General features: G+C 45.9%; 1 protein-coding gene across 2 annotated transcripts; it reads left to right on the top strand.

Moving 5' to 3' along the window:
* The first annotated feature begins 10,977 nt into the window (after positions 1-10,977).
* Positions 10,978-68,171, top strand: SMYD2 (SET and MYND domain containing 2). Of its 2 annotated transcripts, XM_030302401.1 has the most exons (12): positions 10,982-11,278; positions 30,413-30,476; positions 39,617-39,727; positions 42,174-42,234; positions 42,942-43,066; positions 48,955-49,022; positions 51,602-51,704; positions 54,786-54,896; positions 55,764-55,884; positions 56,976-57,150; positions 59,417-59,525; positions 67,722-68,171. In XM_030302401.1, the coding sequence occupies exons 1-12, from the start codon at positions 11,106-11,108 to the stop codon at positions 67,800-67,802; spliced, it is 1,302 nt and encodes a 433-aa protein (XP_030158261.1). In that variant the 5' UTR covers positions 10,982-11,105; the 3' UTR covers positions 67,803-68,171. The 2 variants fall into 2 exon arrangements, with proteins under 2 accessions (XP_030158263.1, XP_030158261.1); XM_030302403.1 differs by lacking the exon at positions 59,417-59,525 and having other exon boundaries at positions 10,978-11,278.
* The last annotated feature ends 3,088 nt before the right edge of the window (positions 68,172-71,259 follow it).

Raw genomic sequence — 71,259 nt, 5'->3', positions numbered from 1 at the left:
TGACATGATACTCTATATAGAAAACCCAAAAGATTCCACCAAACAAACTGCTAGAATTGATTCATGAATTCAGCAAAGTTTCAGGATATAAAATCAATGCACAGAAATCGGTTGCATTCCTATCACCAACAATGAAGTGACAGAAAGAAAAATCAAGGAATCAATCCCATTTACAGTTGCACAAAAAACCATGAAATACCTAGGAATAAATCTAACCAAAGAGGTGAAAAATCTATACACTGAAAACTATAGAAAGCTTATGAAAGAAATCGAATAAGACACCGAAAAATGGAAAAAGATTCCATGCTCCTGGATAGGAAGAACAAATATTGTTAAAATGTCAATACTACCCAAAGCAATCTACATATTCAAAGCAATCCCTATCAAAGTAACACCAGCATTCTTCACAGAGCTAGAACAAATAATCCTAAAACTTGTATGGAACCAGAAAAGACCCCGAATAGCCAAAGCAATCTTGAAAAAGAAAACCAAAGCAGGAGGCATCACAATCCCAGACTTCAAGTTATACTACAAACCTGTAATCATCAAGACAGTATGGTACTGGCACAAGAACAGACACTCAGATCAATGGAACAGAATACAGTACCCAGAAATGGACTCACAAACGTATGGCCAACTAATCTTTGACAAAGCAGGAAAGAATATCCAATGGAATAAAGACAGTCTCTTCAGCAAGTGGTGCTGGGAAAACTGGACAGCAACATGCAGAAGAATGTACCTGGACCATTTTCTTACACCATACACAGAAATAAACTCAAAATGGATGAAAGACCTAAATGTAAGACAGGAAGCCATCAAAATCCTCAAGGAGAAAGCAGGCAAAAACCTCTTTGATCTTGGCCACAGCAACTGCTTACTCAACACATCTCCGGAGGCAAGGGAAACAAAAGCAAAAATGAATTACTGGGACCTCATCAAAATAAAAAGCTTCTGTGAAGGAAACAGTGAAGGAAACAATAAGCAAAACTAAAAAGCATCTGACGGAATGGGAGAAGATATTTGCAAATGACATATCAGATAAAGGGTTAGTATCCAAAATCCATAAAGAACTTATCAAACTCAATACCCAAAAAACAAATAATCCAGTGAAGAAATGGGCAAAAGACATGAATAGACACTTCTCCAAAGAAGGCATCCAGATGGCCAACTGACACATGAAAAAATGCTCATCACTCATCATCAGGGAAATACAAATCAAAATCATAATGAGATACCAGCTTACACCTGTCAGAATGGCAAACATGAACAACTCAGGCAACTACAGCTGTTGGCGAGGATCCGGAGAAAGAGGATCTCTTTTGCATTGTTGGTGGGAATGCAAGCTGGTGCGGCCACTCTGGAAAACAGTACGGAGGTTCCTCAAAAAATTGAAAACAGAACTACCCTACGACCCAGCAATTGCACTACTAGGCATTTATCCACGGGATACAGGTGTGCTGTTTCGAAGGGACACATGCACCTCCATGTTTAGAGCAGCACTATCAACAATAGCCAAAGTATGGAAAGAGCCCAAATGTCCATCGATGGATGAATGGATGGACACACACACACACACACACACACACACACACACACACACACACACACAATGGAGTATTACTCGGCAATCAAAAAGAATGAAATCTTGCCATTTGCAACTACATGGATGGAACTGGAGGGTATTATGTTAAGCAAAATTAGTCAGAGAAAGACAAAAATCATATGACTTCACTCATATGAGGACTTTTAGAGACAAAACAGATGAACATTAGGGAAGGGAAACAAAAATAATATAAAAACAGGGAGGGGGACAAAACATAAGAGACTCATAAAAATGGAGAACAAACAGAGGGTTACTGGAGGGGTTGTGGGAGGGGGGATGGGCTAAATGGGTAAGGGGCACTAAGGCATCTACTCCTGAAATCATTGTTGCACTGTATGCTAACAAATTTGGATGTAAATTTTAAAAAATAAAAAAATAAAATTAAAAAAAAGACAAAGCTATAGCTTGTGATGAAGGAAACCCAGCAAGCAACACATGCAAAAAATGAAAATTTCATCAGCCACTGTCAAAAATATGTCAGTGAAATAAATGGCAGAATGTTTAAAATTTCTTGAAAAGTAGCCATTATAGTGTATTCAGATAAAATATGTTTGTCCTGTGTGTAGTTTCTGAAATAGTTCAATATATTATTTGTCTCTTTAAAGTCTCTGTCTTTAATGATACTGTTGTGTAAATTCGTTTGGTATCAAGCAATTTGTTTTCCAGCTAAAGAAAATAGATTGTATTTACCTTAAATTTTCAAGACCTCCCAAATAATAACGGTTAATGTCACTAGTAATCCTTATTAGGAAAGAAAACCAAACCAAAGATTTTTTTTAAGTGTTGGGATAACTCAAAGTTAAGATGATAACAGTTGACAATTTTCAGCTTTTGCATGGATTGTTCTTCAGTTCATACTACGGACTTTTTTTCCCCTTGTATTTTTCTTCCGCCTTAAAAAAGAAATAAGCTATACTGATATATTCAAATTCTTTGTAAAAATTAAAGCTATAAAAGAGGTAGACTAAAGCTTTAAGGCTTTAAATATCACACCTTATCTCTTCTTTTTGTGAAACTCCTCTGCCCTCACATAAAATCAGTGGGTGCGTTGCTAAAGGTCACCAGCCAATTGGTAACAACGGTCAAATTCTATACCCACCCCGCCTCGTTCCGTCAACTAGATGACACTGCCTCCCCCAAAACAAGAAAGTTAACAGTTCTCAACAAAAATAGAAATATACAAGCTAAACTTTTTTACATTTAGTCCTGTTTTTTTTTTTTTTTTTAATGGGGGAAAAATGTGGTGTTCCAGAGGTAAAGAACAGAGCTTACAAGTCTAGATGAGAACCAAATCCGTCAGTAAGGGGGCCTTTCCCCTTACTGGACCTTTGTTGTCTCTTTATTCAATTTTTAGTATCTAGTTAGAACTATTATGTTTCTGAATCATGAGGACAAAGCCAGCTTAAGCTCTTCCTCCCTTCCTTCCTTCCTTCCTTCCTTCCTTCCTTCCTTCCTTCCTTCCTTCCTTCCTCTCCCCCCAAATACAAGAAAATACGGCTGGTAGTTTCAGAATTGATCAATCTCACCCTGAAATATTTATGTACTTTTCTCTGACTTGGTTACTCCTCCCACTGATATTAATGGTTTCTTCTTCTGGAATAACTCTGCCTCTAGCAGAAATGCTGCAGTGTAGCTGAGATGCTGCTGTTGGGACTGTAAACGATGCGTTAGGAATGGTCTTGCTGCACTTCAGCCTGGAAGCAGAGGTTTATTTCTGGGTCTACACCTTTGCCTGCCAGCGAGATAACACAGCACTGTCACTTGCGAGCATTGTTGCAACATGGGTGCTTTTGAATGTCTGGATTCTTTATTTATGTAATTTTGTTTAATGTTTTTATTTTATTTTTGAGAGACAGAATGCGAGCAGGGGAGTGGCGGAGAGAGAGAGGGAGACACAGAACCTGAAGCAGGCTCCAGGCTGTCAGCACAGAGCCCCACGTGGGGCTTGAACTCATGGACTGTGAGATCATGATCTGAGCTGAAGTGGGAGGCCGAACCACTGAGCCACCCAGGTGTGCCAGAGGTTGGTTTTTTTAAAGCCAGAAAGAAGAGCTTGACTTTGTTGAGATGTACAATAAAGAGCAGCTGGGAGTTCTTCGACAGAAAGTCTCATTATGAAAGCAATTATTTTAAGACAAGACATTTGACAACAGTAAGTCAGGCACACAGAAGAGGGGGAGACCCTACTCTGTATCCTGGGGTTGCCTTGTTTGGGTGGCACCATGGTGCTAATGCATGGAGTGTTTGGCCAGGGGTGGAACATCTGATCCGCACAGGTCTCTGCTGGGTAGTCCCTTGGTCTCATCCACAGTGGTTCCCTTGGATGGCTCACTTGCCTACGTGAGGTCCCCTCTTAGGGATATGGGAACCCACTCTCCAGCTTCCCATTGGGAGACCTCGGAGAGTCTTTCTCCCATACACCCATTTCTGGTACACAGGGCAATCTTGGGTCTACGTGAGACTAGCACATGGGTTATCTCTGTGCTGAGTCCCCTGAATGCTAAGGGGTTTTTTGTTATGTTACCCTACTCCCCCAGCATTTAGCCTGGAAGGAAACTAAGGTGCATGTTCTTTTCTCAGAAGAGCTCCCCAACTTTCCTCTTGCTTTCCTTCCAGTTTTCCTCCCTACCCTTGTCCGGGAGAATCTTCTCTGGGCAGAGTGACTCCTTGCTCTATATTGTCATGAATCTGTGAACCGCTACGATTGGAGCTTGAGTCTCCTGAGACCCTCAGCTCCTGAATCCCAAGAGCCCTCTCCCTTGTATTCTGCAATATCATCTCTTCTCTGAGTCAGGACTATTGGCCGAATGGGAGGAACAGTGAGGGTATGGAAGCAAATATCTCACAGCTGGCTGGCTGATCTCTGGCTATCTCAAAATATTACTGTCATTGCAGCAATCCAGGCATGAAGCCATATGAACTGAGTGGCATAAAAATAAAAATGATGGGAGGCACCTGAGTGGCTCAGTTGGTTGAGCATCAGACTCTTGGTTTCAGCTCAGGTCACGATCTCGCGGTTTGTGAGTTTGAGCCCCACATCATGCTCTGCACTGGCAGCATGGAGCCTGCTTGGGATTCTCTCTCCCCCTCTCTCTGTCCCTCTCCGTCCCTCAAAATAAATAAATAAACTTAAGAGAAAAATAGAAATGAAGGGACACTGAACAAGAAACACAGTGAAGGAAGAAGTAACAAAATCTGGTTTGTGGAACACACGCAAGACAGAAGAGGGGAGGAAAGGCACTTGACGGCCTGGATTGAGGTGATGTTGGCCATCATGGGACCTATTTTTCCATGGCTTATACTCCCTCTTCTCCGTTGCCTTTACACCCTAATCATGAAGTCCTGGTAACTAAATTAAAAGTTCTTCAAATCCATATCCCTCTTCTTCATCACCACAGTCACTGTCCTTGTTCATGCCAGCAACATCTCTCCTCTGGACTATCTACTGCATCAGACTCCTTACTTCTCTCTCTCTCTGCCCTCAGCCCCCTAGAACTCATCCTACATTCAGTCATGAAGATGACCTTTCTAAAGCAACAATCAGATCGTGCCAGCCATGTTTCTCTCTGGCTTTCTAGTACCCATATAATGCATCGAATTCCTATGCTCACGGCCTTAGGGAACCCTACATCATGGGGCTTACCTTGCTGGCCCAGCTTCACTCGATACCTCCTACCTGGGGCCGTAAGTTGGGCCAAAAGGGTAGCATACCGGACTGGTCCACGCCATGGACTCATCACAACATAGCCTGGCTTTGAGTCCTAACCCCACTGTTCACTTGGACAAGTTATTTAACTATAGTGATTCAGTATTCTCCTCTGTAAAATGTCATTAGGAGGATTAAATGGGAATAGATTTTAAAAGTGCACCTGGCAGGGGAGGGGGCGGGGGCTTGGGTGGCTCCGTCAGTTAAGTGTGACTCTTGATTTCAGCTCAGGTCATGATCTCATGTTAAATAAAAGGAAAATACTTGGGGCACTTTGGCTGGCTCAGTCGGTAGAGCCTGTGACTCTTGGTCTCAGGGTTGGGAGTTTGAGCCTGACATTGGGTGTAGAGATTACTTAAAAAAATAAAAGTTTTAGGAAAGAAAAGAAAAATATTTGCCCAGATGGTCAAGTCTCTCTCATCCCAGTGAATTTACACCTTCCGGTTCTTGAACCTATTTTGGGGGCCTTCTTTCGGTCAATCTTTAGTCTTCCTTCTAGAAGGAACTACAATGTCAGGTGTTTTGTAAAGCCTTTCTACTGTACTTTGTTCCTCACTCTATTAAAACTTTTATTGAGGGGGGCCCAGCTGACTCACTTGGGAGAACAGGCAACTCTTGATCTTGGGGTCATGAGTTTAAGCCCCATGTGGGGTACAGACATTACTTAAATAAAACCCCCCTTTTATTGTATTATAACTTGCATGAATTTTCTATGGCAGCTGCACCAAATTACCATGACTAGATGGCTTAAAACCACAGAAATGTATTGGGTCATGGTTCCGGAGGCTAGAGTCCTGAAAACCAGCATCACTGGTCTGAAAGCCGGGTGTGAGCAGGACCACACTCCTTCTGGAGGCTCAGAGGGAAAAAGCCGTTCTTTGCATCTTCTAGCTTCTGGTGGCTGTCTGCATTCCTGAGACCGTGGCCAAATCACTGCCGTCCCTGCCTGCCCGCTAACATTGCTGCTTCCTCCCGTCTGTGTCAAATCTCCTCTGCCTCTCTCTTGGAAGGACACTTATGATGGCATGGAGGGCTCACCTAGATAATCCAGCCTAATCTTGTCATCTCAAGATCCTCCATTTAACAATTTAGTATATTCCACGAGATGCTTTTATCCTATATAAGTTAACACAGGCTCTAGGGATCAGGATAGAATTATCTTTGGATGCCATGACTTGGCTCTTACAATAATTATGCAGATGTCAGTGTTGTTGCCTTTGTATGACAAGGCTCTATCACAGTGCAAGCACATGGCGTGTAATCAGTAAGTGAAATACACGTATAGGTACGGCGGCACAGGGTGAAGGCCCACTGTCCATGTTCCTTGGTATTCCTTCTTTGCGAACGCTTTATTTCCCTAGGCCAGAGCTATTTCTTTCATGTGCTAATCTGTGGTTGGAAAGATATTTTACTCACGAATTGGATCAGCTTCTAGGTTAGGGAAATTAAGCAAACGGGGCCTTTGTCCTTGGATCATCTCCTCTGAGCTACAGTGAGGCTAAGGAACCAAAAACTCCATTCAAACCCTGTTCCTTCTGAGCTAAGGGGCGGAGGGGAGGGTAAAAGGTGAAGGGGCCCTGGCAGCTGGAAGGCGACTTTCACGGAATCTGAGCACGCAGAGTGCCAGACTGACAGGTATGAGCTGCACTAAGAGTGCGGTCATCAGGCTGCCCCCCTGGTTTGTTGCCATTGCCTGGCCGTTTATTTAAACACAGTTTTCCTCGTAATTTAAGCTCCTAAATTCATGACCATTGCTTCACTGACCATTTCCCCATCTTGAGTCACTTGAGTTCAGCACAAGCATTTTTCTGAAGTGAGGCGGTTTCTTTTCCAGTGTTCCTAAATCACAGTCACCTTCACCCACAAGAATAAGTCTGTTCCAGCCACTGCTCACCTGGAAAGACAGCTCAGCAGCCAGGCTATTGTTTTTCTCAGTCATTGGAAATCTTTCCGCATGAAAGAAAAAAAAAGTCACTTGCAATAAAAGAAGCAAAAAGTAGGTTACTTCGTACAATTAATCCTTAAAACAATAAATTGTTTACTGTATTGTCATTGTTTATTTACTTTTATGCCAGCCTTTTTCATCTTTGTGTTGGCAGGAGCCCCACAGGATCAGAATGTTAAAAAAAACTGGAGGGACCAAAAACTTATCCAAGATTTGCCTAAGAAGGCATGTAATCAGAACTCCTAAGGTTTGGAAAAAATTCTTTCATGTACATGTAACACCCATCTGTAATAAAACATAATTGTCAGAATTGATTTAAGTGCTGTGACTGGCATAAAGCTCCTTTAACAGAGTGGTCTGGAAACCGTCAGAGCTTTTACTGGTCAGAGTAGACTCCTGTAGCCTGGCCAACGAGACCAATTTGCCTCCTAAAATCATCTCCAACAACACTCTCCTTCTAGCTCTGTTCCACTCTGTCTTTCCTATGGATCATACTTCCTCCTACCAATTGGAACTTTGCACACGCTGTTCCCTCTGCTTAGAATGCGTGTCCTTCTTCCTCCTCTTAAGTTCTATTCATCCTTTGGATTGTAGCTCAAGCATTACTCTCTCTGAAAAGCTTTACCAGATTGGGTCAAATCCCCCAAGCGCTGGTGTAGCACTTAAGACCACCGACTGTATTTGTTTGTGTGATTATCTGATTGCTGTCTTCTCCTTCCACCAGATGGTACAAAGCTCTGTGAGGGCAGAGAACAAGTCAGTTTCTGTTATCATTACGTCACCAGCCCTTCTCGCTATTGCTGGAACCCAGTGAGCATCATAATGTTAAAAAACCTGGAGAGCCCAAAAACTTATCCATAAGTACTCCATACTTATAGAGTAAGCATGTAATAAATATTTAACTGCCGAGTGATTATGTTGTGAAATCTCATGCCCACTCTGCCACTGGGTTATTAGGCAGACTATTTGTCTTCACAGGGCCTCATCTTCATCATTTGTAAGAAAATGCCTCTTCCAGGCCCCAAATTCTAGGATATTTATGGTTCCTGCTTTGAGCCTGTAAGACTGATCAGGCTAGAGACAGAAAGCCAACACACTGTTATCTGCCTGCCAAAATGCCACATACTAAGCAAGAAACTAGAATTACCCTCTGCACCTTTGCCCCTCTCCTTAATACTATGTCTTGATTCTGGCTTTCATTGCCTTTCATTTAAAATACTGTAGGGGCGCCTGGGTGGCGCAGTCGGTTAAGCGTCCGACTTCAGCCAGGTCACGATCTCGCGGTCCGTGAGTTCGAGCCCCGCGTCAGGCTCTGGGCTGACTGCTCAGAGCCTGGAGCCTGTTTCCGATTCTGTGTCTCCCTCTCTCTCTGCCCCTCCCCCGTTCATGCTCTGTCTCTCTCTGTCCCAAAAATAAATAAACGTTGAAAAAAAAAAATTTAAAATACTGTAAATGCCGGGTGCCTGGGGGCTCATTTGGTTAAGTGTCTGACTCTTGGTTTCCACTTGGATATGATCTCATGGTTTGTGAGTTCGAGCCCCTCGTCCGGCTCTGTGCTGACAGTGCACAGCTTGCCTGGGATTCTCCCTCTCCCTCTCTCTCTGCCCCTGCTGCACATGTTCTCTCCTTCAGAATAAATAAACTTAAAAAAATAAAACTGTTTAAAATACTATCAATGCTCCCTTAAATGGTGGACCTATGTTTAGTCCTCTCCTCTCATAGCCTATCTGCAAGGTGCCAGTAAAACTCAGTCTAAACGCCGGACTGATCTTGGCACCCCTCCGCCTAAACATTTTTCTGCGTTTTCCACAGCACGTCAACAAAACTCACCTCTCGAGAAGACATCCTTCCCCTGTTCCTGTCTCCCCTCCTGCCTTCTCCTTGGGAACTTGTGTTCCACCCAGAACCACTCCCAGGGCCCCAACACACATTCTGTTCTTTCAAGTCCCTCTGTCCTTGTGTGCATTTCTCTCTGCCCAGAAAATGTCTCTGCTCCTTTGCTAGTAAAGTTTCATTCATCCTTTTAGGCTCAAGCGTTCCTTGCATGTGGCCCAGGCCCTGAGTCAACCCCCATTTCTCAGGCTGAGCTTGTCACTCACTGCTTGTGTTCTCACAGGATACTGCGCACAAGCCGCCATGACAAGACTCCTTGGTGAGCTATACTTGTATGCAGAGGGACATTTGGGTTAAGAGCATGGGTTTCACATTCGGACTTAGAGTTTGAAACCAAATTCTGCCACTTACTGTGTGGCCTTGGAAATGATTCTTAGTTTCCTAATTGTGGAAAGGAGGGACTTAATGCCTAACTCATTGGGCTGTTGCAGTTACGGAATAAATGTGATAATGTGTTTGAGGCACTTAGCACAATTGGCCCATTATACTAACAGTAATTGTCATTGGGTTGTGAATGTGTCAAGTGCAAAGACTCAGGCCTACATTTTGTCCATCTTTCTATCCTGGTGGCTACTCAGTGAATGCTTCTTCAAATGCATAAATGAAATAGTGTCCATAATGTATTTTTCTTTACAGGGGGACTAGAGGCTTATTCCTTTTTTTAGGAATTTTATTGAGGGGTTAAAAATTCTCTTGATCTTATGGCATATTCCAAATCGTATTTATCTTTCCCTTTGCTAAACTAATCCTGAACTCACACATGTAACATAATTTGAGATCAAACTTGAGTTTTTAGTATTAGTGTTTTCTGCTAAATTCTCCCTTCGCACTTTCAAGAGTTTTTACCGCATGCACGTCAATTTCAGTCCTTCCTCGTCAATTTCAGTCCTTCCTTAACTCTTTGTGGAACACAGACTATATCCTCCTTTGTCATAAGAGTAATACCAGTAGCATGCACGTGTATAGGACTTATGTGCCAAGTACTGTTCAATGAGCTTTGCATGTTTCAAATCCTCTCTGGGATTCGTAACCAAACCGACTTTTCTAAGATGACAGTGAGTGGTCGAAGCGATTAAAACCGCTGCAAATTCTAGCCTAGTGTTCTGGTCACAGCATGGCTTTTGGACCCCCCCAAAGAGTCTAAGTTCCTTGAAGGCAAGGTTATCTCCTGCTTTCTCTGCAAAGAGAAAGTCTTGAATGCAGAGACTCAGTGAGCCCTGCTGACCCGCGCATTTCCTCTCCTGTTCCTGTAATTAACTTCCACTAGAGGGGCAAACGTTCACACTGAACACTCAAGAGACTCCCTGGAAGGTTCAGAGCCTCACGAGGTTTAAAAGCCTTTAACCTTGGGCGAGCACCCTTTAGCCCTCAGCAAGTCACACTCTTCCTCGGTGGTTTCTCTTCGGTGTTCCCGGATCACTCCTTACAGGGTCTCTGACAAGGACAGACTACGTAAGGTTGAGAAAACACCTTTGTCCCCTTCTTTATGCCAAGGGCTGGTCACCGTGTGGGCCAGGCTGACTGTCCGAGGAGGCCTTGGGACCTCGCCGCCCGCGGCGACCCCAACCGCCCACGGGAGAGGGGACGGCGTCCGCTCTGCCCGCGGAGACGCACACGCCTCGCGTCCCGCTTCCAGGAGCCGCCCGGGCTGCGGCTCGGGTCGCCGCCACACCGGAAGCGTCCCGAGCGCGTGCCGGGCGGCCGCCGAGGGTCCGGCGAGCGGGGCGGGGCCGCCGGTCCGGTCCCCCTCCTCCCTCACCGGGGGCGCGCGAGGGCCGGGCGGGGCCGGCGTCCCTTCCGGGGAGCGGTGGCCGCCGCCGCGTCTCCGGCGGCTTCCCTCCCCGCCCCCCCCCACCCCCCCGCGGCTCTGGGTGACGCTTCTCCAATAACAGCTCGCGGGGAGCCGCCGCTCCGGGTGCCCCCCGCGCCGGCCCCGCCAGCCCCGCCCCGCAGCCGGCATGAGGGCCGCGGGCGACGGCGGCCTGGAGCGCTTCTGCAGCCCCGGCAAGGGCCGGGGGCTGCGGGCCCTGCGGCCCTTCCACGTGGGGGACTTGCTCTTCTCCTGCCCGGCCTACGCTTACGTGCTCACGGTCAACGAGCGGGGCAACCACTGCGAGTACTGCTTCGCCAGGTAGGGCGGCGGCGCGGGCGGCCGGGCGGGCGGCGGGGGCGCCGCGGCGGCGGCTCGGACCGCGGCGGGAGGAAGTGCGCGCGGCGCGCCGGGTCCTAGCGCCGGCGGCTGGGGCGGCGGCCGCGCTTTCAGCCCGCGCAGGCCGTGCCACGTGCGCTGGGACCGAGCCGCCAAAGCGCCCGCCGCGCGCCCCCGGCACGGCCCATTTTTCCGAGTTGCGCGCGCGGGAGTGCAGGGTCCTGGCCTCAGACGTGGGCTCGGAGCCAGGCTTGTTCCAAACACGGGCACGCGCTGCGCTCTTGGTGCATTGCCGGCCCGGCCGCGAGTTCGAGCAGCCAGTCTGTCCCCTTTAACTTGTGCTTCCTGCGGTGTGTTCTGTCCCCCACAGCCCAGCCCTGCCGCACACTTGGCCGTTTCCTCCCGGGAACGTAATGACACTTAACATTTCTTGTACAGTACGCGGCCTCTCCTCTTCCTTCTCACTCAACGCTTGTGTTTGGAGAGAAGCCAGAGGGGGTGCTGAGCACGCCCCGAGATTCTGAAGGGCTGCACTGATGGGACGTGCCTGACCTTGGTTTGGGATTTTGAAAATATGGCCTCTGAGGGCATTAGGCAAAATGTGTGGTTGGAAATGATATTTAATTGTAGCATGTCGTGTATACATATACTCACGTATGTACACATACATACGTATTCATACACCGCGACACATAATTCTATCTCAAGCCCTGTGACAGTTTCAGACGTGAAACGTACATGAGAAATCACCAGTCCAACACACTGTCTCCCTTTTACAGATGAGAAAACTAATCCTCAGAGAGGTAGCGTGGTTGTGTACACGTAGTCTCACCTCTAGCTAGGGGAATGAAATCTGCTCTCTTCAGTTCTGCCCGTTTGCTACTAGTTAGGTGCTCAGTAAAATTCCAGAGACAGGAAGCATGGCGTTGAAGTAAGTTTGTACCCAACCTTCCCCTTGTCTCTGAAGAATGGACCCTGCTTTACTTTCTTTGAACCTCAGTTTCTTCATCTTTGAAATGGAGGTTCTTGGGTTAGATTATGCTGACCTGGGGTCCTGCAGGTACCTTTTGAATACAGGTCTCAAGTCCAACATACACTGGAGTCCCCAGTCTCCCAGACTTGTGTGCCTTATTCTACGATAAGACATAGCAAAAGAAGGGACAAAGGCTAAATATTATAGTAATCTTGCCCAGACTCCCTGCCAGAACTGTCTTCCGCTTGGGGGGACCTGGAAAGGCACTAGACGCAGAATCATGCCGTGGGCAGCTTAAGGGCTGTATGTGATGTGGCTCTTTGAATTGGTGAGTCAAGAGCTAAAGGGTCATGGCACCACTTTGCAACGTTTGAGTGAAGTGAGCATTGGGTTTTCCCAAAGTTAAAAAGGCTGCTGTGACTGGTCCCTTGATCTTCTGAGCCTCGCTGTGGCTCGGAGTCTGAAGCAGTGTGGGTGTCTGGAGTGGCAGGAGCAAAGCGGGGTCACCCAGCACAGAAGGTGCTTCCTCCATCAGGGATCCTGGTGATTCCTGGAGTCCATCCTGTGAGAGAAGATCACAGTGCCAGGCACATAGTAGGTACACAGGTCGTAGTTACCGGTGCACTCCTCCAGTGAATTAAAGATCAAATCCCTCTGGGTTCGGAGCGGGAGAAGCAGAGCTGAGAGATGCTTCCCTTGAGCTGTGAGTGTCCTAACTGTATCTACTATCCACACCCCCAACCTTAGAACATTAACGTATGGTCAGATGCAGCTCCACAGGTCACCCCGCCCTATGCGACAGAGCGTGTGCTTTGTTTTTACTTTTTCTGAATAGCGTTTGTGAGTGTCATTAACTGTTGCCTTTCGACCCCTGACCCCTCACCAGGGCTACCTCCTGCATTGGGGGCGGTACCACTGCATCTGCCCCCACTCCCCACTCCGGCCACACTTCTCTGTTTGGCTTTGGTGAACTTCTGTCAACACCCACAGTTCATTTCTTCTCTCTAAGGAGTCATTTGAAATCAACTAAAGTAACACACAAGAAATGATGATACCTTGATCCCTATGAAATTGGAGTTCCACTCTGATTTCTGTTCAGTTCAATTAGTTTAGAATTCGTGGTTAGAGCATTCTCATGGATTCAGCATCATTTCCGCTGTCAACTATTTGATTATGTGGAGGAACAGCTCCGTCCGTCCGGCTGTAGTAGAGGGAACACATATATGTCTCTGCAGTACCTCAAGGGAGTGGGAGCAGAATTCTCAACTATTGAAACATACAGGGCAAAATCTGCTACTTCTGCACCCCACGCCCCCCCCCCCCTCGGGACAAGAAACACAACTATTCCTCATCCTTGCTTGTGCTAGAAGTTTAGCATAAACAATATTGCTTGACATGAGTGAGCCCCCGGAGGCTGTATTCGGGTTTCACTTATGTTGAAGGAAAATAAGTGATTTCTGCAGGAATAAGTTTGTTCTAGAAATTGAAAAAGTAAAGGGAAGTTTCTCAGGCCACAGTCGAATGGGATTTTTCTTGGTGTTGGCCCAATTCAAAGATTTGTTTCTGTGAATTTTAAATTTGTATCACATTTTCTCAGTTTGGTGGGTGATACTTGGGATGCGTATCTTGCCTCAGTTGCTAGAAGGCAGCTCCTAAAAATATAAATGTTTCCCATTTGGGAGCTGTCCCTATCACACCTCTTAGGTACGTTTTATGTACACACACACACACACACACACACACACACACACACACTTATTTTGGCCATTGGCCCCCGGTTTATGGCAGATATTTTTATGTCATATTTCATACTTGGTATTCAAGGACATATTTTAACACTTTATATTATTTGTCTCAAAAAAGAAAAAATCTGCCCTAACACAGTTCTATCTGAATATTCATTCTTTGCAGTTCCTCAGGTGGGACGAGGTCTCCCTCTTGATCTTTGATTTTCTTGGTTCCTGGGTCATTTAAGGGCGAGAATGTTGCCTTTTTTGTCAGTTCGTTCTGAGTATGAGGAAAAGTAGGAAGGCCCACTTAGCTTCCTTGCAGTAAAGCTGTTAGAACCCCATTTCGGGGAATTTATGTCATGCCTGGCTTACTCAGAGTGGTTTTAAAAATTAAAATCCTTGCATGGGCAAAACAGTGACGGAGAGGTCCTGTTTCGGCAGATGTAGAGATGGAAGTGTCTTCACGGTTTTATTGCGTAGCACTGTTCGTCCTGCCTAACCCATTGTTTTACCAGACTGTCAAAGTAATAGTGAGTTGATTTTAATCAGTATTAAGAGCCAAGAACTCTTGAGGCTGCCTTCTTAAGACACGATTAGGTTCTCTGAGAGAACCCTGGGGCCGAGCCCCTGAAGCTGTGCATCAGAAGGGGGAGTCATTCCAGGGGGCTGCTGTGATCCTGTTGATTCTGAGAACATTCTCTGAGAATATATATACATACATACATATATGTATGTATATATATTTTTAATGTTTATTTATTTTTGAGAGAGAGAGAGAGAGAGAGAATGTGCAGAGAGAGAGGGAGACACAGAATTTGAAGCAGGCTCCAGGCTTTGAGCTGTCAGCACACAGCCCAACGTGGAGCTTGAACTCAGAAACCATGAGATCATGACCTGAGCTGAAGTCAGACGCTTAACTGACCGAGCCACCCAGGCGCCCCGAGAACATTCTCTGAGAATTACAGGGTCTCTAAGGGGAGAAATGACTTCACATGTTCTCAAATTATCTTGCTTTCTGAATGAAAAATAGACACATGCTCTAAAAGAGAATTCCTCCTTTGCTCCAGTGTTGTTGTTGTTTTTAAAAAAAAAAAATAGGTAGTAAGATTAAACTATACAGATAACAGATTTCCTCTAAGAAGTTACATGAAATAAAACCAAATCCAGCCATCTGTACGTCAGGTAAGGAGACGCTATGCTGTCACTTTCGACATTACAGTATTTCAAGTTTTTCATTTATTTAGAGCCAACAAGGCAGAAACTTTGGTGCCAGACTGGCTTGGTTTGAGTTCTGGCTTCCCCCGTCCTGATGTTTTGTCTTTAGGCGAATTACTTAATGTCTTTGAACAACCAGGTTCCTGTATGTTTACAATGTTTCCACGAACACCTGCCTGTGAACTTAGAAGGAACAGGAGAAGTCATGCTCCTAGTATTGCGCTAGGCTAGAGCAGAGTAAGCTGTCACAGTCCGCCTGGCACTCTCACTTGTGCTGGGTGTTACACAGGGTGATAAAATATTGTGGCGTCAGGGACATTTTTATCACGGTGGGGTTGGGGGGGGGGGGGGACACCAGGGAGGAAATAACTGGAAATTGTTGACCAGCAGAGCCATCCTTCAGATGGCACAATCACCCAGAGCTAAGAACGGCAGTTCTGAGCCCCAGGTCCCCCGGAGTAATCATGGATTTCACTGGTTCTCAAAATCTAAACCTAATGGAAATAATATAATGAACCTACACAGGTAAACTTTTTTTTTTTTTTTAAGAGCCTTTTCTAAAAGTGCTTAGACGCTTTAATAGTCTTTTACCATGAGATGAAGCAAATATTTGAGAAGAGATAGGGAGACAAACAGAATTTTCTGCATAGCAAGCCTGTCATTGCTCCTGTCTGCCCTTCAAGTGTTGCATGATTTCAGATGTGGCAAGTGCCATCACACGCGTATTTTTCATATGCGGGAGCATAATTCCTGTTATAGCTTCTAGGGGCTCTGGGACCAACCTGTACGCTTGGAAATGATTTGACATGAAAGGGACAGAACAGCAGCAGGATATGCTGAAGTGAAATTCAAACCCTGGCGAGTTAAAACCGGCATCTGATTCCTTTCCTTCCCCAAAAGCAATTGCACAAAATCCTCTCAATAAAAACTATCTGAAGATCCCATAAAACGACATTCCTTAAAGTCATGCTGTTCTTTGCAGCTCATAAAGCATTTCCAGATACATTCTTCTTTTGATCCTCCCAAGGATGGCTTCCACTGCAGGTAGGAAGAAACTGAGCGTTCGAGAGGTGAAATGGCTTCCTTGAATTTCACATATTTTTGGTCGGATGTTTATTGAGTCTCTTCTAAAGGGCCAGGCTCTGTGCTCTTCACGGTCTGAGCCACAATTTCCTTTTCCAAGTGTGATCTTCCTTCCCTTACTCCCTTTGGCCTGAGTCGACCTGTGTTGCTCCTCCCTGCACACTTTCTCTAGAGTGAATGCTGTTTTTATTACCTCTTTTGCTTCCCCTTCCCCTAATAGGTAATTCGACAAACTAATGTTTTTAAAAGTTGAACAAATAAATTGATGGAGCTATCTTTGATCTATATCTTAGGTTGTTCAGGGTTCAGAGATGTTTTTATTACAGTGCCTTTGAATTTGCATGAACGCTATCTATGTTTTTTTTTTAATGTATCAATTATTACATGATAAAACATAAAAAAGAACACAAGGCTTTCGTCCTTTTGTGGGTTTGGAATATTTAAAAATATTATGCTGGAGCTAAGAGGAGTTTGTTACCTAAGTCTTTATACCTACATATAAATAGTTTGTTTCTCTTCTCTCTGGTCAGACAGCATCAGAGTATAACCCCTTTTGTTTTTCTTCAACGCAGTCGTTGTTCAGAACTTTGCTGTGTGCAAAGTTAAATTGGTTAGATTTGGAAATAAAATAAATAAAATTTAGGAGGCCCCTGGATGGTATTTGTGTAGGACAAGCAGACTGCACACTCTCTGTCAGAAAGTTCTTTAAAAAAACACTAAGACATGTCTTACATTTCTTTGGAAAGATCCAGGGCTCAGAGCTATAGTTTGGTAGGAGCTGGTGTTCAGAAGAACTCCAAACTGGTGAGAACCCAGGCAGCAAAGTTGCCTGTTTTAGAACTTCAGCGGCAAAGAAGGTTTCTACTGTATTTTAGTGTTTTCTGTTTTTTTTAAGATCTTATTTTTAAGTAAGAGGCTCGAACTCGCAACCCTAAGATCAGGAGCCACAGGCTGTACTGACTGATCCAGCCAGGCGTCTCATCTCCTTTATTTTGGTGTTTTTGACTTACCTCTTTTGCCTTAGGTTACTATCCCTTTCCTTTTCTTGTCCACACAAGGAAAAAATCATTACAATTTTTTTTTTTTCAACGTTTATTTATTTTTGGGACAGAGAGAGACAGAGCATGAACGGGGGAGGGGCAGAGAGAGAGGGAGACACAGAATCGGAAACAGGCTCCAGGCTCTGAGCCGTCAGCCCAGAGCCCGACGCGGGGCTCGAACTCACGGACCGCGAGATCGTGACCTGGCTGAAGTCGGACGCTTAACCGACTGCGCCACCCAGGCGCCCCAAAATCATTACAATTTTAATGCCGCTTTATTTCTGTTTCCCCAAGGAGGCAATCAATAATTACAAATATTCTTTATGTTCTTGGAGTCATTGATAACTGAAGTCACGCCCCATCGCCACGCCCACACCTGTTTTTTCAGACCTCAGATGTAGAGCGAGGTAATCATTTCTCACTTCCAGCCATGCTTCTCTGATCTGTGTAAGGCCTATGGGATTTAGAAGACTTTCCTCTCTGTTACTGATTTTTCATTTTCTTGCGCCTCTCGCAGACAGCCCCTCTCTGGGTTTGCCTGGAGTCTTTGAATATGTGTGTCGTGATCGTTTCCATGGAACTAGGCCTACCACAGGGCACCCTGGTTGTATTTGACCAGATTCTGACTTTGAGCCCTCTTCTGGTCGGCCTGGCGTCTCCTTGGTTGTCTATAGCAAGCAGTTCCCTGGGGGAGGCCGCCTGTGCTGGCCCCTTGTCCCCAGAGAGCAGCCAGTTCTGGGACTAGAGGTTTCTGTCCGCTCTCAGGGGACTTACATTGTCAGCCTCTCTGTCAGCCTCCCCTTTCCCACCCACATCCCCAACTTCACATCTTTGGATTTCTAGCAAATCTGGTAGTTTAGGGGTGCATTGCTCTGGCAGCGAATTGACTGAAGTCACTGCCTTTTCAGGGATTGAACCTGTGACCTTGGCCTCATTAGCACGGGTGCTCTAACCAGTCACAAAGCCACACACCTCACTTTGTGTAACTTCTGCTGACTCTGTTCCTACCACCCTCAGAGGCCTCCTTTTCAATTGCAAAGGCGTTCACACCAACACAATAGAACAGAAGGAAATCAGATCCCTCCAAGACTTCTCTGAAGGACAGAAATATGCAATTTAGCAGGAAAATAATACCAAAAAGTCTTGAGGGTTCAGGAAACAACTTATCTTTCTGGTCCATGCATTCGCTGAGAATCCAGCTGTGTTTCAGATTCTTCTTCAATCAAAAGTTTAAAAATAGTAGGGAAGCTCCTTGTGCCAATTTATTAACATAAAATCTGGTGATTCTTGTACACTAAGTGGAGGGTTTCAGATGACTGAGTGGAGATATTGCATGCATATTATTAAAATAGATTGGATTCCCTTTTATAGGAAGGGGGTCTGAGAATTCGTAAACGCTTAGCTTTGGCAAGTCTCTGGTCCCTAGAATCTGAACCGAATGCTTGCCATGATAGCTCACACACTGGTATCATAGTATCCACAAGTGCACTATGATAGACAGGGCGGGTCAGTGGTCAGGGCATCCGGAGTCACCACGAAGAGGCGAAATAAAGGCGACTCACCAGACAAGTGAATATCCCACCAGCACTTAAAGACACAGGCATATCCTGGGGGAGAGAGGTGGAGAGAAAATCTGGCTGACCAACATGATACACTTTTTCATCTGAGCCAAATAAAAGTCTCAAGGATTTCATATCCTGGCACTTGAAAGGAGTTATGTTGCGTTTTGTGGCAAAATAAAGAGACCTTGGACACGAAGAGCCTTTTCTCTCCAATCTTTGAGTACCAGGAAAGACTCCTCAGGGATGTAGGTTCTGGGCTCATGCTTTGTTGATTTCTCTCACCCTTGGGGATGTTTGCATAGGAAGCCCTTTCCTGGGTGCTACCTGAAACAGCTCTTGTCCGTCAGTGGCACAAATCTGTTCACAGGGATAGCCTCCCGTGGCCTTCAGACCGCAACAGTAAGAGACATTTAATTATCAGCAGATGGTAAACTCCTTGAGATCAGGGATTTTATTTTTTTATTTTTTTATTTTTTATTTATTTATTTTTTCAACGTTTATTTATTTTTGGGACAGAGAGAGACAGAGCATGAACGGGGGAGGGGCAGAGAGAGGGACACACAGAATCAGAAACAGGCTCCAGGCTCTGAGCCATCAGCCCAGAGCCTGACGCGGGGCTCGAACTCCCGGACCGCGAGATCGTGACCTGGCTGAAGTCGGACGCTTAACCGACTGCGCCACCCAGGCGCCCCGGGATTTTATTTTTAATGTATTCAACAAATACTTATTTCTCTGGAGCACTCGCTGGGTTCTAAGTCCCTAGGAAACAACTGTGAAGAAAAGGAACAAAAGTCCCTGTCACCACGGAGCTTATATTGTAGCAGGGTTTTTTGTTTTTTGTTTTTTGCTTTTTCCATCTTTATTTTAACCAGGGTGCCTTGAACTTTGTGTGAGGTTTCAGCGGGTATTCCTTCAGGTTGAAGGCAGTACGGTGTGGGGGTTGAGTATTTTTCTTTGTTTTATTTAGTCGAAAACTGATAATCCATATATGTCATAAAGACAGTTCTGCTGTAACCACACACCCTAGTTCCTGACTTCTGCAAACTAAAGGCAAAAGCTTTGATCCAATACTCAGGTCTAATGAGTTGGAACATCCCCTCATTGTGTTAAAACAGCTGCAGCTTTGAGGAGACCTTTTTTGGAAGTTAATGAAATTTAATCCACTCATACACCTGAGTAAATCATTCTAACCATCACTTTAAGGAAAACGTTAAGGTCCTTTCACCTTAAAAACGTTCATTTCTGGTTCAGGTTCACAAAGTTAGAATTTAGAAACAACCTACTTATTTCACTTAATTTTTAATTCATTTCCACACGTGCTCAGGCCTTCTAAAACATTCAGCTATGAAGTACTTTCCAGGTTCAGAGCAGGGCAGGAAGCTCACCTCCACCTTCTCTTTCTGTGTGTCTTCAGAGAAGGGCCGATAGAACTCCACTGTGAGGTCAAGGCTGCCTGCTGGGGACCCTGGGGCTAGGCATCGGGAGCGGTGTTTGAGTCCCTCCTGCTCTGCAGGGTTAGTTTCACTGCTGCAATCCCAAATTGTCAGGGGTGGTACACACACACGTACCCATGCACACACATATGCACGCACACACGCATGTACACACGTCCACAAATGCGTGCATCATGCTGATTCTCCCTCGCTGTCTGTCTTTGCTTGTCTGACTGTCCGGTTCCCAGAAGCCCATCCTGATTTCTTCAGGCTGGGGTAGCTCCCTTCGTCTTTGCTCCCACGGACCCTCATATAGACTTCCTTGGGCACACTTGCTCCTGAGTGCAGACCCAGCTCTTAGCCCCAGGCCTGGCTCTGTTACCTTTGGAAATAACTTTTAAATGAATAGTCTCATTTCTGCAACTTATTTTACTGGTGGCTCTTTGGACAGACCTCTTCACCTTTCTAAATATATAACTCTGCTCATTCTTGGAAATGAATCCTTACAAATACAGAAGCCTTCATCGATCCCTATTTTCTTAAGTTTATTTGTTTTGAGAGAGAGCACGCGCACAAGAGAGTGAGAGGGGGGGAGAGGCAGAGAGAGAATCACTATCAGTGCGGAGCCTGACACGGGGCTTGAACTCAGGATCATGACCTGAGCCAAAATCAAGAGTTGGAGGCTTAACTGACCGAGCCACCCGGGCACTCTGATCCCTATTTTCTTGACAAAATCTTGATTGTTCCCGTGCTCCATATTAAGTGCCCTTCCCACACTAGCCAGCATTGTCCCTCCCTGCTCTTCCGCTCACCCCCTAACCACAGGCTGGATAGTGTCTTTCCAGTGTCCCACAAAGGCTCTGTGTCATCCTTCATCCTTCCTTTTGCCCGTTTGTAACCTTGAGTGCTTTTCTCTGCATTATTCCCTTCTCTGTCCTGGGCCTCCTTCCCAGGCAAGGCCTTGTACCCTAAGTCTGTTCATCCTCAAGAGAGATCCAGCTCAAACTGTATCTTTTTTATGAAACTCCCTTCAAATACTTCAGCCCACAGATCTCTTCATTTTATTGAGTTACTATTTTATATTTACTTTACAGTAGTTTACTATTTACATTTTTTTCTTTTTTTAGCACTTTGCTATTCTAGGCATTGTGTTCTGACCCTGGAGATTCAGAGGTGAGTAACACAACTTTCTCTGTAAGTACCCAAACTTCTGTGTCCTTAAAGAGTTCAGTCCTAGAAGTAGCTTCCTGCTCTCAATTCTGTGTCATTTAGGCCATTTGGATGCTGAATCATCTTGCCTGATATTTATATTTACCACCATTTGCATGAAGGTAGGGCTTATGTCCCCAAATAGCTCAACTTTTACAAAAATATCATTCCTCCAGAGCCTGGTGCAATATTTACACAGAGAAAATAATACTTTTGGACTAGAGCTTACTTGGCTAAAGTACAGTAACTTAATTCTTCACTGCTTCATGTACAAAGTTTTATGGTATAAAAAATGTCCTTTTTTATTCAGAAATACAAATGGAATCAATAAGGATTGAAAGAAAAACGTCTCTTAAGTCTGTTCAAACAGTAGCTGATAAGTTTGAGTTCTCAAGGTATGGTCCACGATGGAGTCATTCACTGAAACACATTTTTTTTGTCTATAGGAAAATACAACCAGAGGGGTGAGAGAGTGTCACCTATTAAAATTCTCCTGTAAGCAGTTTTAAAAGGTGCATTTTCTTATAAGTAAGATGCAAAACAGGTCACCTGTTTCTTGCACAAGGCGTTAATTCTCACGTTTGGCCGCAGAGAGCCTGACCTCTGTTCTGGAATTTACATTTAGCGTTAGGTTATGGAGGTATTTTTACACGTTTGTTTGTTTTTTTTTTCTTACTCTGTGGCCAGAATGTTGACATGAGCAATAGGAAAAGTTCCAGGGTTTTAAACAGTTCAATTTAATGACTTTGGTTTTGTCCTTTTTCTTGATGTTTACTCACCTGGGTGTTGTAGAAGGTAGGGCCATAGCGGTCGTAGGGGAATCCAGTGTTCTTGGTATTCATTACAAGGCACTAATGATAACATCCATCATTTATTGTACCACTGGAGGAAACGGTGGATGTTATGTATTGTCAGTGCCTTTATGAGAGAATGGAGGTAAAAAGGAAGGCATTAATTGTTTCTTTCCTTTTGACATCCCAGTCAGAGAAGTGAAAGACAAAGTAGCAAGGAAGTGTCATTCAGATCTCGCATAGAAGTTAGGATATAAAACGTTTCCAAATGGAAATGTTAAGTTTTGGAAATACCTGGATGCCGTCTCTGAGCAGGTTTAACCGTTAGGGATTTTAAAGGGTCTACAAGGTGAGGTTGGAAGGTAGGAACCATCCGGTGGCTGCAAATAATAGTTTAATGTTCCCTGTTCCTTAGGCCGAATATTTCTCTCTTCTGTCCATAAGCTTCATGAATTTTTTTCTTTCTAAGACAAAGGCGCATTTCCTCTCCACCAGAGCCTGCGTTACAACAAAACCTAAATCAGTGTCGTCACGTTTTTTTCATCGCTGAGCTGACCTTTAACGCGTCCGTGATGCGTATAGTCATGTTGATAGTATTCTGTTAGCTTCACTGAGGAACAATTGATAAGTGTAATTGTATATATTTAAAGGAGACAACTTGACAATGTGATATATACATTGTGGAATGATTACTAAGATCAGGATAATGAACACATCGCCTCACACACTTTTGTGTGTGTGGTGAGAATGCTTAAGATCTACTTGTAGCAACTTCCAAGTATATGGTACTGAATTATTAACCGTGGTCACCATGCTGTAGGTTAGAGCCCCAGAACGTACAACTAAAAATGTCTGCCCTTTGACCTGTGTCACCGCATCTTGCCCCGTGACAGAATTTTATAACAAGGCCAACCGCTTACTGCCCCGACCACCAAGCCCAGCGTCCTCCTTGTAAATCATGGCTCCTGTTCCAGTAGTTGGGAAAACCGACATTAGTTGCTACTTCACTGCCCTAAATATTTCCTGCTTCCCTAAGAGGCCCCGGGCTGTAACTTTTAACAAGCCTCAGAACAAAGCCCGGTGCGAAGGGGAAGGTTCAGCACGGGAAGAAGCTCCCCGCTGCACGTGGGTCCGTTTCACCGTTACATCGTGGATTAAAGTGATACGTGGAGCATCTTTCACTATTACACAAAAACCTGTAGCCTTAGTATTATCCTTGTCCCCTGACCAGGGTGATAATAGGGCTCCCCCACAATTCCCCCAATTTTTATTTCTCTCAAATAAAAATTTGCTAGTGTAACCACTCTCTCCGGGTGGGAGGCTTAACTTTGTTTCTGATTGTCTTATTTCAACCCATGGTGAAGTTATATTGCGCCGCTGGGCTTTTTTCCTTTTCTCTTTTTCATTTGGCTGGGGCTGCCTCTGTTCAACAGAGCATACTTGTCACTTCTTCTGTCGCCGTTAGTTAAAAGTAATTGTTATTGCAAACCTCCTCCATGCCGGTATCCTTTTCTTTCATGGTGAAACCCACGAAGCATTCATTTCAGTGGCAGAAAGTAGGGAGCTTACAGGATCAAATCCTTTTTATCTAGACCAACAGCACCTGCGGCAACGCATTAACTAGCCGGAGTTGTTAATTACATGTCTAACTTGTTGATCTTTGTGGCTTCCAAATTTGAAAAGCAAGAAAATTAATCACTGCGTGTGTCTCCTCCAGTAGAAAATGACGGGAGCGTGTCGCCTACGTTCTGTTCTAGTTGCTGATAATCAGATAGTTGCACTTTCCTGTGACATCTCTCTCTTTTGTGGATGGAATCATTTCTTAAGTCCAAAGAGCCCTTCCGTTCACAGCAGGGTAGATGTTTGCCCATAAAACAAAGACTTTAGAAACATAAATCCTCAAATAGGAGTCTGAATGAGATTGTACTGAAGGTCTTTCAGTAGTGACCACTTAAACGAAAAAAGAGCGGAGGCTAATTACAAGTGTGATCGTAGTACACTTGTGTTTTCTCACTTAATTTTCATACCAAACCTATGTGGTAGAAACTGGATCTTTACAGGGGAGGGAAAGGTTCGGAAAGGATTCATGCTTTGCCTGAGATCACATAGCACCTCCAGCACCAGGAAGAGAAAGGGATTTGAGATAGAGAGTTGGGGAAGTAACTCCCCTTATTCACCCTAAATTGTAAGGCAGGAATCAGGAGAGGTGGGGAAAAAGCCACAGCCTTCTCTCTTAAAACCTGCATCTGGCTTCTAAGATACCTTCTTGTCATAGTTGGAAAATACCGTGTCAGCCACCTTATTCTTGCCTTAACATTCATCATCAGCAGAGCTAAACAACCCAACACATCCAGTGTGGAACGTTTATTCTTAAGAGGAGTCACCTCACAAACAATCTGCATTGCAGAGAAGAATTACTTCAACACAATTCAGCAAATTCTGCACCCCAAAAAACACTCAGCCCGAAAGGATCACCAAAGGCCTCAGCAGGCAGTTCTGTTTTCTGGAAGCTCATTAGAATCTCTTAGGGAGCTTTCTAAAAATCCCAGTGCAGACCAATCAAATGAGAATTGCTGGGTCCTACCGCAGGCCCAGGTGGGTGCACACTCTGAGCTGGAGACCCTGTGAGAGGTTATTAGTGATTCACCCTCACTGTCTTTGAGTTCCATTCCTTTTGGGTTATTTCAATTTATTCCTCCAAGTGGGCTTTATTAGTCTTTCGTTGAGTGTTCTCTTCTCTTTCTTCTTCCTTTTTTTTTTTTTTTTTTTTTGGCAGTCTTTCCCCAAACCTCCTGGACAATTCAGATCAGGTTACATTGCAAATGAAAGGTTTATGGCTGTGTCTTCTGTAGGAACAGAGTTTATTCCAAATGCCTTGTATGTTCCTACTGTGAAAACGGATATCCCATATGAAGTTTCTCTTGGGCTAACCGTCTCAGTCAGCAATAGTCAAACACTCACAGAATCTCTCTCTCTGCGTCCTTACTCTCTCAAGCACATGCACACACAATATGGGTACCAGCTCACCAAAGTTTAGTTTGAGTTTCAACCCTTAGACTTAGGAAAAGTTTATATCTCTCCCTAGCCACAGAAAGAACTGAGGCATGTATCTGGATAGTGGAAACATCTCCCTCTCCCTGCCACCACCCGCCTCATCTAAAGTTGCTCATACCAAAGTAGATCAGAGTAGATTTGCATGCTATTCACCATCAGTGACTGGTTTAGCTTTTCTCCTTCTCCATGCTGAAGGCATTCTGGCTCAGGAAGATGTATGTTAAGAGCATTCACATATGACCAAGCAGGTGCCTTACGGGCATACATGCGGTAAAATCTGCCCCGGAGCCAGGCAAAGCTGGTTGGTAGTTTGTGAGAGGCTACAGTACTGTATCGCCCGGTTCCCAGAGGACACGATCCAGCTTGGACCAGCCCAGTGGATGTCTGAGGAACACTTAGATGTATCGTACTGAACGACAGGGGAGGACTTTCTTTGCACAGCCTAACTACAGAATTAATCATTATTTCATTCCACTGCATTTTAAGTGAAACCGATTACCGTGTCACACACAGTTGGCTGAGAAATCCTCTTTGTGGGGGTGCTCGCTCCCCAAATCTCATTTTGAAAACTGATCCTGGATTCGCCCCCTTGCATCTTTGAAACAAAGTGGCAGGAATGGGGTGGCATTGGACCTGGGACACTATGCAGACCAGAGTAGAGAGTGCCTTTACTTTTGTTTTGTTATTACTGTGAGGTTATCCAGACACGTAGATCACTGCTGCTTCGTGTAGTATGTCCTCCTGCATAACTGCCACAATACTCAAGGAAGGATATTCTTACACAATGAAGACAAAATTTGTACTTTTATGTGGGAATTCTAGTTCTGCACCTCCTTGCTGAGCGATCACATTGGCTTAGATATTTCACCTTTGGGTCCTCATTAACTTCGTTTCAAAAATAGGAATAATGTCTTTTTCATGGAGCTGATGGACTTGTCAAGTTAGATCAGTTTTCGTGTTTTTTGGTCTTGAGGATCCCTCTGTACTCTGAAAAATTGAGAATTCCTAGGAGCTTTTGTTTCTATGGATTACGTGTATCAATATTTCACCGTATTTGAAATTAAAACAGAAAATTGTATTTGTTCAACTTAAAATGACAACAGCCATGACTGCTAACATGATGTGTTTTTATGAGAACTATTTTACGGAACAAAAGAATCCGTGAGAATAGTGGTGGTACCCCACAGTTTTACAAATCTCTTTAACGTTTGGATTTCCGGAAGACGGCTGGATTCTCAAATGCGCTTCTGAAAATTTGGTCTGTGATATTATGTAGTTTTGGTTGAACTGTGTGGAAAAAATCCGGCTTCAAACAGATACATAATCAGAGAGGAGTATTTTAATAGCCTTTTCAGTTAATTGTGGATATTTTTTTTGATTCAACAGTAAAACTTGATAAGTGAATTTGCCTTAAAGGTTAGACCCATAGTGTGCGATGTGAAGCCTTATCAGTGAGACTTATGTACTGTGTTACATTGAAATCCCTTGGTCTTGCACTTTGAATGATTCTTTTAGTCATGCATGACTTTTAAATTTTTTAATGTTTATTTTAGAGAGAGAGAGAGAGAGAGAGAGTGCGAGCAGGGGAGGGGCAGAGAGAGAGGGAGACAGAATTTGAAACAGGCTCCAGGCTCTGAGCTGTCAGCACAGAGCCCGATGTGGGGCTCACGCCCACAGACCGTGAGACCATGACCTGAGCCGAAGTTGGATGCTTAACCGACTGAGCCACCCGGGTGTCCCATGTGTGACTTTTAAAATATCATACATGTCATTTGAATGGTTCCCCGACTTATATAGACATTCTAAAAGTAGATGTACTTCATCAAACCATATAAAAAAAAATCACAATTGTTAATATCCCACCAGTCGCATCAGATGAGAGACTGTCAAGGTCAGGGTGGCAGATCCATATTTTCCAGAATTCTAGTATTTGCTCAGAAGTCCAAATTGTATCATTGGTAACACCTGTTTTCAGATGTGTTCCTTGAAGTGACATTTGTCTGTTCCTTGAAGTGACATAATGTGTCTGGCCGATCCTCGAGTCTCTACCACACACAGTGTGTCTCCAGGTGTTCTTTCAAGTAAAAATGATGTGCCAGGAAGAAAGGGGCCAGTTCACTTTGCAATTCCAGTGACCACCCGGGTGCTTTTCCCTGAGATGGCCATCTTGCTTCAGGATGCAGCAGAAGTCTTCAGGCCTTCGTCCCCTTTGGTCCCAGAATGTCAAAAAGATACATACCCATGAGTCGGGATTTAACAAAATTACTATTTGTTACTGCTTCATCAGGGACATTCTTTTTTTTTTTTTTTAAGTTTATTTATTTATTTTGAGAGAAAGAGAGACAGCAGGAGTGCAGGAGGGGCCAAGAGAGAGGGGGGGAAAGGGAGAATCCCAAGCGGGCTCCATGCTGCCAGCACAGAGCCCAGCTCGGGGCTCAAACTCATGAAGCCACAAGATCATGACCTGAGCTGAATCCGACAGTTGGATGCTTAACCGACTGAGCCACCCAGGTGCCCCCATCAGGGACATTCTTAAGTGAAACGGGCTCCCCTCCCCCACCCTCACTCAGAGCACGTGGAAGTCAAGAATACAAGGAGGCTTGGACAGACCAAGGCTCTGGAAGTCTTACCCTCCAGGCTCCTGTACACCTCACACCTGCTGCAGTGCAGGTGGCGAGACAGTAGTGTTGTTTTGAAAGTAGTTTTGACCCCGCCGGCTCCCTGAAAGAGTCTCTGAGGTCCCTGCAGTCTACAGACCACATTTTGAGAACCACCTCCTTAGACAGTGGAAAGTGCACGCCAGATTGCCAACACTTAAAAGTTGGGCTTTTCTTCCTGTCCCTTGTTGTGTGTGGCTTGTAGACTTGGTGGCTGGCTGGGGTGAATGAAGCCTGGCCTGTGGGACCTTTATTATTCGGATGCAATCCCAGTAGAGTTCATCCCTAGCTCTCGAGAGCTCTTTGTTGCCCTTTCTTTCCCTTGGGATGTTACCGTAAGGCTAAAAACAAACCTTAGCTTTGTATTTACTTTACTGCTGGCCTCTGTGCAGAAAAAAGCCATATAATCTTGCTTTTTCATCTGGTCTAGAGCTAATAAAGATATTTTTGTGATAATTTTCTAATCTTTTTTTATCAGGGGGCCTTAACTCTAGTTTCAGAGGCCCTTCAGGGGTCCATGGATGGTGGCTCAAAGCCTTTGAAATTTCACAAAATTTTCTGTCGTTTTGGGGGGTGGTTGGGGAGAAGGTAGGATATTGGGAAAATTAATAGCTTCAGTCAAATTCTCAAAGAGGTTCTGTGACCTCTTCCCCCGCAAAAACAAGTGTTAACGAATGACTGCTTCAGGTGGACATGTCCACGGGGTGGCGTCCATTATCCATTTCTAAACACACGTCTTTTTGGAAAGAATTTTCAAAGTTCCCTCCCTGGCTTTGTCCATCTTTGCCTTCCATCCCGATGGCATTTCTGTAAGGTCTCCATCACTAAGTACTTGCTTACAAGGCACTTCACAGTGGTTTTTGAGAAGCATCTTCTCCCCCCACCCCCCACCCCCCTTGTTATAAATGCAGGAGAGCAGAGACCATCCATCTCATTTCTCTTTCATTGCACAATGCAAAGGCAGAGCCAGGGTCCCTTCAGATGCACCTTGGGTTGGGGGGAGGGGTACTTTCCACACCCCGCTAAATCAGTGAGTTCCTTTTTAAACAGTTGAGATGTGCAAACTTGGGATATTTATTTATGCCTCAACCACAAGATGTGTTTCTCTCCCACACATTTCTTCAGCCCGCTTCTTGGAATCCAAGCACCGTCATGAAAACTGCAAGGCAGTCTGTTTAGTTCCAACAGTAGCATTTTGGGAACAGTCTCGATGCCGTGGGAGTAGTGTGGTGACTGCCGCTCACTGACAAGGAGCGGAGCAGGGGAGGGCTCTGCAGCGTGATTATGTGTGTATGGCAGAGTCTCGGCTCCTCCAGGCCCCGAGCTGCAGGGGGGTGTGGGCGGTGTGCGGGGAGGTGGCTTCACTGCAGTGCCGCGCCCCGGCAGCGGTGAGCGTGCCCCTTGTGGCCGTGACGTTGCCACAAGCCAGAAAGCTGCGGTGGGCAGGCATAAGGCAGTGCTCTGGTTTAATATCGCCCATGCCTCAAAGAAATTTCTGGAGGGTTCTGTCCCCTGAGGCCCAATGCAGAGGCTTCTCAGTTTTTGAAAACGCTTTGGCTTGTCTAACACCACAAACGCGCTGGCACCTAGCCGTTGGGAAACAACGATGTCTCTGTCCTTGATCGGAAGCTGGAGACTAGTAATATGGCAGTGGGCAGGGAGTACTGGCCTAATTACAAAGAGGCAGAAGGATCACTCAATGGATCACACCGGCAAGGTGGAGTGTATACCGATCACACCCGGAAATCTTTTATCCAAGAATATGTCTCCGCTTGCTGGGTTGCATTATTTTTAAACTTCTCTTTCCGGGCAGCATTTGAATTACCGACACCCTCAGTTCCATCTTCCGCCTCCCGTGCATCTCTAAATAATAAAGGTTGTCACCCACACTGCGTTTTCAGCAGTGACCTCCAGTGCAGGTGACCTCCAGTCCTCTGTAGGAGGTCAGACTTCCCAGACGGTTCTGTGTCTTTCTGTCCCTCTTAGGCAGGTGAGAAAATCAGGACGTAAGAGCCCTTGACTCGCCCCCAAACTACTGAGTAATAGTGCAGGCGATGGTGGGGGTCTGGCTTCCCCGGGCAGGCTCAGGAGTCAAGGAGCACATCGTTCGTCAGTTTGGAAGGTGCCCTTCACACGGTCAGGGTCGGGAAACGTCGGTGCATGTACTGTTTGACTGACTGACTCCTACTCGAGGACTCATTGTGGTCAGAAATCTCCTTTGGGAAAATGCCGCTTTGTCAGTGGGAGAGTAAGGTAAGGTGAATCTTGGCTCTGCTTTCCGACCAGATGGCTTTTGTTATTGCATGCTAAAATGTGCAGCTCCACATTTCTGTGCCTCTCGCCACTACAGTGCCCTTTCTGTTTTTAAGGAAAGAAGGATTGTCCAAATGTGGAAGATGCAAGCAGGCATTTTACTGCAATGTGGAGTGTCAGGTAGGTTCTGGGCCAACTGGCAGGGAGGGCCTCGCTTCCTCTGAAGATCGGGACCCCGATGTCCTTCCTTTCCTTGTCACCACATTTCCCAGCACCCCTTTGCAGCCAAAGCTAGAAAGCTTGGTTTGGGCCCAGGATGTGGCCGCATACCCCTGCGTGCTGGCCCAGGACGGACAGGCAGCCGGTGATAGGAGGCAACCCTTGGGGGCCACATGCAGGTGCAGGAGAAGCGGAAAGACACGAGGAGAGCGTGTTGGGTACAGGCAGGTGTGTTACCAAGGTTGACAGTTTGCCCCCAAGGCCACCAGCAACATATGGAACATTGCGGAGATGACACATGAAAATGTTAAAGTGGTGTCTTTAAAATATTTTCATTTTTACCGTCACAGGTCTATATTTTTATAAATCCCCATAAGCAGGGCCACATGTCGCCCATGGCCTGTTCAAACCGAATCTGATTCCAGTCTTAGGTGAGCCCCTGGCACAGCCTTGGTATAACCAGAGGGTGACTGCCCCAGAGTGTCCTTGGAGCTGGTGCCTTGGAAGCAGCCAGGGTTGGGGGGCTGGGGAGGCTGGTTGCATGTAGACCACAGCCATCTGGTTGGAGGGATAAATCTCCAGGGACTCCTGTACCATGGGAATGGGAAGCTTAAGGAGGGGTTTGGAGGCAGTGTTTTCCATGCTTGTCTACTAGATTGTAGTTCCACAAAATGTTCGTAGGTAGGCATTCCACAGAAAATGCATCCCGTGTTCTAACAGTTTGAATTTAGGGAGAATATGGTCTTGGACTTCTGTATACCCTCCTTAGTCTGTTTTTTTTGTTTTTTGTTTTTTAATGGAAACCTATTCATACACTGGGAAATGCCAATGCTATTTAGTAGTGGCTGTAAGTGACAGGGTGGGTCTTCCATATCTTCACCTCTTTTTTTTTTTTTTTTTTTTTGTCATTGTTCTTGCCATACTTGGTCTCATTTACCTCCCCATCCCAACCCTCAGTCTACTTCTGATTACCCACTATTTTATTTTTTTCTTTCTCTTCTCCCTATGCAGTTGGCCTCTGAAAGTCCCCAAAGAGCATTATTCTTTAGCTGTAGGAGAGGTTGCTAAAACCTGGTGTCCTGTCTGGCCATAGAGCTGCAGTCACAATGGCCCCTTGCCGGAATGAAGCATAGGCTGGGACGTTGGCCCAGGCGTGTCTCCCTTGGCTCGGAAGGCCCGATGTACAACCCACTTTCCTGTGTCTTCAGAGGTTTAGCCTGTGTGACAGTGAGAATATAAATGGGCTTGTAGTTGAGTTGTCAGGGAGTGTGCGTTCTTTTGAAGAGGGAGGGATCGTACTTGGCTCCTACTGGCTGTGGATAGAGTTTTCTGTAGTTGGGTTGCTTTGGTGTTGGGGCGATCAGTGAGCCCTGGGAATTCCAGGATTTGATTCCAGATGTGATGAGTTAGTTCCTTCTGTATTTAGGTTAAATACTTCTAGAAAACTTAACTCATTACATTGTGGTTCTTCAGAGAAGCAAGATAATAAAACCACATAGAGTTCAGACAATATAACATGGAATAGTAGAAGGAGATGATGCTAGCTTTGCAACCAACCTACCAGCTCCATGAACATGGCAAGTCATGGGACGTCTCTGAGCTCGGTTTCTTCAAACGTGAATGAACGAAGGCAGCAGGGCCCATCCTGACAGATGTCAAGGACGTAGTGATCTGATAGCTATGAAAGTTCTATATAAACTGTGATGCTCTGTACAGGTGAGGGCCTATGAAAAACAATATGACAGTAATTTAGTCTGGACTGAAACTTAGCCGATAAAGTACACAGCATACTTTTAGATATGAGGAACTTTTTTTTTTTTTTTTTTTAACCCTAAGAGAATGGATGGATTCTAAGAACTCGAGAACATTAACGGTGTATGTTGTGTGAGTCGTGCTTGTGACAAAATGAGTCTTAACTTCCCTGATTAACCATGAACCCTGCATTAATATGAAATACCAGCACATGCGAGATGCCGAGTTATGTCTAGGTCTTCTGAGCGTGCTGCTAACTTCGCCTCCACTAGGCCTCACTAGGTGTCATTATTTTGATGAATCGTTACAGTCCCCAGTTGGGGTGTTCGAGGCGGCCATTGTGGTTCCCCTTCCCTTCAGGACCTAGTTTCCCAAAGCTGCAGACTCCAAAACCTCATCTGTGAGCACGCAGTGAGGGGTGCTCCCGCTGGGGAGGTCCGCGCATCACCCGGAGGCGCCAGCCTGTGTGTATGAGGATGCCCTCATCTCACCTCGTAACAGGCAGTTTGCCGCCTGTATGTTCTCCTGTGGACAGATTTCCCAGGTGGTCGGACGCTGACGAGACGGCTTGGCTGGCAGGGAAGCCCGGCACGGGGGTGCCGCTCTGTGACGCAAAGTCGTGTTCAGAGGCCCTCGGGCCAAGACAGCTTGCCGTGTCCAGCCTGGCGGTGTGGAGGCCTCCCTGCTCCTGACCCCGTGCTGGGGCCAGGACTCCGTCAGCCCTGGCGGGAACTTCTGCAGGTCCATTTCTCTGTGCTTCTGCGAAGTATCTGGCGGATCAAGTACCCTCCTAGGCGACACGCGATACACGCTTCCTGATCCCACTTGTTGCCGGAGGTGACAGGCCGGACTTCATCTGGAAGTTTCACTTTTGTTCCACCTGTCCCCTTTTGCTGAAGGGAGAGGTTAATGGCCGCCAAGGTTTTCCATCCTTCAGCACCGAAGAACTAAATCAGTGCAGGGCAGTGGGTTGTAGTGACATAGAACGGTCCTACGGGTTTAATAAAAGTAAGTGCCTGGAAATACATGGCGGGTCAGGAGCTTCATACAGAAAATCATTAGGGAGGAATCTGGGGCGTTAGCTCCAGATAAAAATGTATTCAGGGTTCCTCCCAGGGGGATGCTGGGTTGGGATCAAAGGGGAGGCTGTGCTGCAGGAGGGAACGTGGCACAGAACAAGGACAGCGATGGTTAAGAGGCAGGTAACTGAGCGATTCTCCACCTAAGAAAGCATCAGCTGCTCCTCTTACCTGGGCCTTCTTCGCAGGCGGACCCCGCCCACCTGGAGTCCCACACGTGGGCACCAGAGAGCAGAGGGTGGGGCCGGAGTGGAGGTTACCGGGTCTGGGATGGCAGCGGTGACACCCACAGTGGTTGGGTGATCTGCCCAAGGTCACAGTGGCAGAGCTGGGACTAGACTGTGCAGACCGCTGGCAGAGGGCCGTCACCACTTCCCAGCACTGTGCTCAGGAGTCCCGAGGGCCCTTGGGAGAGGGGGCGCTATAGGAACGTGGCAGAGAAATGGCCTTTAGTAGATGTGAGAGGGGGGAGCCCCTCTGGTGGTGTTGTCTCTGCCAAAAATCTCTCCAAGAGTGCTAAAGCACGCATTCCTCCCTGTGACTGTCCCCTTTCCGGGAGCGCAGCGTCTTAGGAGGCCCTGTTCACTATGTGTGTGTCCTCTCTCCGAGCCCTCCTCTCCAACTGCATTGCTTTAGGAGTTTGCTTTATTTTATACAATTTGGTGATATCTTGTCCCATTTACTTTTCTCTTCATTCACTTGACTCGGTGTGATCCTGCCAGAGGAAAGATTTTAATTGATGATGCATGAAAGGATAATGGGAGGAAACATAAAAGAAATAGAAATTCCTTTTTAGTTAGGCTTATTTTGTAACCTGTATGTTTTAATGAACTCTATTTATTTTTATAAATATGCCTGGAAAGCTAAGTATATCATTCCCCTCACTTAGGCTTCTTCATTAAATTGCATCGTGACACGTTCAAGAGAATAGTCTTACGAAGTTATTTTATAGAGGAGCCATAGAGAGTAGAACTTTCTAGGGTATTATTTCTTAACATCAACAAAGAGAAAAGAAACTATTTGTGATTCCTAAATGGAGGTGATGGGGTTAGGAGTATGCTTTTGAAACTAAGAAGGAGCATACCCTGATGGGTGTAAAAAAACATGTTTGAAGAGCACGTGACTCAGGATGAGAGAAAATTTGTGACTTTTGTCATTGACTAGGAAATAGCCCCGGCATAGAAAATGCCTAAGAATTGTCGTTATGGGTGATTTAGCGAATGGGGCCGGAGTCGTAGGTTCAGTCCTGGTGAAATTCACTTTGGTCTCATAGCCCAAACCCAGGAAGCATCTTGAACTTGATCACTCTTTTCTTTAAATGTTTCACATCCGCGGTAAGAAAGCATGTGGATGAATGAACGAGCGCGTCCCACTGCTCTTGTGTCGGACCAGAAAACAAAACACGTGTCCTTGTGATGGCGGTTCAGCAGCCTTCCTGTGAGATGGTCGGTGCGTACCTGATGGCTTTTGCGCTGTTCCTCTGGAAGATAATGGTAGTGGCAGCAGAGATCACGTGACGTTTTCTTACTATTCCACATTTCAGGAAGTCACACGCATTTGTCCAAGTAGACTATGTCTGTTTTGAAAGCTCCATTACAGCAAGAGAAACACCAGACGCAAGAGTTAGAAAGGGGTCTGCACAATAAAACCCCCCATCTCCTTGTCCAAGAAGACAACGTACCATCTCACTCAGCAAAAAACTGGAGGAAATAGCAATCACTCTTTACTTCCAGTGTTGGAAATGCTGGTGTACCGGGAGACAGTTTCACAGCTCTTTATGCATCTTTAGGCATTTTTGTCCATGCACAAAAAAGGAAAATCAGGCAGAGCATGATTACGCTGACTGAAAATGACTTAGAAGTTTATAAAGGATACAGAAATTTCTGTATCTTTTATGTAGATTTAGTTGTTTAGTTTTATTCCACAAATACTCTGTGCTCATTTTAGAAAAATTAGAAAGTACAGTCTGAAATGAGAACAAAAGGAGGATCCATAATCTTGTCCTTCCACAGAAAATCACTACTGGCACTTTGGGACGTGTCTTTCTGAGTCCTTCCTGTGTGTTTGTATAATTTTCTGGAAAATAGGATCCAAATTTACATAAAATTGTATAAAGATTACAATCAGGGCAGGAGTATTAGCTTGACTTTTGAACAAAAACATTAGAAAAAGTCTGGGGCGCCTGGGTGGCTCAGTCAGTTAAGCATCCGACTTTGGCTCAGGTCATGATCTCACAGTTCGTGGGTTCGAGCCCCACGTCGGGCTCTGTGCTGACAGCTCAGAGCCTGGAGCCTGCTTTGGATTCTGTGTCTCCCTCCCTCTCTCTCTCTGTCTCTGCCCCTCCCCTGCTCACACTCTGTCTCTGTCTCTGTCTCTGTCTCTCTCTCTCCTCTCTCAAAATAAATAAACATTAAAAAAAATTAAAGAAAAAGAAAATAAAAAGTTTTAGAGGGGCTCCTGGGTGGCTCAGTTGGTTAAGTGTTCGACATCAGCTCAGGTCATGATCTTATGGTTCATGGGTTCGAGCTCCGCGTCAGGCTCTGTGCTGACAGCTCAGAGCCTGGAGCCTGCTTCAGATTCTGTGTCTTACTTTCTCCCGGCCCCTCCCCTGCACATGTGCTCTCTCTCTTTCTCTCTCTCCTTCTCTCTCTCTCTCTCTCAAAAATAAATAAACATTAAAAGAATTTTAAAAATGGAAGTCTTAGAAAAACTGACAAAAATGTTTTAAAAATTAGCATAAAGGGTTCTCTGTGTATAAACAAACTGCCAATACTAGAAAACAAAAGTATTAATTGGTAACATTTATTCCTGTTCATCAGGCTAGCTTAAATTTTTTCCAATTTTGTCCAATCCGATTGTTTACAGTTTTTTATAGTCATAACTAGGGCACATGCCCCTGGTGGGTTCTCTATGATGTGTGGACCATCTTTCCAGTAGAAGAAGTATGTAAGGATATGCCCAGAACCTGACATTTCTGCCAGATGCTCTCCTCCCTCCCACCTTTTTGTTAAAAAAAAAAAAAAAAAAAAAGAATTACAACTGAGCAGTGCCACTGAGGTACATCTCTGTCTTTCCTCCTTTAATCCACATTTCTCACCACCTTCCAGCAGAGAGTGAAAACTTATTCTGGGAAATTCCGCTTAATGAAACTTAAATGATTCTGCACTTTGCATCTATCTGACTCTCTGATTTGACTGCCATGTGTGGGATTGTCTCACATTATAGGTGCTCTTTATAGGTCTCCTGACATAGTCATGAACTTCTTAAAGTCAAGGACTACGCTTCCCATCCCTGCCTCTAGGGTCAGTGGTAGGACTTACTGAATGAATGAACAAACCAGGGAATGAACAGTTAAGCAGTGCTTTCTGAGAGGGCACTATGTGCCAGGCACTGTTCTGGATGAGCTGTTGGATCCTCACAGGGACCCTTTGTGGTTGCATGAATGCCCGATTATTCCTACATGAAGGTCCGCCATTTCTTGGTCATCTTCAGGCTTCGTATCCGATTGCCACTGTTGGAAGGTGTAAAACCAGAGACTCAGAATCCTGGACCTGCTAAGTAACTCGGGGATTATGTTATTTACAGCCAAGGGTACAGATGCAGAGGGATTAAGAGGTCTGCCTAGTGTCACATAGCTGCAGAACGGGGACAAGAACGCACGTTTCCTGAGCCCCAGACCAGTGTCTGCTTGACAGCTCTCTGCTCTTCTCCCACAGTGTCCCTTGTAGTCTGGTTCCCTTCCCTGTGGGGACACATTCATATCAGTAAGTGTCATCATTGTGTTATTTATACTAACATTAATTTTATGTTAATTCTATTACTAAGTTAATTCTATTAAGAAACAATAGATAAATCATAGTAAGAAAGGTTCGTATTAAACTTCTCTCTCCCAGGAGTTGTCGTTGTTAAACACTGATACCAAGACCTACAGTTCAGAAAAGCAGCCTCTGGGAGGCTCTGCGGAGTCCTTCTCCTAGAACCCCCAGTTTCACCCCAGACACTCGCTCACAGATGTTAATTATCCGTCTGTCCCCGGCTGGCGGTCCCTGTTTCCTGCAGCTATCCTGAGGCCTGACGCCCTCTTGTCTTTTCTCTCTTTGCCTCATCACTGTGCTCTCATTTCAGGCTTTGGCTAAAAACAGATCCCCTTCTCCCTTGTGCATATCTTGTCATTTCTTTCTCTCCCTGCTCTTAGTTATATTCGGCACGGCGTTATTCAATCGTGCAGAACATCTTGGCACAGAATTTGAGCCAATGGCCTGTGCCACGTAGCGTATTAAGCCATTAGGTGACATGGTGTTTTTCCTTCTTGGGATGGAGGTGGGGGGCAAAGGAGTAGAGAGACATCTTCATTCATTCAGCAACTTCATTAAGTGCCTTGTAAATGCCAGGCCTTGTTCTAGGTTCTGGGGTTATAAATGTGGAAAAAAGCACACCAGACTGAGCTCCTTTATTTTAATGGGGAGAGACAGATACTAACCAAAAAACTTATAAATATGTAGTGTATCAGGTGGTGAGAAGTGCGTAAGAAGCCTGGAGCAAGGAAATGCACAGTGACGGGCATGTGTTGTTTTGATAGGCTATTCATGGCAGGCATCTTGGGAAGGTGACATTTGAGCAGAGATGTGGAAGAGTGAGGCAGGGAGCAAAATGGGTATCTAGGGGGAGAGGGCCGTAGTCAGGGATACAGCGGGTGAGAAAGGTCTTACGGCAGGAGCATGCATGGTCTGTTTAAGGAGTTGCAGGGGGACTGTGTGGTTGACGTGGAGTGAGGCAAGGAGAACGTTGTAGGAGGCGATGAGGTCAGAGGAGTGGAGCAGGCTCCCGTCATGAGTGGCTCATCGTTATCTTTAAGATTTTGCCTTTGGCTGTGAGATGAGAAGCCGTTTGAAGGTTCTGAGCTGAGACCTGGTGGGATCTGAGTTCTGTGTGGCAGGATGGACCGCCCGGGCTGCTCTGTGGGCATGGCCCACAGGGGCAGGGGCAGAAGCAGGCGTCCGGGTGGGAGGCCTGGGCAGTACTGGTGGTGGGGCAGGGCAGGAAGGCGGGGCCAGGAAGGGCAACCGGGTTCCAGATGGTTCTGAAGGCAGGGAGAACGGATGTGCCAGAGGTGAATGTGGAGTGTGAGGGGGTGAGAGCACGGATGTCCCCGGGTTCCAGCCTGAGCATCGGAAAGAACAGACTGGCCGTTTTCTGAGGTGGGGAGCCCGAGGGAAGAAGAGGACACACCCAATTTTGTGGAGAGAGAGCAAGTCTGAAGACTCCCGTCCATATGCCAAGTGCTCTGACGCTTCCCCCCTCCAGTCATCCTCCCTCCACCCTCCACCCCCAGCCCTCGCCCATTCCTCCCAGTTTCCAGCTCTGCTTCCGCTCTCCCTGCGGTGTCCTCGCCCCCGCTGTCCCTGGCCCCTTCACGCCAGCACTGCTGGTTTTTGTCAGTCAGTGGTGAGCTCCATGACGTCCAGTCAGTTCTCAGTCATCCCGCCAGCCTCGTCACCAGCGACCACATCACTAGTCCTCCGCCTTCCTCAGACTACTTTCCTCCTTGGCTGCCACGGCACCATGCTGTCCGTCCTCCCTCACCCCGCCTGTCTCCACAGATGGCGTCTTTGCCCTGCCAGTAGTGGCCCAACCTGGGCCATAGGAGTGGCCAGATGGGACCAAAAGGAATACAGTGTCCCTGTGCCATCAACTGAATGTTTAAGGAGTCTGTATTCCTAAATATTCCCAATAGCTGCCTTTGCCAGACTCTTTGAGGGCCCTCGACAAAGCCTTCATTTGTGTTTTGCTTTTTATCACCTGTACAAGGGGACTAGTTGCTGAGTACAGCTATCAGTTATTTGCCCTGATGTGAAGAGAGAACCATCCAGGACTGTGAGGGAGCAGGGCCACATCAATGGCTAATGCCCCGTCACTCACCACTGTGGTTTGACAACTCCCACAGATAATGGAAAGCTGTAGGAGTTGTTTGGAATAACCAGAGGCTGCAGAAAGACACGAGATGCGTGATGAAAAAACACAAAGCAGATTTTCTCATCCCAGCAGCCTTGGCCAGGCCCAAGTCAAGGTCATACAGCCGTCTCTATCTTAAAGGATGTTTTTATCTCTAGCTTTTATGAGCACCATCATGTTTTCCAAAAGGAAACATATTTCACTTGACCCTAACTAGAGGGACTTACTGCGTCCTCTCTTCTCGAACTTTATTCCTGTGTGTGTGTGTTTGTGTGTGTGTGTGTGTGTGTTTAATCCTTTTTTTTTTAACCTTCCCAGAAAGAAGATTGGCCCATGCACAAGCTGGAATGTTCTCCCATGGTTGTTTTTGGGGAAAACTGGAATCCCTCAGAGACTGTGAGGCTGACTGCAAGGATTCTGGCCAAACAGGTGAGGAAATGGGCTAATATTCAAGTGCATTTTCTTTTCTTTTTTTCTTAAAGGTCAGAAAGATGAGTGACCTGTGGGTGGTGATCGGCTCTTGTTAAACATTCTTGGACTCTGCTTCCTGCCTTGTCCCTATGGACGGGCGTGGGAACGGCAGTCCCGGCGTAAGCTGGTCTGTCCTTTGTCCCCTGCTAATAGGATGTCACTTACCCTAGGCCAGGAGCATAGCCACAGCTGTTAAGTTCTGAACTTTTTATGATAGGTTGACATAGAAAAATATGGCCTTTTAAAGCATGAAGACCCGAGTGAAAACAACTAGAGCATCCCAGGGACCCAGACTGGCCTGAGAAGCTTCGCGATTTTCCCTTTTCTTTCTGACACCTGGAGGGCACCCCACCTCTCCCCCGTGCTGTGCGCTGTCCCTCCCTGCCTCCATACTTCCTCTTGCCCAGACAGGCAAGGAATGGGATAGAGCCACCAGCACGGCCTATGCAAAGGAGAAGGGAAAGAGGAGTGGAAAGAAGTAGAGATCGAGGTAAGGGGAGAGAGGAAGAGGGTAAAAGACAGAAGAAGAAGCAAAGAAAGAATTGCCCCCAGTGGGAGCAGATGACGGCTGTGAACAGTTTCTAGCACTGATGATGCCAGGACCGGGGTCCTCTGCTGTTCTTCGTCAGTCCTTACTGGTTGTGGGCTGATGACGCCGGATCTCCAAAGGACCAAACCAAAGAAAGGGGGGAAGCACCGTAGGGCATGTCCTTGTGACACCGTGAAGTAGGTCGTGTGGCACTTACAAGGCATAGATCCGTGGAGGCGCTCGCTAATACTGAGGAAGTTGGTGGCAGGACCTCTGTACTGTAATGTTTTGAAGCTGAAATTTCATCCACCTCTTCTTCATACCTACCTCCCTGCTTCCCTTTAAAACTTTCTATTTTTTACCTAAGCCAAATGTGATTGTAATGACTGGCACATACCTGTCCCCAACCCAAGTTAGGATCCTGGGCAACATAAACAGAAGTAGAACATTTCCGAACTCTGAGGTCATTGTTCCATTATGTGCAGCTTGGGTCAGGTGCTCGCTGAAATGCCACTTCATCAGCTCATGGGGCAACCAAAGGATTCAAGGGTTGCCTGCAGGGTGAGACCAAAAACTCCAAATGGTTTTCCCTGGAGGATGTTGACTTTTGTGTCCTTATGAACAATTGTCTTTAAACATATGCTGAGTTCGCGGTCAGAAGGAAAGGGTAGGAGGAAATGGGGTGCCTCTGGGAGGTGTCAGGGTGAATAAACCACCACAGTTAGATCTGTAAGTGTCTTGGGAATATGGGTGACTGGTTTGTTGGTTCTTCCCTCCCCCACCTCCAACTCTACCATGTCGTTTATAGAAATTGTGGTTAAGAATTCAGACGAAGCTGGTGTGCTTTCCTGAAGGAGAAGCCTTCCCAGGCAAGATGCCTTGCTAATCTTATAGAAATGTGTCCTGTGAATGGGAGATTTCTGCTCCAAAAAGAACAATTGAAGTGTTCGGGCACCAGGAGTGGGGTCTGAATGCTCTGATGAGTTTATACCAGTTCCATTCAACTTTTATTATAATTACTACTACTACTAATAGTCTATTAAATGAAAAGTTACCTGCCCATCTTTTCATCTCAGTAGGACTGGATGATTAGAAAAACCAGACCATTTGTATTCTAGTAGCTTGCAAAGGATTAGGGGAGACAGGCTACCCAACTACCAAGGGGAAGCTTAACATGTTAACTAGGGAGGTGAGAGCGCCCTGTTAGACCACCTGTATCCCCAAATTGAATAGCCAGATTACAAAGACACGGCCTCGGGCCAGCTCTTGAGCTCCGCTTTTGAACTCTTGTCAACACCAAGTTTATTCATGTTCTCAAAGCCTAGCAGGTTTACTATTGTTAGCTCCTCTTGGGGTGTCTAGAACAAAGCCAGAAACACGTTTAAAGTGAATCTGGGCTCACAGATACCACCAAAAGTGTTCTTTTTGAAACACAGAATTTGAGATCATTTTAGCCTATGCTTAAAGAAAGTGTAAAATGGATGGGGGGTTTGATTTTGTTCCTTTTTAGAAGGAGAAATAATAAATAGGATGGTTTCTCTGTAGACTCAGAGTCCTTTTAAGTCGGGGCCCTAAAAAGTTGATTTCCCGCCACTCTGCTTTGCCGTAACAGGCATTTTTGAGCCTACTGTGTGCATACGGCATTATCGGGGAGTCAGGAATGTGGCAGAAGCTTTAAAAAGTTTTCTGAAGGAGTCTGTCGGGTTTGGGTGTTGGGCAAACACTCTCCAAGCCCGATGACAGGACTCCTTAGAGAGTTTTCTTTGCTTCATTGAGGATCATTGCTCTTCCTTCACGTCGATGTAAAAGCGAAAGCAGTGTTTTTTGCCCCGGTGGTTAAAATCTCCTTCTCTGTGATTTCTTTCCAATTGCTAGAAAATCCACCCAGAGAGAACGCCTTCAGAGCAATTGTTAGCTGTGAAGGAGTTTGAATCACGTAAGTCTGTCTGTGACTTCTGTGACTGGCCGAAGAGTTATTTCAGCGACACCGTTAATGGGGACTAAGGATTGAAGAAGGGAAATTGCGGAAAGCTTGTATTCGTCGCGGTGGTGGGGATTTTAATTACTAGTTTTTACTTTGATTTGTGTGCTGTTTTCAAAAATGACTATAACTTTTTTTTTTCTGAGTTGACATGATCAGTAGGAAATAATTAAGGGGAAGTAGGAACTCGCAGGATGAATTATTGCGTCCCAAGCGATCTCTTGCTGGCTCTCCTGGCATGCTGAATATTTTTGTATCTTTGCTGAATTGCAGTCCTGTAAACAGCTGATGGCCTGACCGAAAAGCATTAAGCCAGGGCTGTCCAGCTTCTTGACCATGACACAGATTCCAGGGCCAGTGGGGGGAGAGGGGGCTCGGCCAGACCGAGGCTGGTTATCCATCCTGGCCACCCATTCCCGACCTCGTTACTAACAGTCAGTTGAAATTTCATGTTCTGAGTGACTTCCCGGTTGTCACAGGAAGAGAAGGAAGAAACGGCATGCTTTTCTTTGCCTAGAGTTTATCATTTAGACCAAGTAGTGGGGAGGAAGATTTTCCAGGGGCTCTGCATATTTTTTTTTCCCTGCCATTTATAGTAAGGAAAGGATGTAGCTAGAAATCCAGCCTTCCTCCCTGGTGAATAATGGTTTGCTTACCCACAGATCTGGATAAACTAGACAATGAGAAGAAGGACTTGATTCAGAGTGATGTTGCTGCCCTTCATCACTTCTACTCCAAGCACCTCGAATTTCCCGACAGTGATAGCCTGGTGGTCCTCTTTGCCCAGGTAAGAATGCCAGTAACCCAGTAACATCAGGTGATGTTTACTATCGCCATTCCCTCCCTGCCCAGTCCTTCTCCCCAGCACACACTCGGGAAAGATAAACTGAAACAGACTGACGGCTTCTATGAGGACAAGGCTGTTGACCTGTTGGACCCTGTTCTGCAGAGCCCTGCTCAGTGACCTTGAGCAGACCTTGGCCTGGCCCTCCTTGATGGTGGTACATAGGAGAGTTGCCCTACCTCTGCCTCTTGCTAGAGAGAGAGCTGATGAAAGCAGAGGGGTTGCAGTGCCCCAGTACTGTGGCCTACTTGGAAGCTCCTTGAAAGGAGAGGACCATTTTTTTAAACAAGTGTTTTAATGTTTGTTTATTTTGAAGGAGAGAGTGACACAGTGTGAGCGGGGAAGGGGTAGAGAGACAGGGAGACACAGAATCCGAAGCAGGCTCCAGGCTCTGAGCTGTCAGCACAGAGGCTGATGCGGGGCTCAAGCTCACAAATGGTGAGATCATGACTTGAGCCGAAGTCCGACGCTTAACTGACTGAGCCATCCAGGCGCCCCTGAAAGGAAAAGACCATTTGAGATTCCCACATTAAATCTGACTTTTCTTCTCTTAAGCCTTCCATTCTGACAGCAGTGTTTTTTACTGCTACCAACACTATGTTGATAAAGCACAGGCAATCCAGACATCCTCAAGAAGGAGGCCCTCTCAAGATGGCCCTAGGGAGGGGGCACCTGGGTGGCTCAGTGGGTTAAGCATATGACTTCAGCTCAGGTCATGATCTCACAGTTCGTGAGTTCAAGCCCTGCATTGGGCTCATACTGACGGCTCAGAGGCTGGAGCCTGCTTTGGATTCTGTGTCTCCCTCTCTCTCTGCCCCTCCCCAACTCACACTCTGTCTCTCTCTCTCTCAAAAAATAAATAAACATTAAAAAAAAAAAAAAAAAGATGGCCCTAGGGAGGACAGTCACTATGGAGAGGAGTCCGAGTGAGTCTAGGTACAGGAAGTCTTTACTGATGATGGTGGCTAAGAAGCCTTCAGAGAAGTCTAGGTTTCCCCAAATCGGATCTCATTAAAAAATTAGACTTCTAGACAAGCGCAACTTGGAAGCGGCTGAGGCACTGGAAGCCAGCCGTGTGGAAAGGCTAAGACGCGGGCATGGTAGGAACAGGTGAAGAAAGCACAGTGATCACTCTTCAGCCAATGCCCTCTGGCTGCATAGATCCTCCTCTTGTGGCCAGGGTGGTTCTTTCTGGCACGACTTGCTGGATCAGGTTTCACTCCCTTATATACCCTGCATCTTCCCCTACAAACCGAACGTGTAGTTGGTAAGTGACCTTCCCAGAAGGAGAAATACCAAAAGACTGATCTGTGGGTGGAAATAGCTACATTCTCCTACCAGAACCTTCAGTCTCTAGCTCCACAAAAGACCTTGTCTTCGAACAGAAGCAGCATCACCAAAAGTACCCTTTGACCAAGTAATTCCATTTCTAGGAATATGTCCTAAGGAAGGAATCAGAGATTATGGATAGTGATCGACATGCAAATTGTCTATTGTGGGGTTCTTTTTAAAATTGAAAAAGAAAAGAGAAAAAAAGGAAAAGAAAAACAAAAAGGAAGTATTACAAGTGGCCAGCAGTATAGGAATTTGGTAAATAAATTATGGCATAGCTTTATGATGGCCTTTATAACTTTTATTTCAACAAATGTCTAAAGATTAGGAAAATGTTGACACAGTGGTAAGTGTGAAAGCAGGATGAAAATTGTGTATAATATGAAAATATGCATATGCTAAAGAAAGGTAAAGTAGAAGTTCACAGTTATCTCCTGAATCGTAGAAAATTTTTGTTTTTTTTATTGGTTAATTTTCTGAATTTTTTTTACAATGAGTGTGTATAACTTAAGAAAATACTAAAAAGAAGAAACTGATTAAAAAGCATCCATAATTCTTCCATCTCAAAAATTACATATATGGAGAATGAAATGAGTCTTTATCACTTTTCCAACCCACTTTAACCCCCATGAGAATCACTGCTACCAGTTGAATGAATTCCTTGATAGACATTATGTTATATAGGTATGTTTCTATTTTGTGACTGTCATCATCAAAAATAAACATGCTGTTCTTTGTAAAAGAAAAAATGGATTCCAGTTATGAGTGCTAAAGTAGATTTTCCTGATTTTCATATTATCCTGGATTTACAACACACTTTCCTACGTGTCCTAAGACAGTGGATTTGCATGATGATGGGAAGCTGAGGAATTGACTAATTTTCCATTTTTTAATTTTTATTTTTTTATTTATTTAAAAAATTTTTTTTTAACGTTTATTTATTTTTGAGACAGAGACAGAGCATGAACGGGGGAGGGGCAGAGAGAGAGGGAGACAGAATCGGAAGCAGGCTCCAGGCTCCAAGCCATCAGCCCAGAGCCCGATGCGGGGCTCGAACTCACAGACCGCAAGATCGTGACCTGAGCCGAAGTCGGAGACTTAACCGACTGAGCCACCCAGGCGCCCCTCCATTTTTTTAAAAGAAACTAGATACATGACTTTTTTCTGGACATGGAGAAGGCATGGTTATATGAAAGCATAGGAAAAATGAAATGAATATAGTGTGTACCTTCACTTCCAGCTGTGAAAAAAAAGATCACTTTTCCTCTAACAGTAATACACGCTGATAGGACTTCTCAGTGTTGGTGTAGTAGATATGGGACCATATTTTCAGAACTAGAAACCAAGGCACTTGATCTCACAAGCAGGAGTATATTTGTGGTGAAATGACTCAGGATCTCTGAAATTTGGACTGACTCAGAAAATCCAGGAGATACCAATATATATATCTGTATCTGTACACACACACACACACACACACACACACACACACACACACGTACATATATTCACATACACATATAGAATGGAGATAATTAATTCCTTTTTAGATTTTATATTTATCGAATCATAATATCTGTTCTCAGGTTGTATGTGCGTGCGCACACACACATTTTTTCGTGTATAAATTTGGAAAGGGACATTTAGTATCCCCAAAGAAAACTCTAAAGCAAAACTGAAAAGTGCTGGTCCAGCCCCTTGCCACCCTCTGGCCCCGTCTCTCAGCCTCAGGCTGTGTGTGCTCTGTTCCAGCCTCTGAGTCCTCTCCTCTCTCTGCTTTGTGGGGGGTGTTGTAGGTTAGCCTGTGGCCCAGCAGCAGCTGGCAGCGGGAGATGACTGTGCTCCTCCGACAGCACGGAGGTGCATTTTAATCACTGGGAACATATGCATGGTTGGGAAATGTATTTTTGGTGTGCAGCCTACATCTAGTCTAAATGCTAATTATGAGAATAGCTTTAGCAAAGTACTTACGCCTGATTTGACTTGAAAAAAAGGACAGTGGCCCATGCATCTTTCTTAACATGCAAGTTCACTTTTCTTCTCCAGGGATATTTCAGAAGGGAGGGAAAGCTGGCAGGGAAATTGCTATGCAGTCTGGCTTACACACCATCACCGCCTCCCAGGAAGGGACAGTGATGACACTGTGCTTACAGGCGCCTGTGCCCACGAAGAGACACGCTCACTCTTGCACAGTGAGAGGAGGAGGATGGGGCGGGGGGGGGGGGTGGGACGTAGAATCCAGCGACGCAGAACATTCAAGCCTGAAGGAATTTGGAGTCACAGACTGATCCAGTTGAGCTCCATGCAGAGGAAGAGATTAAGAGGCAAAGGAGGGAGTCTCCTGCCCCTTGGAGTTAGTGAGGAGCTGTCTGTCCCTCCATCCATTTTGAAAAATTGCTGCTCAGTTCTTATTCTGTCATTCTGCAGACACTGCTGAGACCTATTAGTATCCAGTCTGAGATCGTAGATTGTTCAGGACCTACTATGGTGCAGGACACAGTTCGTGCCCCAATACATTTTGTTGAATGAATGAAAATCCCACTTTACTCTTACCTGATGTTGGTTGTCGGCCATTGGTTAATGGTAATTGATTCATGTCCTGATAACAGAATAGGCTGGGGGTACTTGAAGTTGGCACCAAAAATACTATGTTAAGTCTTCTACATAAAAATGCCCAACACCCCAGGTCTTCAAAGGCTGTGCATTGTTCTCCTAACCTGCAGTGATCTCTTTTTATGTTGAAAATTGTAAATACTGTTTGTGAATATGTTGAACTTACTGTAAAACCTGCAAGTCAAACCCATCATAGCCTTTACTTCTCTGTGTGCTGAGATTTCCAAGCCTTGACGTTGGCCCTTTAATTTTAAGTAAAATTGCCATATTAATATTCATAGGTGAGAACAATTTTAGAAGAAAATGGTATAGTGTAAAACTCTTTTGTGTTTCCGAAAACTGCTGTCTGAATGTCTGGTTTGAACTGACTCCTGTCCTGTTCTGCCACTCACTACATACATGGCCCTGAACAAGTTCTTAATCATTGTCCTCTCCCTGAGCCTCAGTGGCCACATCTGTGAAATGGGTTACGTCAGAGTAGTATTGCAGATTTATGAGAGGGTAAATCTGCAGCACCTAGCACAGGGCCTGGCCCAGAGTAAGTGCCCAGGGGATGCTAGTTTTAAAAAGCCCATCCACTGGCCTGAAACGCGCCCGTGCATTGTCTCTGGTATGGAAGAGCATGGTTCTAGCCCATGGGGTGAAATCGTGCAGCATGTGGTATCTCACAGCCTTCAGGGCAGCTGGGGAGGGGCAGGGGTCTCAGCCTTTGCCACTCGCTTTGGGCAAGTCACTGCTCCTCTCTGACTTCAGCTTCATCATTTGAAAAGTCAAAAGACGGAGTCCCCGTCCACCCCTGAAATTGTAGATACAAATGAAAAACATTCGCTGAATTGTCTCCCAATAGACTGGGTGTGCCTCGAGGGCACAGATGGTGGCCCGTTCACTCTTCTCTGCATAGTGCCCAGCATATGTTCTCAGTGAAAGTCGGCGGGAAGAATGAATTTACGGAACAACACAAACTCGGGGATGTACATTCCCCGTATTTAGCCTTCTAGCTCTAGGTTGGACTTCCAGAATGGTGAGAGTTGCTCTTGGTATTTTTTCAATGTAACATTTCTTTCTAAGGGTTGAGAAAGTCGCCAGTGGTTGATCTGGGCTGAGATGTGAAAGGAAGGTCTCCGTTCCTTAACCTCAGGCCCTCGGCCCCTCTGCCTCTCGAAGGCACGGACAGCAGTTAGATTACCTATGGAAGGGCTTTCATTTTTGCCACCTCACTTTATGGGATAGGTACTGATCAAGTGACTTCTTTTTTTTTTTTTAATGTTTCATTTATGGGTATATAGCTGACATACGCTGTTACATTAGCTTCAGGTGTACAGCGTTCACATACATTCGTTCACACACACAGACGTTCGTGTACATTGAGAAACGGTCCCTGCTGTAAGTCTGGTTACCATCTGTCACCTTACAAAGTTAATACAATATTATTGACTGTATTCCCTGTGCTGTACGTTACATCCCCGTGACTTCTTTTTTAACGGGAGGAAATCAAGGACAGAGGGACTCCGTGATGACCTCGAGATCGCATAGCCGATCTGTGGCATAATTGGGATTAGACTCCAGGTATCCTAAGTCCCATGCAAATATGCAAACCTCGGTCCTTGGACATCTTGTAGTGTCCTTGGGCCACTGTGCATAGCGGGGGTAGGTCGGCTACACTAAGGGCACTACATTCCTAACAATTCTGCTTTTGTTTGTTTACACATGAGATTGATGGGTCAGTTTTGTTTGACCAAAGATACCTTGCCAAAAGAAAGGTTTTTACATCACTAAACTGGAACATCATCCCAGTTAGTTTGTAAAAGGTCACAATTAAAGAAATGATTTCTACCCGAAGAGAAGCTTTCGCTCATCTGTTTCTCTCTCCTCTTTTCTCACTGTAGGTTAACTGTAACGGCTTCACAATTGAAGATGAAGAGCTTTCTCATTTGGGATCAGCAATTTTTCCCGAGTAAGCTGAGTTTGACTTCACTTCCTTTTACTTATTTAACACTAATTAGATTTTTTTTTTTTTGATTTTTTAAAATAACCTACCTAACTGCATGTGGCAGGCATGAAACTCCAAGTGAATTAAGACACCTTTTTAATTCTACTAGGTTTCAAAATATTTCCCATACATTTAGGGAGCCAAAGGTAGTAGTTAAGAGAACAGTTGCTTGTTAAGTCCTGCTAAGTAGGGAGCTGTTATTAAAGAATCCTCTCTAGTGTGCTTAGAAGGAACAGCCCGTGCCCTGCTGAGAAATTTGCCTTTTGCATATCTTTGGTTCTGGAAATCTTTGGGTCTCTCACACTCAAAGTGAAACACTAATTGCCAACCAAGCATTGCCATAGGCTAACGCAGAGACCGTATCCATCTGTTCCTTCTGAAAAATACTCGTATAGAAACAGCACGGTTTGGGAAGGAGACTGTGCTGAAGTAGTGAACTTGGAAAATTTCAAGGAACGATACGATTCTTCTTTACTTCAGGGATACTCAAGTAATTCAAGAAAGGCTGGCCAGTTGACTGTTGGAGATCTTTGTAGCTCTGACTGTAATGGATTGCCAAAAACGGCTTTGCCCCTTGCCTCTGATGGAGTGGGTATTTTCAGAATGCTTCAGTTCCCTGAAATCAAGTCCTCCCCTCACAGATGGAGCAAAGGAGCCTTTCCTGCATCCCCTGAGTTAATCCACCCTGTGGGTTGGTGATGTTGCTTAATATATACTAGAGGCTCCTTTGGCTTTGGGTTGCCGAAGGTAAAGGAGGCACCCACACACTTAAGCACGGAGGACATGTGAGCTCCTGGTGGGTCGGTCTGTTGCTGCCCGCATCTGCACGTCCGATGGGTCTGAAGGATAGAGAAGCATCTCTGTACAGGCCCACATCTCCTGAGCCACTGCCATCGGCTTTCCTGACTGGCGAAACAGAAGGTTGATTCACACAATAGTGTCCCTGTGGCCAACATGGTGTCATCTGCCGTTTGAATTCTGATAGTGAGGAAACAAGGGTTTGGGGGAAAAGCTCTTTTGGACTTTTGCTCTTGGGAAAGGGAAGGAGGAAAAGAGAAAGGCCGTTAGATCCTCTTTAGAAGGCTCTTACAGACAACTTCAGACATGGAAGAAGCTCTGGAATGTCTCTCCTCTCAGTGTTTTCAAGGCTAAGAGCAAGGTTAAGGGTGGTATTTGAGGGTTTGCCCTTCGCAGTGATCATCGCAAGAGAATGATGCCACCGAGAGCATGAATGTTTCAGGTTCTTTGCCTTAGTGAATTTCCCTCACCTTTATTAAAAAGATGTCCAGGAGTCTGGCTTGAAATGAACAAATAGTTCTACAAAAGGTTCTAGAAAGCTGCTTTTCCTCTAATAACAACGTTCAGCGCATTTGTTTATCAGATTTCCCAGGGCCTGATCGCCTGCCCACCACTTGGTCAGCAAGCTCGGTGGGCTGTCATGCGTGGTGGGGGTGACCCTTGCTAAGGACAAGACGAGTTATCCCCGGCCCAAGGCCAGTCACACACCCCATCACTCAGGCCTCTGGCAGCTGGCCGGTGGGAGAGGGCCACTCCCTCTTGAGTATAGCAAACCTGGGGCAGCTCACCCGTCAGGCTTCCCGGCTCTTTGCCCATTTGGCTCCGGGGCAAATAGGAGAGGGGTTTTGGTTGCCGAGGGTTCAGGCAAGTGACACTGGCCACCAGAGCAAAGATACATATGGATGTGAGTGCCCATATGAGCCCCAGTTTCCAGGCAGTTTTAATTGGGGGAAAAAATCCCTTTGGGCTGAAATCGTATCGCCATTGTGATTTCAAAGGCAGCATTTTCAGAGATCAAGCACTTTTTCCCTGTAGTTTAGAAATTTCTGTTCTCAGAACTTTGACCTTGATATAATCAGAAAGCTCAAAGCCCCTCGCATAGGCGAATCTCTCTGTCCTCTCCGTCCCTGAAAAGCAGACAGTAAGCAGCAGGAACAGTAATGTCCCAATTTTCCAGATGAGGAAATTGAGGTGCAGAGAGAGACACAGATAGGCTTCTGAGGGCCCCTCTGGGGACCACAGGCCCTCCCCAAGGAAGCCGGAGTCTCCCACAGGGGCAGCCTCTCAGCATCTGAAGAAAACCCGTTAGAAATAATCCACTAATAGAAAAAGCTGCTTGGAGACAGCAACCCGTTTGTCCTGTGCAGTGTCCTCTGGAGCAGCTTGCTGCGGGGGCTGGGTTTGGAGTCCTTCCTCCAACAGGAAGGAATGTTCCTGGGAGTTGTTGTCGCTGCTGTTTTTATTGTTACGTGTGTTTTATTTTTGGCCGAGATACCGCCGTCTGGAATTGTGAATTTCGCTTCTCGATACTGTTAAAGATGTTAGGTCTGATTATAAATAACACGCAGAAAAACAACCTCTTAGAATATGGTAGCCAACTGTTAGGTTGTTTGTGGTTTTGTTTTTGTTTTTAAACATCCTACCAAGATCCAGTTCCTGCAACTTCATAAGTAAACAGCCAGGGATTTACCTGAACAGTCTGCCTGCCTTCTTGAGAAAATTGGGTTTTCTCTTCTGATTGACAGCGTTGCACTGATGAATCATAGTTGCTGCCCCAATGTCATTGTGACCTACAAGGGGACGCTAGCAGAAGTGAGAGCTGTACAGGAAATCAACCCGGGAGAGGAGGTGAGTGCGTGGCCCCTGGCGGCTGTGGCCTAGTGCTTCCGACGGCTGTGTTAAAAGGCGGCGTGGAAAAATCAGTGTGGCCTCCATGGACGAGAGTGGCCTCCGTGGACGAGAGTCACAATGTGTCCACCCTTAGGCCCTCCAGGGTTAGTGATCAGATCTGTGACCTATGGCTTAGACTCCCACACTTTTGCCTTCCAGTTTTGTGCTCACCATTTCCATATGTGGCTAAGAAAAAAACAGGAAAGAATAAATTTGAGCTAAATTCCTTACAGAGATTTGTAGAGCTATACAGAGAAAGGAGACTACCCAAATGACCAAAATGAAACCTCTTGCGAGTTTCTGTATTTCTTTCTTTTTTAAAAAATTTTTATTGGGGCGCCTGGGTGGCGCAGTCGGTTGAGCGTCCGACTTCAGCCAGGTCACGATCTCGCGGTCTGTGAGTTCGAGCCCCGCGTCGGGCTCTGGGCTGATGGCTCGGAGCCTGGAGCCTGTTTCCGATTCTGTGTCTCCCTCTCTCTCTGCCCCTCCCCCGTTCATGCTCTGTCTCTCTCTGTCCCAAAAATAAATAAACGTTGAGAAAAAAAATTAAAAAAAAAAAATTTTTATTTATTCAGAGAGAGAGAGAGAGAGAGAGCAAGAAAGCATGAACTGGGGAGGGGCAGAGAGAGAGGGAGAGAGAGAATCCCAAATGGGTTCTGCACGGTCAGCACAGAGCCCGACATGGGGCTTGAACCCACAAACTGAGATCATAACCTGAGCTGAAATCAAGAGTCAGATGCTTAACCGACTGAGCCCCAGGCGCCTCGAGAGTCTCTGTATTTCTGTTGCCAAATAATTGAGCTTGAGCTTTTTTTTTTTTAATGTTTTATTTATTTTTGAGAGAGAGAGAGAGACAGAGCACGAGTGGGGGAGGAGCAGAGAGAGAGGGAGACACAGAATCGGAAACAGGCTCCAGGCTCCGAGCTGTCAGCACAGAGCCTGACGCAGGGCTTGAACTCACAAACTGTGAGATCATGACCTCAACCGACTGAGCCACCCAGGCGCCCCGAGCTTTTTCTTTTCTGATTAGTGAACTTCCTCCCCCAAAAGGTCAACACTCTTGTTATCTAAAGAGAGAAAAAGCAACTGACCAGTAGCTGACGAGTTAAAGCTCCAAGTGACACATCAGCATTTCACAACCCATCAATGCCACATCTCCAACTCCAGAGAGACTGTTTTTGAGGACTGCTGTTCAGGTGGTGGCTTGCACATACTCTCAGGGCAAGTAGAGGCTGGCTGTGACCGAGAGGTACCCTCCTTGTCTCAGGGATGTGGAGAAACCCAGGTGTTCGGTCACCTGTGCAGCGATTCCCTCCCCTTTCCCACACGCTGCCTCCATGACTACCTTCTAAGACGCGTCATCTCCAGAAAGCTCGAAAAGGCTGCCTGGCAAATTGCTACATGAATGCTTTGTGTTCTTAAATGAATAATAAAATCTCTAGCAAGGACACGTGGATTTGTAATCACACCCTTCAGAGTCAGGTTCAGTTTGGTGATCTCCACTGCCATTTTAAGGTGCCTATCTGGGTATTTTAAAATTTGAAGACCGTGATCTGTGTGCCAAATGCTCGAGGCCTTGGCTTCTCTGGAAGTTGTTAACCAGCCCACAGCCATACTAGGAGCTGAAGTCCAGGGCACAGGTTAGACTTCCTGTCGTCTGCTTCATTCATCAGGACGAGGGGACCCTGTTTTGGGCTGGGGCACCTTGGGTACCAGATGTCTGGCGACTTATGCCTCTTCTGTTAAAATAGACCCATCTCAGCCGGCCGGAAAGTGAGTCACCAGGCTCCAGTGCTCCCACAGGCTGGCTGGAGACTGAGCGGTTTGTCACCTAGAAGGGCTCTGTCTGGGCCAGAGCGGCGACACTGAGCGGCCTCTGTCGCCACCTTCTGGGCCCTGGTGTCTGTTGCGTCTTGTGTCCATCAGTCATTTCAAAGAACTGAGGCAGCTCTGGCCACGCGAGGCCGGGCAGGGCTGGCTCCTGTTGTTGGTTTGCCCTCACGCTCCGACAGATCTGAGATGCAGTGACCCCGCTTTGGGGAAGTCACTGCCTTGGGGGAGACTTGCCCTTCAAAGAGGGTGTCAGATGAGCTGCAGGGTCTCCGGTGCCGCCCTTGGGGTCTGGGAGAGCTTGGCTTGGCCGTGCCTGCAAGCACCTAGCCCCGCGCGAGTGCCCCCTGCCTGCCTGCCAGTGCCCGAGGTTACTGGCACGCGGACGGCTTTGTGACATCCATCTGTTCAGTCAGACATTTGCCTGATGGTGTGGGATGCGCAGCGAGCGCTGTCCCAGTGAGTAGATAATGGCCAGTTAAATGCCCGTCTCCTCCATATGCTCCAAGCCCCGGTTATAGACCCCGTTTGAAAAAAGCAAGGACGGGAGAACCCAGTGAGCCCAGAGGCAAGACTTTTCCAAGTTCTCTGGCCCAGCTGGGTCAGGCAGCGGCGTGCTGGCGTCCTGGAAGCTGTGTCCTCCCTGTGCCGACTTGTCCCGCCCACCGGGCCCAGCTTCTTGTCCCCTTGCCAGCTGATGGAAGGGAAACCTATCAGTGTGTATGTGTCCATGCTTCCCCCCCACCCAGCGATGCATCTGGGCCGGCCCAAGCTGTGCAAGACAAGAGGATAAATAAAGGCCAGGCAGAGAGAGGCCAGGCCCAATCTCAAGGATGATAGAGTCTTTGCCCAGTGGGGCCTTGGCTTCTACACGTGTGACGGCATCATGTGCTTGCTGGGACAAGTCCACAGCTTGCTGTCTTCGGGGAGGCCGGGGTGGGGAGGCTTTCACCCCTCCAGTTTACTGTTTGGTGGGCTTCTGGATTCTCTGGAAGGTGGCAAGAGAGGCCCTTTCTCTCCATCACAAGGAGGTGGACAACACTGGGGGACTGCTGACATTAAAGAATTCAGTGAGCTAAAGGGAAGAACATACCCCAAACTGTGGCTTCCTCAGTGCTCATCCCTGTAAGTGTTTGCAGAGCCACAGAAAGGATAAGGAGCAAGTTTACCTGTAGCAGCTGGTGTTTTCCACCTTTTGGACCCCCTCAGGTTTTCACCAGCTACATCGACCTCCTGTACCCAACCGAAGACAGGAATGACCGGTTAAGAGATTCCTACTTCTTCACCTGCCAGTGCCAGGAGTGCACCACCAAAGACAAGGTAGGCCGATGGGGTCAAGGTGCTGACCGTAGCCTGCGTCTCAGGCCCTCGCTGCCAGTCGGGTATCCTGTCTGACTTGGGGTGTCTCCTCCTGCAGTATTTTTCACATGTCTTGCCAAGGTGGCTAGAAGGAAGCTAGTTACACCAGGCCTCTGTTTAAAGCCGATCCTCACAGCTGATTGAAACATTTCCATTTCACTGTGCACATAAGAGAAGGATTTGCCAAATGGCTATTTCTTGGAAAGAGCTGGCTGCTTAAAAGAGAGGGAAGGGAAAAAGCACACGGGAGGCTTCCCAACCTCTTCACGAGAATAAGGAACATTTTCCCTGGCATTGCCAATATCATTTTGCCCATGCCACCCTCCTTATTCTCTTGATTCATAGATGTGTGGACACACATATCTGCCCATAGCAAACACACTCTAAGTGTGCTGCCTGGATAAGGACTGTCTAGAAAATTCACATATATATATATATATATATATATATATATATATATTTATTTATTTATTTATTTTGAGTGACAGCGCATGAGCAGGGAGGGGCAGAGAGAGAGGGAGAGCGAGAGAATCCCAAGCAGGCTCAGTGCAGAGCCCCGTGAACTGTGAGATCATGACCTGAGCCGAAAACAAGAGTCGGACGTATAACCTATGGAGCCACCCTGGCGCCCCTAGAAAATTATTTTTGTTTGTTTTTTGTAAAAAGGTAATGGAGTACTAGGTTTCCCTTAGATGCGTTGCCCAATTTCCTTTCATTCTTTTGTAACTTTAGAATGGGCAAGTCTCAAAATACACTGTTTGAGGGGTTTCCCCATCAGTGTCGTCTCCATGGGAGATAACACCTTGCACTTGTGGACGTTTCCCCCAGGATAAGGCCAAGGTGGAAATCCGGAAGCTCAGCGATCCACCAAAGGCGGAAACCATCCGTGACATGGTCAGATACGCACGCAACGTCATCGAGGAGTTCCGGAGGGCCAAGCACTACAAATATATCCTTTACAACTTTACAACAGAAGTTTACTGTCCCTCGCCTTCAAGAGGTGCCGGAGAGCCGGGAGGAGGGAGCAGAAGGGCAGGTGTAAGGCTCTGAACACGAAAGAATGAATGGCTCCCAAGAAATGTGGGAAGAATTACTGACCACCCATGACTTGGTGTCAGCCACGCCCAAGTTTTACGATGTTGATTTCATCTTCTTTCTCCTCGTTTCACTAGTTTGGTCAGGAGCTGGATGTGGGGGAGGAGTTTTATTGTGTAAAGTTGTGGAGAAGAGTTCCTTGACGGCCCTCATTAATTGGGTGTCATACTCCAGGCAAGCGCAGCACGAAGGGCTTTGCTTACATTATTGTACCCAGTCCTCACAGGGACACACAAGAACACACAATGTTGCCATCCCCATGTAGCAGGTGGGAACAGACTCTTAGGTAGCAAGTAATTTGCCAAAGGGACAGAGCCCGCCAGGATTTTTCCCCCGGTCTGCTGACTACCATAATCCATGTTCTTAACCATTACATTCTAGCGTTTTCTTGGGCTGAAAATTTCCCCCACATTTACACTGGAGGAAATTGAAGAAAGGCATGTTTTGTTTTGTTTTTTTCTTAGCATAAAAAAGAACTTTTTCTTCAGAAATGCTTCAGCCGAAGTACTGAGCTTGGGTGAAGGTTTAAATTTAACTAGAAGGTTGAGATTGGTGATCCTAAACATGGTTTACAGCTGACCTGAGGGTCTGTTCCCTGGGGCTAAAAGTTTTCAAATTGTGTTTGATAGTTGAGGTCTTCAGTTTTCTTCTGAAGTTTGTTTCTTTAAGAAAAAAATAATTGCCAGGGTGCCTGGGTGGCTCAGTCGGTTAAGCGTCCAGTTTCGGCTCAGGTCAGGAATTCATGGTTTGTGTGTTTGAAAATTTAAAAGAATTTTCTTTAAAAGAAAAAAATAATTGCCTTTCATTTTTGCTTGGCTTTCTGTAATTGACTTTTGCAGAGGGCGAGGGTAGGGGCGGAGTGCACCCGAGTAACGGCTGGAACCGGCCTCTGGAACTGTCCAAGCCGAGAGGCCTCAGCCTGTCCTTTCCTTAACGCCAGAGCACCCCCTAGTGAGCTGCTGGAGATCTGTGAGCTCAGCCAGGAGAAGATGAGCTCCGTGTTCGAGGACAGCAACGTGTACATGTTGCACATGATGTACCAGGCCATGGGTGTCTGCTTGTACATGCAGGACTGGGAAGGAGCCCTGCGATACGGACAGAAGATCATTAAGCCCTACAGGTGATGGCAGTGGCTGTTTCTGATCGTCTTAGCGGGGAGCAGAATTTGGGGCTTGGGAATGTGTACCTCGGCTGTGTTGTTTTCTGACCGCGCTGTGTGGGAACATGCTAGAACAGCGTTCTCTCGCTGCACCCACACCTGGAGGCACAGGTGCAGGGTGCTTCTGCATCAGGCCTGGCATCTGGAAGAGAACGCTTGTAGAGGCAGGTGTGAGGTTATGAAGGGGGTGCTGGGGCAAGAGCCCTCCCAGAGCCTCTCCAGGGTGCTGTATCCAAAGTAGTTAATTCAGATCCGGATTAAAAAGCCACTGGCTTGTTTCTTTTTCCTCCTGTGCCTTCCAAGTGAAACACACTTATTACCTGGTAACTGGTGGTCCCACATCCCTGCTTTTCCATCGTTACTCACACCATCCCCTTCTTGTGTTTTTTAAAATTGCTTCCCGGTTTGCAAACAGGGAAGTGCCGGGACCATTGAGTTGGCTCTGGTTGGTTACCCATTATCTACCCTGCTAGTTCTGAATACAGCAAGTTGGATTTTAACTTAGAGTAATAATGAATGTTGGCCCCGGGGAAGTTTCCTGTCGAGAGGGTTTTTAAACCTTAAAGTGTGTGACAGATGGAGGTCGTGGCAGTTTCCTCTGGCTCTGATTAGCCATGTCAGGGCTGGGATGGCCTAGATCTTATCAGTGGGGCACTTGTTAAACACATTACCATTGTGCATTTGCAGGGTCTCGCCAAGACCAAGTGGCTCAGAATCTCTGGGCATTAGCTCTGAAATCCCTGTGCCCCAGAAGCACCCCAGGTGTTTCTCCTGGATTTGAGAAGCCCTCAGTTCTCCCTCACTATCCAGGGTTGGGGACTGTAAAGTTTGGGTCTGGTCTGGATTTCCACTGCCTTCCCCTTCCCCTGCGCTACCCTGACTAGCCATCAGGGGGAGCTCAAGGGAAGCCAGCTCCTAAAATCTGCTCTTCGAAACAATTTGCTACATCACAGACTCTCTCACAACCTATCTTCTTCCTGAGGTGGGTGACAAAGTCCTCTGGGCTTATGCACAGAGCCTTCTATGAGATCTAGAGGGAGGGAGGGTAGGGATGAGAGAGAGAGAGAGAGAGAAAGAATGAGAATGAATGAAATAATCTTAGCTTTGTGCTCCCTCTCCCAGCTGGGCCTTGCTCTGCTGGACACTTCCTTAGCTTGGTGAGCCCCTCCCGGAGGCCAGCTCTGGCTTTCTGTGGGGCCACTGGCACCAGCGCTTCCTCCAGGCAGCGTGCTGCCTGCCCAGGAATACAGATAGAATGCGTTGTCTCGTATGGATGGATCTTGAGCTGTACAGACGGGTCTGTAAATAAACACCTGCACACACACGTACATTCTCTCTCCCCTCGTCCTGTCCCACCCATAAGCTGCCTCCTGCTGTCTTTCCTAGGCAGGCCCTACCAGTCGGCCTTCAGTTAAAACCAGACAGAGAACAGGGCTCTGGGTGGCTCCATCGGTTAAGCGTCTGATTCTTGATTTTGGCTCAGGTCGTGATCGCACAGTTCGTGAGATCGAGTCCCACATTGGGCTCTGCGCCGACAGCACAGAGCCTGCTTGGGATTCTCTCTCTCCCTTTCTCTCAAAATAAATAAATCATCTTTAAAAACAATAGCTCCCACTCCCCCAAATTATTCCCTGCTTTTGAAAACAAAACAGAGAGAACGCCTACTGTATGTAAAGCCCTCTGCTGGACAACAGAGAAAGCAAACCCAGAGGAAGTAGGTGTTCTCCTGACTTCAGAGAGCTGACAGCTTTGTTAACTCAAGTGACAGCCATCGAGTGTGACAGAAAGTTGGGTTCTGGAGACACACGGGTGTGTGTATAACACTGACAGGCGTTCTGTCTTTTTACTGTGAGTGGATAGGCCTAATCTGCCAATGTCCGTGAGGAGACAGGCCCAGATAAATGGGGGACTCACTTTCAAAGATGTTTTCCCAGTGCCCTGCTTTGAGTGCACCTGAAACAAAAACCTGGGACTGGGGTCGAATGTCATGTTTTCGGTGTTTTTATGCAGGATTTCTCCTGCAGTTTTGATGTAGCTTTTCAGAAACACACACACTTGCGTGAAATGAAGCGCGTCTGCGTGCTCAGACAGGGTCGAACCATCCACGGTGTCCACCCAGAATTTGCCAGGGCCTGGAGGAGCCTGGCTGCCATGGGGTCATGGCGCCTGGCCTGCAGGCTGCTTGGCGCCCTTTGACGGTGGCCTGTTATCTCCTCTCTTCTTCCAGCAAACATTACCCTCTGTACTCCCTCAATGTGGCCTCCATGTGGCTGAAGCTGGGAAGGCTATACATGGGCCTGGAAAACAAAGCTGCTGGAGAAAGAGCCCTGAAGAAGGTGCGTCTGCAACATGAGGCTGGGGGTCCCGGGGCCCCGCGGCCCCTTTGTCTCCTGCCCTCGCACCTGGTTGGGCTGAGGGACTGAAGTCATGGAGAACCACCCAGCTCTGGATCCCCCTCTGGCAGGGACGTGGGAGGCAGGGGGTTGGGCAGGTCGGGGTATAGTAAGTGATGGAGCCTTTGCCTTGTCTGTATCCGGGCCCGCCCTTGGGGGAAGGGCTGCACACACTGAGAGAGGCTGGCTGTGACTCTAGGCACAGCCCGAGCATGGGGGGATGGGGGCGCCACCCCCGGCCCGCATGAAGCCCTGGAAGTGGACAGGGGCCACGGGATGGGTCAGGAGACTGGAGAAGGAATCGTCCGTGTGTCTGCCTTTAGGATTGGGATTTATGCTGCCCAGTTGAGGTGAAATCAAGGCAGTTGGATTGAGTTCCTCAGGATTACGATGATGCGTTTGCAGTTTCTAAAGCGTACTGAAAAACCATCATCATTGTTCATCAAGTACCAGTCATGTGCCAGGACCCTTTCAGTTCTCACAAAAATGATACAGGTTTTCTGGTAGAAAAATGGAGATTCAGTCGGAGGCCTTCATTCAGACTGGGGTCTTCCTGAGTCGAAAGCTCCACTTGCCCAGGCTGTGACCAGCACACAGGGGACACCAGGACCCTGGGCATGTGCCTCCCTCAGTGTTTGACTGCTCTGTGCTGCCGGTGGGTGAGGGGGCCTGGCCCTGACCTTGCACCTTACGGTAGCTGGAGTCACCGTCCCGAATATCAATTCTCGTCCTTTACGTAGCAGTTAACAGTTGAGGAACTGTAATCTTTGGGTCAGTCTGTTGATCCTGTAAGAGAGTGTCTGTAAAAGTTGGGGCCAGACTCTCTCAGACTTCCTAGTAGACTACTTGGGAAGATGGTATTAGGTCCCACATCCCAAATGGAAGGGTCGAGACCTGACCAGGTTGGCAATGTGAGCTAAGCATGCACTTTTCTGTTTTGAAACCATAGAATTTACCTCCTAAGATAATAGATTTGTTGCCTTGGTGAGTTGAGGGAAAGTGGGCCAGTTAGGTCAGAGTTGCAAGGTGCTGGTGTTTAGTAATGAGGTACGAGAACAGTGAAGGACGAAGTAGCTCCGAAAAAGGACTGTGAATTGTGAAATGAACACAGTAGAGGCATTTGGACAGGACATTCCTGAGTGTCCCGAAGGCTCACGCTGTTCCTCGGCCTGCCTCCTTTTGGTTTGAGATTTAGGAAGAGAATGGTACAATGGAAAGGATCATCTATCAGAGTCACAGGCCATCAGAAATTCCCCGTTCGGGAATTTAAGTTTTTCTGTCCGCAATGGAGTTGAATACAGAACAAAATAAATTCTTACCGATAACATTTGGTCTATACTTCCTATATGCCGGATGCTGTTCTAAACACCGTATGTGTACTGACAACTCGGAGGCATCATTCCTATTTCGCAGATGAGGAAAATGAGGTGCGGAGCAGTTAATTGCCCAAGGTCACACAGCTGGGAAATGATGGCGCCACTGGCACCTCTTCGGTTTATATTACTTCACTGTAAAGATTCCTTATTTTTTTTTTTTTTTTTTTTTTTTTTTTTTTTTTTTTTTTTTTTTTTTTTTTTTTTATATGAAGTTTATTGACAAATTGGTTTCCATACAACACCCAGTGCTCATCCCAAAAGGTGCCCTCCTCAATACCCATCACCCACCCGCCCCTCCCTCCCACCCCCCATCAACCCTCAGTTTGTTCTCAGTTTTTAACAGTCTCTTATGCTTTGGCTCTCTCCCACTCTAACGTCCTTTTTTTTTTTTTTTTTTTTTCCTTCCCCTCCCCCATGGGTTCCTGTTAAGTTTCTCAGGATCCACATAAGAGTGAAACCATATGGTATCTGTCTTTCTCTGTATGGCTTATTTCACTTAGCATCACACTCTCCAGTTCCATCCACGTTGCTACAAAAGGCCATATTTCATTTTTTCTCATTGCCACGTAGTATTCCATTGTGTATATAAACCACAATTTCTTTATCCATTCATCAGTTGATGGACATTTAGGCTCTTTCCATAATTTGGCTATTGTTGAGAGTGCTGCTATGAACATTGGGGTACAAGTGCCCCTATGCATCAGTACTCCTGTATCCCTTGGGTAGATTCCTAGCAGTGCTATTGCTGGGTCATAGGGTAGGTCTATTTTTAATTTTCTGAGGAACCTCCACACTGCTTTCCAGAGCGGCTGCACCAATTTGCATTCCCACCAACAGTGCAAGAGGGTTCCCGTTTCTCCACATCCTCTCCAGCATCTATAGTCTCCTGATTTGTTCATTTTGGCCACTCTGACTGGCGTGAGGTGATACCTGAGTGTGGTTTTGATTTGTATTTCCCTGATAAGGAGCGACGCTGAACATCTTTTCATGTGCCTGTTGGCCATCTGGATGTCTTCTTTAGAGAAGTGTCTATTCATGTTTTCTGCCCATTTCTTCACTGGGTTATTTGTTTTTCGGGTGTGGAGTTTGGTGAGCTCTTTATAGATTTTAGATACTAGCCCTTTGTCCGATATGTCATTTGCAAATATCTTTTCCCATTCCGTTGGTTGCCTTTTAGTTTTGTTGGTTGTTTCCTTTGCTGTGCAGAAGCTTTTATCTTCATAAGGTCCCAGTAATTCACTTTTGCTTTTAATTCCCTTGCCTTTGGGGATGTGTCGAGTAAGAGATTGCTACGGCTGAGGTCAGAGAGGTCTTTTCCTGCTTTCTCCTCTAAGGTTCTGATGGTTTCCTGTCTCACATTTAGGTCCTTTATCCATTTTGAGTTTATTTTTGTAAATGGTGTGAGAAAGTGGTCTAGTTTCAACCTTCTGCATGTTGCTGTCCAGTTCTCCCAGCACCATTTGTTAAAGAGGCTGTCTTTTTTCCATTGGATGTTCTTTCCTGCTTTGTCAAAGATGAGTTGGCCATACGTTTGTGGGTCTAGTTCTGGGGTTTCTATTCTATTCCATTGGTCTGTGTGTCTGTTTTTGTGCCAATACCATGCTGTCTTGATGATGACAGCTTTGTAGTAGAGGCTAAAGTCTGGGATTGTGATGCCTCCTGCTTTGGTCTTCTTCTTCAAAATTCCTTTGGCTATTCGGGGCCTTTTGTGGTTCCATATGAATTTTAGGATTGCTTGTTCTAGTTTCGAGAAGAATGCTGGTGCAATTTTGATTGGGATTGCATTGAATGTGTAGATAGCTTTGGGTAGTATTGACATTTTGACAATATTTATTTTTCCAATCCATGAGCAGGGAATGTCTTTCCATTTCTTTAAATCTTCTTCAATTGCCTTCATAAGCTTTCTATAGTTTTCAGCATACAGATCCTTTACATCTTTGGTTAGATTTATTCCTAGGTATTTTATGCTTCTTGGTGCAATTGTAAATGGGATCAGTTTCTTTATTTGTCTTTCTGTTGCTTCATTGTTAGTGTATAAGAATGCAACTGATTTCTGGACATTGATTTTGTATCCTGCAACTTTGCTGAATTCATGTATCAGTTCTAGCAGACTTTTGGTGGAGTCTATCGGATTTTCCATGTATAATATCATGTCATCTGCAAAAAGCGAAAGCTTGACTTCATCTTTGCCAATTTTGATGCCTTTGATTTCCTTTTGTTGTCTGATTGCTGATGCTAGAACTTCCAGCACTATGTTAAACAACAACGGTGAGAGTGGGCATCCCTGTCGTGTTCCTGATCTCAGGGAAAAAGCTCTCAGTTTTTCCCCGTTGAGGATGATGTTAGCTGTGGGCTTTTCATAAATGGCTTTTATGATCTTTAAGTATGTTCCTTCTATCCCGACTTTCTCAAGGGTTTTTATTAAGAAAGGGTGCTGGATTTTGTCAAAGGCCTTTTCTGCATCGATTGACAGGATCATATGGTTCTTCTCTTTTTTTTTGTTAATGTGATGTATCACGTTGATTGATTTGCGAATGTTGAACCAGCCCTGCATCCCAGGAATGAATCCCACTTGATCATGGTGAATAATTCTTTTTATATGCTGTTGAATTCGATTTGCTAGTATCTTATTGAGAATTTTGGCATCCATATTCATCAGGGATATTGGCCTGTAGTTCTCTTTTTTTACTGGGTCTCTGTCTGGTTTAGGAATCAAAGTAATACTGGCTTCATAGAATGAGTCTGGAAGTTTTCCTTCCCTTTCTATTTCTTGGAATAGCTTGAGAAGGATAGGTATTATCTCTGCTTTAAACGTCTGGTAGAACTCCCCTGGGAAGCCATCTGGTCCTGGACTCTTATTTGTTGGGAGATTTTTGATAACCGATTCAATTTCTTCGCTGGTTATGGGTCTGTTCAAGCTTTCTATTTCCTCCTGATTGAGTTTTGGAAGAGTGTGGGTGTTTAGGAATTTGTCCATTTCTTCCAGGTTGTCCAATTTGTTGGCATATAATTTTTCATAGTATTCCCTGATAATTGTTTGTATCTCTGAGGGATTGGTTGTAATAATTCCATTTTCATTCATGATTTTATCTATTTGGGTCATCTCCCTTTTCTTTTTGAGAAGCCTGGCTAGAGGTTTGTCAATTTTGTTTATTTTTTCAAAAAACCAACTCTTGGTTTCGTTGATCTGCTCTACAGTTTTTTTAGATTCTATATTGTTTATTTCTGCTCTGATCTTTATTATTTCTCTTCTTCTGCTGGGTTTAGGCTGCCTTTGCTGTTCTGCTTCTATTTCCTTTAGGTGTGCTGTTAGATTTTGTATTTGGGATTTTTCTTGTTTCTTGAGATAGGCCTGGATTGCAATGTATTTTCCTCTCAGGACTGCCTTCGCTGCGTCCCAAAGCGTTTGGATTGTTGTATTTCATTTTCGTTTGTTTCCATATATTTTTTGATTTCTTCTCTAATTGCCTGGTTGACCCACTCATTCGTTAGTAGGGTGTTCTTTAACCTCCACGCTTTTGGAGGTTTTCCAGACTTTTTCCTGTGGTTGATTTCAAGCTTCATAGCATTGTGGTCTGAAAGTATGCATGGTATAATTTCAATTCTTGTAAACTTATGAAGGGCTGTTTTGTGACCCAGTATATGATCTATCTTGGAGAATGTTCCATGTGCACTCGAGAAGAAAGTATATTCTGTTGCTTTGGGATGCAGAGTTCTAAATATATCTGTCAAGTCCATCTGATCCAGTGTCTCATTCAGGGCCCTTGTTTCTTTATTGACTGTGTGTCTAGATGATCTATCCATTTCTGTAAGTGGGGTGTTAAAGTCCCCTGCAATTACCACATTCTTATCAATAAGGTTGCTTCTGTTTATGAGTAATTGTTTTATATATTTGGGGGCTCCGGTATTCGGCGCATAGACATTGATAATTGTTAGCTCTTCCTGATGGATAGACCCTGTAACTATTATATAATGTCCTTCTTCATCTCTTGTTACAGCCTTTAATTTAAAGTCTAGTTTGTCTGATATAAGTATGGCTACTCCAGCTTTCTTCTGGCTTCCAGTAGCATGATAAATAGTTCTCCATCCCCTCACTCTGAATCTAAAGGTGTCCTCAGGTCTAAAATGAGTCTCTTGTAGACAGCAAATAGATGGGTCTTGTTTTTTTATCCATTCTGATACCCTATGTCTTTTGGTTGGCGCATTTAATCCGTTTACATTCAGTGTTATTATAGAAAGATACGGGTTTAGAGTCATTGTGATGTCTGTATGTTTTATGCTTGTAGTGATGTCTCTGGTACTTTGTCTCACAGGGTCCCCCTTAGGATCTCTTGTAGGGCTGGTTTAGTGGTGACAAATTCCTTCAGTTTTTGTTTGTTTGGGAAGACCTTTATCTCTCCTTCTATTCTAAATGACAGACTTGCTGGATAAAGGATTCTCGGCTGCATATTTTTGCTATCTAGCACCCTGAAAATCTCGTGCCAATTCTTTCTGGCCTGCCAAGTTTCAAAAGAGAGATCAGTCACGAGTCTTATAGGTCTCCCTTTATATGTGAGGGCACGTTTACCCCTTGCTGCTTTCAGAATTTTCTCTTTATCCTTGTATTTTGCCAGTTTCACTATGATATGTCGTGCAGAAGATCGATTCAAGTTACGTCTGAAGGGAGTTCTCTGTGCCTCTTGGATTTCAATGCCTTTTTCCTTCCCCAGTTCAGGGAAGTTCTCAGCTATTATTTCTTCAAGTACCCCTTCAGCACCTTTCCCTCTCTCTTCCTCCTCTGGGATACCAATTATGCGTATATTATTTCTTTTTAGTGTATCACTTAGTTCTCTAATTTTCCCCTCATACTCCTGGATTTTTTTATCTCTCTTTTTCTCAGCTTCCTCTTTTTCCATAACTTTATCTTCTAGTTCACCTATTCTCTCCTCTGCCTCTTCCATCCGAGCCGTGGTGGTTTGCATTTTGTTTTCCATTTCCTTTAAAGCGTTTTTCAGCTCCTCGTGACTGTTCCTTAGTCCCCTGATGTCTGTAGCAAGAGATTCTCTGCTGTCCTGTATGCTGTTTTCCAGCCCAGCGATTAATTTTATGACTATTATTCTAAATTCACTTTCTGTTATATTATTTAAATCCTTTTTGATCAGCTCATTAGCTGTTGTTATTTCCTGGAGATTCTTCTGAGGGGAATTCTTCCGCTTGGTCATTTTGGATAGTCCCTGGTGTGGTGAGGGCCTGCAGGGCACTTCCCCTGTGCTGTGGTGTATAACTGGAGTTGGTGGGCGGGGCCGCAGTCCGACCTGATGTCTGCCCCCAGCCCACCGCTGGGGCCACAGTCAGACTGGTGTGTGCCTTCTCTTCCCCTCTCCTAGGGGCGGGATTCACTGTGGGGTGGCGTGGCCCGTCTGGGCTACTTGCACACTGCCAGGCTTGTGATGCTGGGGATCTGGCGTATTAGCTGGGGTGGGAAGGCAAGGTGCACGGCGGGAGGGGGGGCAGGCTTAGCTCGCTTCTCCTTAGGTGATCCACTTCAGGAGGGGCCCTGTGGCAGCCGGAGGGAGTCAAATCGCTGCCGGAGGTTTGGCTCCGCAGAAGCACAGAGTTGGGTGTTCGCGCGGAGCGAGCAATTTCCCTGGCCGGAGCCGGTTCCCTTTGGGATTTTGGCTGGGGGATGGGCGGGGGAGATGGCGCTGGCTAGCGCCTTTGTTCCCCGCCAAACTGAGCTCTGTCGTCCGGGGGCTCCGCAGCTCACCCTCCCTTTGTCCTCCAGCCTTCCCGCTTTCCGAGCAGAGCTGTTAACTTATGACCTCCCAGACGCTAAGTCGCGCTTGCTAAGTCGCGCTTGCTGTCTGAACACAGTCCGTCAGGCCCCTCCGCTTTTGCAAGCCGGACTCGGGGGCTCTGCTTGGCCGGCGAGCCGCCCCTCCGTCCCGGCTCCCTCCCGCCAGTCCGTGGAGCGCGCACCGCCTCGCCGCCCTTCCTACCCTCTTCCGTGGGCCTCTCGTCTGCACTTGGGTCCGGTGACTCTGTTCTGCTAATCCTCTGGCGGTTTTCTGGGTTATTTAGGCAGGTGTAGGTGGAATCTAAGTGATCAGCAGGACGCGCGGTGAGCCCAGCGTCCTCCTACGCCGCCATCTTCCCAGAATCCTAAGAGGGTGGATCTTGAAAGTCTAAAGATGCCTTATTAAGTATGTTCTCTCCAGCTGCCTCAAATGAAACCTGCAACGACTTTGAAGTTTTTGGTTTTGTTTTTGTTTTTAAGAATGTGTATTACAAGGAAAGCATGCATTTTTCGAAAGGGAAAAACGACTTAGTCGTGTCTTAGAGATGAGCAGTGTCGACTAAAATCAAAACAGGTTCAGTATGAAGTTCACTGTGGCCTTTTCTGTTCCAGCACCGCGTGTACTGGGTTCAGCACAAATAATTCTATCCCTACAGCATTTTCTACTGCAAGATCTAGAATGTCATGAGATCAGTTTCTCTGTATCATTTCTTCAACTGTTGTAGAATGTTGTACTCGGCAGTACAGACTGGGTGACTAGTTGGTCATCAGATAATCTTGTCTATTAAAAAGAAAAGAGAGAAAAGAAAAGGAAAGAAAAAAAAGCCAGACTCTGGAAGAGAACATGGCTCCAGGAGCCAGGATGTATCCTGTGCCTTGGAGCAGAGAAGTCTTAGCTGGAGTTAAGTTAGCCCAGGGTGCAGGTTAGGGGAGGGGGAGGGGCTACCTTCAGGCTCTCAACCCTTTCCTCGTCTCCGTCTTTCCTAGGCCATCGCGATAATGGAAGTGGCTCACGGGAAAGACCATCCGTACATTTCCGAGATCAAACAGGAGATTGACAGCCACTGAAACTACGCCTACATGTTAGTTTTTATTTAAATGTTAGTGCAGAAGCCTTCAAGGATTTGAATATTTCATTCAAGTTGTACACATCACTCCCGCCTTTCTGTAAAATCATTGGAATGAAAAACAATACCTGCCCTTAAACCTTACACACGGCCCCCCCTGGAAATTGGTCTTAATCTTTAATCTTAATACCAAAATAATTTTTGAATGCTTTTCTCCCCCCCCCCCAAGAGATAATGGCATGGTTTCAAATATCATATACTTTGGAAAGATTGAATTAAAATACGCGATTCTTTTCCCTTTCATGCCTGTTCTAATGTGCTGAACAAACCTGGACGATGAAAGAGAATAAAACAGATAATGGTATCGGAAGTTTGTCTTTTCTTCTGTCTGAGGGGAGGATTTCAAAGTGGCAGTGGAGGCCGGGTGTGGGAGTGCAGGCGTGGGGGGCAGGCGGCCACTTAGTCTGTAGTGACTTTCAGGGATCAGTGCCTGTGGAGGAGAAAAGAGAGAAGGTACAATTAAGTGACCTGTGTACCACCCCCGCTCCCCGGGCAGGAGAACGTGTCTGTCTTGAGTCATGGGTCTAGTATCTGGAATCCCTTCTGTGCATAGAGGTGCATCTTGCATGCTTGGCTTCCTTGGCTTTTTTTTTTCTTTTTTTTTTGTCCTCTGTCTGAAAGCAGACTTTCCATTTCTCATTTCTGTTGACTGTTCTATGCAGTGCTGTCCGTGTTTGGAAACAATCCAGGATAAGCTTGAGAAGGAAAAAAAATTTTTTTTCCTTACCAACTCTGTGTTATTGAGCAAACACTGATCCCTCCCCGCGCGGCTGGCCGGCAGGAAACCAGCTCCCCACTGCCTGGATGGCAGCAACCAGGGGGGACTGTTTGTTAGCAACAGCCGTGGAGGACAGGGCCAGGGACCGGGCTTGCTTGGGGTGCAGGGGTGTTTCCTGGAGGAGTTTCTTGCAGTCCAAAGCGAGGAACTTCCCCATTAGGTAATAATTAAAGCCTGTGGAGTTTACACACTTGAGCTTCCATAGCGTGATCTGCAAGCAGCTTGAACAGCTGAATCCTGAACGTTACCCTTCCTGCCTCATCGACAGCCACACGCATGTCTCACGCCCACACCTCACACCCACACGCCTGTCTTGCACACACAGTTAACGGCACACAGTGGGATTCAGCAGGCAGAACGCATTCTCTTATTCAGAGAAGTGCACTAAGATGCTTATTGAACACCTACTGTATGCAGAATGCTGTATGGCTCTCCACGTGCAGAGATGAGTTAGGCACCGTCCTGGGTCCTGGTTCCAGGGAGTTTCACCTCTTAAGAAAAGGCTACTTTACTCTGTAGCTAAGCCTACAATAAGCTTAGCCCACCACCTCCAAAGGCTTTATAAACCTTCTGAAAGTAACAGTTTCTCAATTGTACACAATACTGGAAACGTGAATTGTTCTTTCTTCTTGTCCGCTCCCATTCCCCAGATGTAACCCCTGGAAACCATGTGCTTACGTGGTCCCAGGTTTTCCCATGCCTGTGCAGGATGTACATGTAAATCGATTTAGAAAACCAAAGGCAGGATGGTACTGACATACTGTTTCAGAATCTGTCTCTGGCTTAACAATATGGACCTGTTTTTATTCCAGCTTTTACAGATTTGCTTCATTCTTTTTAGAGTCAGAACATTGCAGTGAATGTGTCATATTTTATTCATTCTGTTTATGGACATGTGGTTTTTCCAGGTTGCTGTTCCTATCAACAGTGCCACAGGGCACAGTCTTAGATGCGGAACTTTGCTGTCAGGTGGGACCATGTGGGGGGATAGATTCCAAGAAGTGGAATTTCAGGAGCACGTACTGGTGACTTTTTAAAATTTGAATAAATATGGCCACATCTCCTTTTTAAGAAACTGCAACAGGTTCTAAGGCTGTAATATTTGTAGTATTTGTTTTCCTCTACCATCATAACGGCACTGTACTATACTATTTGATTTTTTTTTTTTTTTTTTTTGGCCAGTCTACTGTGTGAAATACTTTGAGACGCATTTATTAATGAAGTCGGGCACTTTCTCCAAAACCGAGGAATCTGTATGTTTCGTCTGTGAGTCAGCATTCATGGCCATTGTCTATCCTGTTTATGTCTCTCATAATAATTTATAAGAGCTCAGTGTATTTTGGGATATTAGCTCTTTGCCATGTCCTGAAAATATTTTCTCTTTCTAGTTGTCCGTTAATTTTATTTTTCATGACACTTGCTACAGAGAAAAGATTGTTCTCATCCTTAAATGAAGAAAAGAAATAAAACAATTTTTTTAAGTCTTTGCTCTACCTGGAATTATTTTATTTAGTAGAGATCCAGTTGTACTCTTTAAAATTTTTAATATTCAAAATTGCTAGCCACTTACGGCGGCGTGATTTATTGATTTATTTTCCTCTGCTGATCTGAAATGGTCCCATTATCATTCCCTTAAGATTTAGGTTTATTTCTGTATTCTTAATTATTGTGGCATCGCCACACTTTTAGTATCTATTAGGGCTAATCTTCTGTGTTCTCTTGAATTTTTCTGACCATTCTCCCACATTTAGCCCTCCGAAGTACTTGAGAATCCTTTGGCCAAGCCCTCTCTTGGCCTTCCCTCCTCCCTCACAAAGTGCTCTTCGATAGAACTGCGTTGGAGTGAACTGACCTCTCCATAACATGAGTCTCTCTACCCAAGAACGTGGGGAGTTTATCAATCCATCTGCTTTGCCTCAACACGGGTAGGCTTTGTTTAGACAGGTCCTACACATTGATCTTAATTCTTAGATGTTATGTTTTCGACAGCAGTTATGAATGAGCCCTTTTCTTCCATTGTGTTTCTTAACTTGTAAGTCAGACAGCATTTCCCCATTTATTTTTATTAAGGGAAGAGGTAAAATCACAAAATAGACCTGTTTGATCCTGCTTTTTGTCCTTTCATCGCAGATCTGTGTAGGTTTTCCTTATATTCATCTTTTGCTCTTGGGGGTTTCTTCTCTTTTAAAAAAATGTCCTTCTCCAGCTCCGTGCACAGCCTGGAGATAAACAGGTCTACTAGGGGTTACTGTTTTATCTCCACATTGTACGATAAGACCGCTTTTTCTGTTCGTTATCCAAAGAAAATGAGCTGAGTCCGTTTACTCATCCGCGGAAGAGAAAACAAATTACTGCTTGTTCCTCTTTTCTCCCCATTTGCTCGCCATCCCCTTTTCACCCCAGAGTGGCGCACCGTATTCTCACTTTTGCAGTGTGACATAAGCCGGGACCTCAGTGGGTCCAGGCTCCTTGTGTAGTGACAGGGTAGTAAATGAGTAACACAGAAGCGCGTATGTTGTCCCGTTACTTATCAAAGGTCTGTAAAGCATCCACCCTCTTCCCCAGGGGTTCTCACTGTGTGTGTCGATGGCAGCTGAGGGGCTGAAATAAGGGCCAGGCA

Source organism: Lynx canadensis, chromosome F1 (genome assembly GCF_007474595.2).
Source record: "Lynx canadensis isolate LIC74 chromosome F1, mLynCan4.pri.v2, whole genome shotgun sequence".
In the NCBI taxonomy this organism is placed as follows: Eukaryota; Metazoa; Chordata; class Mammalia; order Carnivora; family Felidae; genus Lynx; species Lynx canadensis.
This window is presented reverse-complemented; position numbering and strand designations above follow the sequence as displayed.

Coding starts and splice junctions, on each gene's coding strand:
- SMYD2 (XM_030302401.1), top strand. CDS start 11,106: ATGAGGGCCGCGGGCGACGGCGGCCTGGAGCGCTTCTGCAGCCCCGGC. Junction 49,023..51,601: donor GGATCAGCAATTTTTCCCGA/GTAAGCTGAGTT, acceptor TCTGATTGACAG/CGTTGCACTGATGAATCATA. Junction 55,885..56,975: donor GAGGGCCAAGCACTACAAAT/ATATCCTTTACA, acceptor ACGCCAGAGCAC/CCCCTAGTGAGCTGCTGGAG.